Source organism: Salvia miltiorrhiza, chromosome 1, assembly GCF_028751815.1.
Source record: "Salvia miltiorrhiza cultivar Shanhuang (shh) chromosome 1, IMPLAD_Smil_shh, whole genome shotgun sequence".
NCBI lineage: Eukaryota > Viridiplantae > Streptophyta > Magnoliopsida > Lamiales > Lamiaceae > Salvia > Salvia miltiorrhiza.
The window spans coordinates 33,201,623-33,264,163 of record NC_080387.1 but is presented as its reverse complement, the minus strand read 5'-3'; the positions used below and the strand labels follow the sequence as shown (position 1 = coordinate 33,264,163).

At 34.8% G+C, this 62,541-nt stretch overlaps 4 protein-coding genes and 1 long non-coding RNA gene across 5 annotated transcripts; 4 read left to right on the top strand and 1 right to left on the bottom strand.

Moving 5' to 3' along the window:
• Positions 1-25,155: 25,155 nt before the first annotated feature.
• LOC131021080 (alcohol-forming fatty acyl-CoA reductase-like) lies at positions 25,156-29,373 on the top strand. The gene is made up of 10 exons (XM_057950172.1): positions 25,156-25,436; positions 25,521-25,624; positions 25,717-25,919; positions 26,005-26,105; positions 27,101-27,293; positions 27,365-27,526; positions 28,204-28,285; positions 28,368-28,640; positions 28,726-28,853; positions 29,044-29,373. The coding sequence occupies exons 1-10, from the start codon at positions 25,358-25,360 to the stop codon at positions 29,195-29,197; spliced, it is 1,479 nt and encodes a 492-aa protein (XP_057806155.1). The 5' UTR covers positions 25,156-25,357; the 3' UTR covers positions 29,198-29,373.
• A 3,501-nt stretch (positions 29,374-32,874) lies between these two features.
• LOC131021075 (alcohol-forming fatty acyl-CoA reductase-like) lies at positions 32,875-36,299 on the top strand. Its single transcript, XM_057950162.1, has 7 exons — positions 32,875-32,971; positions 33,966-34,158; positions 34,230-34,391; positions 35,075-35,156; positions 35,247-35,519; positions 35,597-35,724; positions 35,970-36,299. The coding sequence occupies exons 1-7, from the start codon at positions 32,953-32,955 to the stop codon at positions 36,121-36,123; spliced, it is 1,011 nt and encodes a 336-aa protein (XP_057806145.1). The 5' UTR covers positions 32,875-32,952; the 3' UTR covers positions 36,124-36,299.
• Positions 36,300-43,596: 7,297 nt separating this feature from the next.
• Positions 43,597-62,285, top strand: LOC131021060 (fatty acyl-CoA reductase 3-like). Its single transcript, XM_057950142.1, has 10 exons — positions 43,597-43,822; positions 43,899-44,002; positions 58,572-58,771; positions 59,034-59,134; positions 60,056-60,248; positions 60,330-60,491; positions 60,564-60,645; positions 61,190-61,456; positions 61,564-61,691; positions 62,021-62,285. Exons 1-10 carry the CDS (start codon positions 43,744-43,746, stop codon positions 62,181-62,183), a joined length of 1,479 nt encoding a protein of 492 aa, XP_057806125.1. The 5' UTR covers positions 43,597-43,743; the 3' UTR covers positions 62,184-62,285.
• On the bottom strand, positions 47,487-49,015 carry LOC131021070 (uncharacterized). The gene is made up of 3 exons (XR_009100832.1): positions 48,625-49,015; positions 48,441-48,494; positions 47,487-47,771 (listed from the first exon to the last, which is right to left on the bottom strand). It is a non-coding gene; the product is annotated as an uncharacterized LOC131021070 (long non-coding RNA).
• On the top strand, positions 50,310-56,912 carry LOC131021049 (uncharacterized). Its single transcript, XM_057950132.1, has 5 exons — positions 50,310-50,606; positions 51,350-51,788; positions 51,875-52,800; positions 52,881-54,104; positions 55,209-56,912. The coding sequence occupies exons 2-5, from the start codon at positions 51,469-51,471 to the stop codon at positions 56,864-56,866; spliced, it is 4,128 nt and encodes a 1,375-aa protein (XP_057806115.1). The 5' UTR covers positions 50,310-50,606; positions 51,350-51,468; the 3' UTR covers positions 56,867-56,912.
• Positions 62,286-62,541: the final 256 nt, after the last annotated feature.

The window sequence follows — 62,541 nt, the reverse complement described above, 5'->3', positions numbered from 1 at the left end:
GCTTATCCGTAGCGTCCCCCAACTGTTCGCTGCATTGCTCCACAGAAACAGGCAGCTTGGCTTCCACGTCCACCACATGTTCGCTTAAATGCTTCAACGGAGAACTCTTTTCATGATTCGGGTCAGCCGCATCCGATGCCACATTCACCTCAATATCCTTAATTATTTCATTCCCCTTAGAAAGAGGAGAATCCCGCCTATTATTCTCAATATCATCATAGGTCGAACTATCATCAAGGATAGCAAATCTGTTGCCATCCGGCGACGCCGAATGTTTGTGCTTTTTCCCCGAGCTCCGATTACACCAGGCCTCCAATAAATTAGGCCCTGATAGCTCCTTATTTTGACCATCAGTCTCATGTTTACCATCAACCCCAACCTCAGACTCCGAATTAGAAGCCACCACTCCCTCCATAGCATCAAGTTGTTTGTCCCGGGTAGCTTTTGTTCCGACAGCCTGCCATGCCGGTTCTTTTGGTTTCGCCACTTCAGGCTCCACTTTTTTTTCCTTCTTTGCCTCGTCGACACTTGTCCGGCGAGTGACCAATTATCTTACATTTAGTGCAAAATAGAGGAATATATTCATAACTGAATTCGATGTTAAAAGAATACTCGCCTCCATCGATCGTCATGGATTCAGGAAGAGTTTAAGAAAGATCAATTTCGACTAATATGAGAGCAAAGTGAGCAACTTCATCGTCAATAGAAGTACCATCAATCTTCAATGGTTGTCCAAGCCATCGACCAATACCCGATAAAACCTCCGGATGCCAGAACTCAACCGACGGTGAGTAGTAAATTCTCACCCAAACTTGTGCTAAGGAGGACGATTCTTTATAAGGATTAAAGTAACGAACCCAATCGCGAAGACGTATCGAACCAGCAGGAAGATCCCATATCACGTGGCGTTTAGCAGTAGCCTTATTGATAACACTCATGTTTCCATGGTTTTTATTGTTCATATGATGTTAATTTTATAGGAAATTGAGTGTTTGATAGTTGTTTTGTGCTTAATTTGCTTTATCTTGTGAAATACGATTCTTACTCGAATATTGAAGGAAATTGTAGGTTTATTGAGTTCGAATTTGGAAAACTGTGCTGAAATACAAGTTGTATATCGTCTCGATAGGAGTTCGTGAGTGTAAACAGATTGCAAATCCGAGTTCAGACGAGAAAGTTATGGCCGAAACAAAAACATCACGCGCAGCAGTTAGAACTCGGCGGTCAAACACCGTTGACAACCGCCCGAAGAAGGATTTCAGGCGACCTGTCCGGCGACCGCCGCCTAGGTCACCGAGCCTTCTGGAATGTTGGAAGAGACGCGGCGATCGCCGCGTGATGAAGATTTTTTGTGCTTGAGCCAATGACCGCCGGATGGGTCGCCGGCTACTCGGATTTTTCAGTTTTGCGCGTTTTTGGTGTTCTTCTGGGTTTCAAACACTGTATTTTACCCTGACACTATAAATAGGTCTTCTTTTGACCTATCTAGGGTTCCACACATTACATTCTAGTATTATAGCTTTAGTTTTACATTTATTTCCCGGTTTTCAAGGCTTGGATCAAGATTGAAGATTCAAGCTACTGCAATCGTTCTTATTCAGTTTTTATATAATTCAGTTTTTCCAATTGTGTTCTTTTTAATTATGTTTATGCTTTCTTTTATTATGTCTGGCTAGTTTCGTTTAGCTGATTCTAGGGTTTGTAAATAGTTAATTGAATTTATGTGATTTATTTGTTAATACATTTGTGCCTTCCAGTTTATGATTCATAATTCTTGGTGCTTATTTCCTTGTGAATTATCTGATCAATAGTTTGCATGTTTAGCTATTCGGTTTGAGACCTAGCGGAGATAACTGTTTAGCGGATTCAGGAATGTATGATATGATTTTAACCTTGAGACCTAGCGGAGATAGGTGGATCATATGGAGTTATTCTTAGGAGCTATTGGGAGTTAGTAGATTTTCTTGAGACCTAACGGAGATAGAGAATTTACTAATCTACGAACGTTGCTGCTTTAGCGAGAATGATTGATTAATTAAATGATCTCTCATCATAACTGGATTAAATTGGTACATAAGATTAATAGATTAATTGCGTAGATTTAGTTAATGAATTTACTACCCTAGGATCAGTTGTCTTTAATAATTGCTTTTTCTACGTGCGTTGAATTATTGCTATTTGCGTTTTAGTTTAAGTCAATCAAACCTTCTTTTTATTCGTTTGTCTGTCTACTGTTATAGTCTGTTTAGGAGATAGCTAGAGTTGTTTCGTTGTGTCAGTCCCTAAGGATACGATACTCGATTACTTGTTGCTTGCTACAATTACCTGTGTTAGTTGCAGCCAATTTTGTTGCTAAGAAAATAGTGATCACTTATCTTCCTTGTTGAGAAACTTTAAAGTATAGTACCCTCTTCCCATCGACATGAGATACCACGAGGATTTAATCGCCCATAGTGATTGTAACTCAGCTTTAAGTTCTCTGGTAGTCCTAGGCTTTTCGCCCTTATTCATCATGAAACGGCCTATAAGCGCATGCTGGAATTTCGTAGCTTGAAAAAGCTGGATATCCCTTGGAACTTTAAGCACACCGTTCCCTTCTTGAGCAAACGGCCGAAGAGCGTGAAATTTATGAGCCGGTAGATCCGGCTTCTTTGCCCTTTGCGGAGCCGCAACTTGGGCATAAGAGACCACCGGATCAGCCCCTTTTGCAGCAGTAAAAGAAGTACTAGGGAGCAACTTCTGATTCATAGGCGCAGACGCACCAACCAAACTAGGGTTAGCACTAGGGTTTTTTGAAATAGTACCAACAACATCGGGGTTTGAGGCTCTGTTGAAATTGTTTGAAACCGGGGGTAAGTTTAGGCCATCCCTATCGAGCAGAGGCTGAGGAGTTTCGCCGGAAGACATGGTCGGAAAGCAATCAACGGTAGCAAACTAGGGTTGGGGCACGCTTGAGAGAAAGAGAGAGACGACTTCTTCCTGTTAAAGAGAATCATTCTTAAGTAATCAGTAACTAGTTAGACTATCGGATTAATTAATTAGAGACAAAGAAAAATCCTGCCTATTAGCCTAGGGTTACATAGTGTATTATCCCTATAAGAATAGCAGATACACAAAATCTTGGGTACACCTGAGTGTACCGTATAATTGGGTTGACCCGTACCCAAAATAATATTATTTATATGTGTTGGATCAGGATATGAGTTCAAATAAGGATGCAGGTCAAAGTTTAAGTGAAGGTGTAACCCGGTTGTACGGTACACCATGGTGTACCCAAGACCACCTCATAGAGATATAGTATTTCTTTTGTCACACACACGTAAAGTTGCAGAAAGACAAGATAGAAAATACTTATAATATGTAAAATTCAATCGAAGATTTATAATCTTTCAAAGATTGAATTGTGCACCAGGAATTGTTTCTAAATTGAATCTGCAATGTATGTAAATACCATAATAGTAGATTCAATTGCAGGAATTGCTAAAAGAATTGCTACAGGATTGTTTGTTACACAACAAATAAGTTATTCTAATATATTGTTATGTGTTTATAATCTCTACACACGAATCAATTATATCTCTAAATTATATATTCTTTGACTATTATTTACCAACACTTTTAAAAACGGACCTGAACTTAACTTAACTTGGCTCAAATCTACAATCGGCTCATTTTCACTCCCCCCCAAAAAAATGTGTAAATACTATTAACTTCTTCTACGGTAAAATTACTGAAAAAGTTTTTAACATGTAATTTCAGTTAGTTTTCAAGAAATAAGATTTAAATCGAGTTAAATTTATAAGGTCCATTTTTGTGAACACCTTAAGTTTGGATCCAAATTAAAATGGTATTTTTTTCATAAATGTGAAGATTTGCTTTCGCCATTAATAATATTTAAGATTGTTGCAACTAACTTTTTTGATCTCATGAAGGAGAATGTGTTTCAAACTTATGATATTAATGGCGAGTCATACTCAAGATATAATAAAGTCTAAAAATGTCGGTGTCAATTTTAAGTGTTGATCGCCCAATTCTAACAAATACCGTTCACCTAATGCTATTAAATTAATTCATTGTAGTTTGAGACACAACAAATGAATTTAAATATTGCAATAATCACATCAGCTAAATACACCTTGTAATCACATCAGTGGTGATTGAATATCACGCAATCTAATTTCCATCACTTTTGCTTCAATGTCACCTTTTGTCATAAATTTTAAGTTTTAGGTATTTACTCCCTCCATCTTTAAATAACTGTCACATGACACAAAATTACATATACCAAGGAAGAATATAATTTTACATGTATATCCTTAATTATATTTCCTAATTTTAAGATGAAGTAGAGAAGAAATGAAGATAATTCATTTAATTCTAATTTTAAAGATATAGATATAATTGAAAGTTTAGCTTAATTTTATTATAAAATTTCACAATATGACATTTAAAAAGCGATAAGAAAATTTTATATGATATTTATTTTCTTATATATATGACATTTATTTAAAGATGAAGGGAGTAAATACCTAAAACTTAAAATTTATGACAAAAGGTGACATTGAAGCAAAAGTGATGGAAATTAGATTGCGTGATATTCAATCACCACTGATTTAGGACTATTAAAAATGCTACTCCCTCCATTTATAGAAAAACGTCATACTTATCTCTTTTTTTTACAATAAATAATTTTATTTCATTTTTTGTACTATCACAATTAAATATAAATTATACTTCCTATGTCCCGTCGAACTTGAGGCATTTCTTTTGGGCACGAAAATTAAGAAGTTATAGATTAGTATTTTAAGTATGTAATATAAAAGTGATAAAGTAGGATAGAGAAAGTAATAAGAGGTGCAATTAATTTTGTAAATTAGTGCTTTAAATTGTCTAATTTTTGCCAAAAAAGGAAATGACTCAAGTTCGGTGGGACAACCCAAAAAGAAATACGACTCAAGTTGGGTGGGACGGAGATAGTACTTTATTCCTTTTTTTAACTAATAATATACCTTTATTTTACTTTTTTGTACTTGTTAGATATATAAGTTAGGGAGCCCTAACTTAACCCAAAATCATGGTCAAGGGTAAAGGGTTGACCCTCTCTTATATATCACTCCACACTTTCATGTGGAACCGATGTACGTGAGATATCGTAACAATCCATCCTCCATTAAGACCGGACGTCCACGAACGGCTCTCACTCTGGGGAGCCTTCGATCGACCCAGGTAGGTCGCCTTCAAGCCCCTGGAGTCGTGCGACACTCTCCCGAGGTAGCCCTTTCCCGTAAACTTCCGAATCCGGCAGGTCGGATCAAATTGTTAGACATATAAGTTAGGGAGCTCTAACTTAATTAACCCAAAACCATGGTCAATGGTAAAGGGTTGACCCCCTGTTATATATCATTCCACACTTTCATGTACCTCTACAAATTGTACCTTTATTATACTTATAACAACTTTAACAGTTTTATTAAAACTCGTGTCCCCTCTCAAACGGGACTTTTTTCGTGGACGGAGGGAGTATAACTTTATTTTATACTATCTTTGTCTCACAAAAAAATGTAACATATGTAAGTGACATGAGTTTTAAGAAATGTTATATATACTTCCTCAGTCCCATTACGAATGTCCTATTACTTTTAGGCACGAAAATTAAAAAATGTGTAATTAGTAAATAAAATGAGTTTGTGAAAATTATTTAAATATTAGGTATAGAGAGAGAATATGTTGCCAAAAAAAAAATGGAACATTTCATTATGGAAAGTGGGACATTTGTAATGAGACGAAGTGCTGTAACGGGCTTATACCACGAGTGCTGTAAGGTTAGAGTGTGGAGTTGGAATAGAATCTTTGGTTTAGTTGATACAGTTTTGGATTTCGCACAATGGTGCTCTAACGGACTTATACCACGAGTTCTGTAAGTTTTTGTTGGGTACCACTGGTACCTTTTCTTTTTTATCTATTCAGTTTTGCTTGATCAAAAAAAAATTTGTAATGAGACGGAGGAAGTATATAAATGTGTATTGCGAGTGAAAATTGGGTCCTATTTTATAAAAGGGTTAATTGCATCAAAATACCTGACCTTTTCCCAAAATTTGGTTTTTTGACAAACTTTTTAATTGTAGCAAAAATTTTAGCTACGTTTCAATTTATTGCAATGTCCGTCCCGCGTATATTTTTGGTCAAATCCATGCTGAGGTGGACCTCCGTAAAGCTTAGGTGGCATGTCGTGCCGGGTAATGAAATATTATCGTCTCAAATCCCGTTGCAATAAATTGAAACGTAGCTAAAATAAATTAGCCGAAAATGAATGGATTTGGCCGGAAATATACGCAGGACGAACATTGCAATTAATTGAAACGTAGCTAAAATTTTTGCTACAATTAAAAAGTTTGTCAAAAAATCAAATTTTGGAAAAAGATAAGGTATTTTGATGCAATTAACCCTTTATAAAAAGTAAAGATAAAAAATAAAAGAATTATGATGGGATAGTGTATAAAAATAAAATATTTATGTTTACAATTTAAAATAGCAAAATAATTATATTTTTGTGAGACGGATTGAGTATATATGGTTATAAAACTAAACGGATTGTGTGCGCGCGGGCGTGTGAACTTCACTTAATAGATGACAAGAAAATTTGCGAGGCCAGATTTCCTAGTGTGGGGTAAATTCACATTTTAGACCATTTTCAATCATTAAATATCAAGGAAAATTGATACAAAAATCACTTATGTTTACACTTGTTCTCGCCTTGTTCATTACATTTGTTTTCGCTTTCAAATCAGTAATCTAAATATTTTATTTTTTATGTAAAGGTAAAAAGATTGATGGAAAATACAATAACATCTAGTGACCAAAATGAAAATAACTGATAACATAAAGCCCATAATAATTAAAAGTAAGATTCTATGGTATAACAATTTTGAATCAATATTTTGAACATGTAACACATTTTTTATGTATCAAAAACCAGGAGCAGAAATGTCAAAAAAAGGCTAAGATAAATAATCATCAATATAAATAAATATCGGCAGCTGCTATATCAATTCAAATCTGTCAATTTATTTATTACTGTCAGACGTCGAAACAATAGATGTACGCAAGTTAACTGTTGTTCAGCAGTATGCATGCCAAATAAATGTATAAGCTAAGCTATTTATAGATGCACGCAAGTTAACTGTTGTTCAGCAGACAGCAGTAAGGCTATTAATCTTTTTTAAGTAATAAAAAATCAATCTGCAATATTCATCTTTATATGATACTCCCTCATTTCACGAAAAAACTTTCTAAGAGGGAGTGATACGGATTTTAAAAAATACTTCATCCGTTCCACTCCAATAGGCTCACTTCTTTTGGACACGAAGATTAAGAAAACTTACTTTTTAGTAGAAAAGTGGTGTGGTTCACACCAATTAAGTACACTTTTTTTTACTTAAAATGAAAAATGAGCCTATTAGAGTGGGACATCTCAAAAAGGAAAACGAGCCTATTGAAATTGGACGGATGAAGTATATTATTAAGTGTATTAGAAATTATGAAAAAGTGTTTTAATTAGTATTGGTAGTAATGTAAAGGTGAAAATAAGAGTAATGAGATATTTATAAGTGCAGGGGTATAATCCAAAATAGGTAGAAAGTTCTTTTATGGACATCCAAAAAAGAAAAAGTACGAGTTCTTTCGTGGACGTAGGGAGTATCTGATTATATATTATAAAAATATTTTTGTAATAAATAAGAAATAAAAAAAATTAACTTATAAAATAGTATTATCGTATTAATTTATAATATATATAAAGAAGTATTATTATAAAAAAAATATTATCGTATTTATAAACCCTCTGATAAAATAAACTTATACTCCCTCCGTCCCCGAAATGGCTTCCTCTTTGGGGACGGCACGGGTTTTAATAAAAAGTTGTAAAGTGTATTGATAGTGGAGAAAAATTGATATAATTATTATTGGAAGTTGTGAAAAGTGTTATAATTAGTATTGGAAGTGGTGAAAAGTGAAAAGTAAGAATAAATAAAGTATTGTTAGTGGTGGGGTAGGTTTCCAAAAATGGAAAGAAAGAAAGAGGAAGTTATTTGGGGGACGTCCCAAAATGGAAAAAGAGGAAGTTATTTTAGGGACGGAGGGAGTATATTCATTCGTGCAGAATTGTGATATACTGCTCTCACTTATTCAAACTTACCACACCAAATTAGTTTTAAATTATTATTATTATTATTATTATTATTATTATTATTATTATTATTATTATTTATTTATTTATATGACCAGATAAGGTTCTTAATTACAAGATCTTCACATTTATATATGTATATATGCATAGTACGATGTTGACTAATTAAGGCTTAATTAACGTCTAAATAAACATAAAGTAGTAAAACTAAATCTATCAAAATTGGAACTAGAAGAGTCCACATTGATTGGAAATAAGTATGATTGTATACCACGCTTTAGTGTACATTTAATTTAATTTTATTAAGGCCTAAACAAAAATTAAGGATTTCATTCAGAATATTTATTAGTATGTATTTTATGACGGCACGTATAAAGCAAATTATAATTATAATTATAATATATAAAAACTCAATCCGATAGTATATACCACGTTTACAGCTAGCAATTCTTTTTTTATTTTTTCAGATTTACAAGCTCGAGCATACAAGATGAATTCAAACCCCGACCTACTGGCTACTAGCTTGGAAAAACAAAAAGTGGTGTTAAACGGTCACGTGGCCACCCACAAATTAGTTACATAAATATTTTTTAATTTATTTAATTTTTTTAAAAATAAAAATAATATTTAATTATTTTACTATATTGTCTAGATTGTATCTAATTTTTTAAATTTATTTTGCATTTATTATTTTTATTTTATTTTTTAATAAAAAAAGTTACAAAAAATTAATTGCATTGAAGACAATATAGTAAAACAACTAAATTTTATTTTTATTTTAAAAAATAAATTAAATAAATTATTTTTTTTATTAAGTTATTTTGTGGGTGGTCACAGTGTATTATTGAAAAAAAATATATCATCTACGCTGCACTTCTTCATTAACATTTCTAAATTTTGAAACACATTATTGGCTAAAATATTAGGTTTTTTAGCATTATTAGGTTCGAATATAAGTTTTTTTTAGCATTAATTATTATGTTGTTTGTTCACCTGTTCACCGTTAACGTCATCAATCAATAGATTCGCTGATATAAGCTAAAGTTGCATATTAAATGACTAAATAAAACATACTAAACAAAGGATCTATGCACTAAAAATGAATAACAGAAATAGAACATCCATTTTAATCTCTTTTTTTAACAAACACCTAAGAAGGTGAGGGGTTTAGTAGACCCCCAACCTATAGATAAATCATCAACCAGTATTCCATACAAAACGTTGCCCAAAAGTGACAACACCCTGCGAAAGCAACAAGGAGAAACAGAAAATAGATCGAACAAAAACATACAAAGACGTAACCCAAAAATGGCTACATCCACAAAACCAAAAAAACGAAATCAAAAAGGGAACAAGCCAAAGCAAACTAGCTATCAACATGAAGACTAAATCTCAAATTAGGATAGCTAAGCTGATCCATCCTAACCAAAGCAAGAAACTGCCGAGGAGTAGTCAAAAGTAGTCAACGTCTGAACCTGATGCCCTCTCCTCGTCATAAAATCAGCAGGTCGGTTTCCCTTGCGGTGCATGTGAGTGAGACGGACTCGTCGAAGCTGAGTAAGCAGTCGGATCCAAGCAACAGTATGACGAATACTAGCGTGACCGTGACGCCTAACAGACATGAGCAACACGATCGCTGCCGCACCCATCTCAACCCATATATGAGTAGAAAATGTGATAGCCAACCTAATACCCTCAAGCAGTGCAGCTAACTTAGCGTCAAAACTGGAAGTAGCCTCACAAGGGGTACAAAAGGCAATAATGAGGGCTCCGGTATGATCACGAACCACTCCTCCACCTACACCTCGCTGTATGTGTGAATCGAAAGAACCATAAGTGTTCAGCTTTACCCAAGGAGACTCTGGAGAAAGCCAGCGAACCAAAGTGAACCAAAGAGTCCGTCTCACTGGGGGAGCTGGGGGCATGAAATCAACTAGTGGGGCACAACTCGCTAATGAGAAACGGTGAGTTTTCCCGCTGCAACGAGCAGCCGAAGATATCGAACAACCTGCCAAATCACATGAGGCATAGAAAAAAGTAGCTTGGTGCTTACCACTATTCCTTTCTGACCAAAGAAACCACATAATCAAATAAGGAACCAAAAAAGAAATGTGCTTCTTGTCCTCCCTAGGAAAAGCACGCCGCCAGTGAGATAGTCTATGTGCAATATCAGTGCTCATGTAATAAGGTGTGTGCACAGAAGGAAACGAAAAGTCAAAATGAGCCCACAATCAAAGCCGCCTCACTCCACATGCAAACATGCAAACACGACTCAGATTGTGGAGACACACAACAAAGACACATGGAAGCAAGAGAAATACCTCGCGACTGGAGACGCGAGTCAACAGGAAGACGACCAAAAAAAAGAAACCACAGGAACACAGAGATAGATGGAGTAAGACAATCACTCCAGATGTCAGCAAACAAAGTCTGCTTGGGCAGCCGTCTCCAGACAAGATCCCAAGTAGAGGAAGTAGAGAACGCACTATGGCTGGTCAGATCCTATCGCATCACATCCTCTGTCCCCATCACAATCGGCGTCCGGCTCAAGGTATCAATCAAGTCAACAGAAATATCATGCAAGACACATAACTTATACAAACGAAGCTTATCCCATGCAAAGTCATGCCAAAAATCACAGACACGGGAAAAGGTGTGACCATTTTCGGGATGACTATATGAGCTCAAGGGGCGATCCCCGAACCATATGTCATCCCAGAAACTAATCCTACCATTCCCAATGGACCACATAATATGACACTGAGCAGACTCAGAAATACGCATCATACGATGCCAAGTAGGACTCACATGAATAGTATAATGCGAGCGTTGAGGAAAACACCCATCATAATACTTGGCCCACATATAACGAGCCCAAAGAGAATCCTTAGCCTGAAAGCACCACCACAACTTAAAGCTGAAAGCACGAACAACCTCAGAGAAACGACGAATACCAAGACCACCCCACCCTCCACTAAAGGCATGCAGATCTGTTCCCAGCTAACCCAGTGAATCTTTCGCTGCTCACCCATAGCTAGAACCCCCAAAAAAATCTAGCAATCAGTTGCTCCCAATCCCGGAGGACACACTGCAAAGACTCCATAACCTGAAGAATATGGAGGGGGATAGTACTAAGAGTACTACGAATCAGCACCAAACTCCCGCCAAAGGAGAGATGACGATGGGACCAACCATGGATCCTATCCGTCAACTTCTTTCTAACACTAATGTAGTAAGAGACACGACGGTAACCACAAAAAAATAGAATTCCAAAGTAAGTGAAGGGTAATGTACCACGCTGGAAACCACCAATAATACTGATACTCTGCTCCCACTGCCCATGACGGTCCCGAATGTAGAAACTATTCTTGCCATTGTTCACTTTTTGCCCAGAAACAACAGAGTAGTGATCAAGACACTCAACCAGGCGCTGCAATGACTCAATCTTCCCTTGCGTAAAGATAATAATATCATCAACATACAAGAGATGAGAAATAGGGAAACCCCTGTAAGTCGTCTTATACATCATGTGTCTCTCCCCAATAATCAGCTGATCAAGAATACGAGATAAGTAATCCGCAGCCAGCACAAACAAAGAAGGAGAGAGCGGGTCGCCCTGTCTAAGCCCACGAGTCGACTGAAAGAAGCATGAAGGTGTTCCATTAACAAGAACAGAAAACCAACATCGACTAATACATCACTCGATAAGACTCAACCACACTGGCGGAAACCGCATCCGCTGAAGGATCTGAATAAAGAACAGCCACTGAACATGATCATACTCTTTAGCCATGTCAAGTTTAAGCGCAATATTCGGAGTAGGAACACTCTTATCCAAAAACTGAATCAACTCTTGAGCAAATAGAACATTATCACTCAATAATCTGCCCTTCACGAAACCACTCTTATTTAGGGCCAACACCAAAGGAAGAAGAGGTGCCAAACGCGAGGTCAAGATCTTGGAAATGATCTTGTTGGTAACGTTGCACAGACTAATAGGACGGTAGTCCGTCCAAGTCTGCAGATTCTTCGTCTTAGGGAGCAAGACAATGGTAGTGGTCGTAAGACTACGGGGCATAAAACGACCAGAAAAGAAATCCTGAACAATAGCTATCATGTCAGTTCCCACAAAGTCCCAACAGTGTTAAAAGAAAATAGAGGAGAAGCCATCCGAGCCGAAAGTACTATCACTACGGATCCCAAAGACAGCCACTCGGATCTCAGCCGTGTCGCACAAGACCATCTCTATCCATAGTATCAGGAAGCACGTGAATCACATCAAGATCCGGGGGCAGAAGCTGATCCACATTAGCGGACGAGAAAAGATTCTGAAAGAAAGAAGAAGCAGATGTGCGGATCTATCTTTCATCAGTCAAACTTTGTGCCCCATCAGAGATAGCATCAATCCGGGTTCTCACCCTCTTCTGCTTCACCCAACCTTGAAAGAACTGCGAGTTCCTTTCCCCTTCAGCAATCCATCTTATTGCTGTTTTTTGCTTCAAAAAGTCCTGCTCCATGCGAGAGCAAAGAACATACTCAACAATAGTCTTCCTCAAACTAGTTCGATGGGCAGGGTACGGATCAGAATCATAAGCCAACTGCGCAGTACCAACAACTTCCTCAGCTTGTCTCAAGCTATATAATATATTGCCAAACACTTCACGGTTCTAGTCTTTGAGGAAGTGCTTAATCCGAGTGAGTTTAAACTGAAGGTTCATCATGCCATTGAACCCAGTTTCCTCAGACCAAATACGAGCAACCTCATGCTTGAAAGTGTGACGTCTGACCCACATATTCTGAAAGCGGAAAGAAAACCAAACATCTATTTTAATCTTGCCTTTGTTTTTTTTAAGTCATAGAACTTCCATTTTAGTTATTTATTTATAGGATATGTTTTATGGACAAATAATTAGAATAAAAGTTTTATGGCCTAAAAAAGCAAAGCCAAGACGCTACTTTAGGGATAAAAAAAGAGATAAATTTTTTAATATGCGTTTCCTTTCATTGTAAATTTATCATAAGAAAATAAAAGATAAGAAAAAAAGAAAATTTTATCACATTTTAATGATTCTCACTTTTTTATTTTATGTTTTGTAGGAATAAAAACATGATAAATGTTATCAGAGCCTTAAATGGCTTTGGTGCAAGCTTTTCCACTTTTGAGGTTCCTCCAATTGAATTGTTTGGGTCTCTCTTCCTCTTTTCCTTCCTTATCTTAGCTTCATTTGATATAGGAAATCTTATGTTTGGATCACTATCCCTTGGTGTCCCTTCATCTATCACAATTGATTGAGATCCTCTAGACTGTGAAACCAACTAATCAACCAAAGAACACATATATATTTAGTATAATAATACATGAAAAATTCAGTGTTATAAAGGCATCAATGTTGAAACTTACATTTAGGATCTGCTTTCCAGTGTCAACATTCACACAAAGACCTATTCCAGCCTGTGAGCCTTTTCTTGGCATGTTCCTTCTTGGCTTTGAAGATATAGAAGCCTGTGAACTCTTACTTAACTACACTCATTAAACACAAATTCATTAGGTATAATAAACATGCATCCTTCTTATGGCTTGTACTTCCACAAAGGCTGCAATGTTGTGTCTTCCCTTTCTTGAGAGTTTGTGTTTCAGTTTTGGCTCATTAGGAGCTCTCACTCTGTTATTCTTTGGCCTTCCCACCTTCTTTTCTGCTGGTGGAGGCTCAATTGCATCATCCTCTTTCACTATCCAGAACTTCACAACGGGTAGAGGTTGAATTGCACATTCATAGCACTTCCTATAAGTATCCCTATGATACCACTTGCTCATGACAGATAGAGGGTCCATAGAGCTTGAGTAAAAGACAATAGTTACATGAGAGCATGGGACACCAGTTAATTCCCGAACCTTACATGTACACTTCCTTGTATCTACAAAAACTATATGTTTATCCTCTCCTTCACTTCATACCCATAAACTCCATTCCAGATCACATTACACTCCATTGAGTCACTCTTGTTTGCTTCAAGCAATTTCATAGCATTTGGAGACCATTCACATTTCCAATGGTCCACAGTATACTTTATATCCCTTATCCTTGAGCTTTGGTAGGCTCTGCACTAGTTTTCAAGAGGGTATTGAAGGAGATCTTGTGCTGCCTTCTTGTTGATTGCACTTATCTTTGATAGGTTGAGCTTGAACTTTTCTTGGAAAGCGCTCCAAGCCGCAATCCAGAATCTCTTCTTTAGCTCTTCACCCCGCCATTTCTTACTCCAGTTGGCATAGATATACCTTGCACACCATCTTTGCTCTGCTTGTGGTGTTATCTCTTTGACAGCCTCCTTCAAGCCCTATGCAAAAAATAAGTTAAACAATTTAGAGTTCATATGTAATTAATAAATAATAACTTAGAATTAGCTCTTCATACCTTTTGCATGTCTGGCATAATTGTTATTTCATCTCTATCACCTAGAACAAGCTCCTGCTTCAACCCCATCATAAACCACCTCCAATTGTTCTTGTTTAATTTGTTCACTATTTCCCCAAGCAATATGAACTATCTAATCATTCTCATCCTTACCCATTGCAGTTAGAAGACACCCAATATGTCACTCCTTTCAAATGAGAACTATCAAGGGAAATGATTTTTCTACAGCCCCCTAACCAATTCAGCTTACAAGGTTCTAGCATTACAAATTAATATCCTCTTGAAAACTCTTCTTCCATTCTGCATTGCATTTGTTCATTGGATAATTAGAGCTCCATCTTACTTTTAGACACATATTCTTTTACCTTCTCAATGTATGCAGACATCCTATTAAACTTTTTCTTATAACTGTCCTCTAGATTACAAATGATCTCCCTCTTTGTCTTTTTACATTTATACGAACTCACATGTAGCTTCAAATGGTCCTCCACATGTCCTTGTATGTCTTTAGATGTTAATTTAGGGCCAGTTTGATAGCTAGTTGAGATAAAGATGAATCAATAAAATCTAGTTAAAATAATATAGATTGGGTAATATTAGTAATGCATTTTAGTGTTTGATAGATCAAGATTAAAATCTTGATAACATGAATTAGTTGTTTGATAGTTTAGATTAAAATTTAGATTAAATAGAGAAATTACTATTTTAACCTTATATTAAATTAATTGAAAATTTTAAGTTAAAAAATGAAACACTATTTTGTTGGGGCCCCGATTCTGCTATAGATTTTTTTTTGGTCTTCATCTCCAACCTCCCGCCCCCCACCTAATGGGCGCCGCCTCCCTCCCTCCAGCGCCTCCCGTCCCACCGCCAAATGAATCGGCACAGCGCTGCCTCCTGTTGAGAAAAGAAAGATATATTTAAACCCTTATATTTTGATGATACCAAAACCACCCAAAGGCACACTCTAGCTGATGATGCTCCTATGATCCTAACTGTCTTAGTTCTTTTTATAGCTAGACGGATCAAGAAAGCTAAAATAACTGAAGACATCATCTCGACTAAATAAGTGTTTGACAAAAAGGCTCCACACGAGTCTAGAACAAGCGGAAGATGCAGACTCAACTGAAAGCTCCTAACTGAAGGAAACTGCATCAAGAATGACTGAAGAAAGAAAGGCCACATGAATAACTTCCAAGACACGCCGCAATTAATAAAGAAATCAGAAGCATTGACTTTAGAAGAATGTCCTTTTCAGTACCTGAGCAAGAATAAAGACGTTATCTCCAACGGTAGGATTTGAAGAAGAAGATCTCCTCCAATAGATCTATTCCTCAGAGACGCCTATAAATAGCTCAGAAGATCTCTCAAGAAATGTGCGAGACAAGAGAGGTGAAGAAAAGAGAAGAGAAGGTTTCGATTCAGTCCTCAATGCTAAAGCTACATCAGAAAATCAAATAGAGCTTAATATTCCTTCAACATTGAATCGATGAAGAGAGTATCTCTCTGTTGTAAAATTCATTCTACTGATTACCTAAACTCTCTTAGTATAACTAGGAAATTCACATAGAAACATCATTAGCCTAGTTACTGATTACTTGAGATTCTGTACTCAGTAATCCTAGTTGGTATATTACAATACCCCCTTTTCAAAAGAGCGAGAAGAACGTTTGTATTCGAGCTTGAGACTTAGACCGAGCTCAGTGGTTGTTTAGTACTAGTAAACTAAACAATTAGGTTGCTTAGCACCCGCAAGCTAAGTATGAAAATCCAACTCAATGAGTTGGTTGCTGTAAGGTGTTTTTCTTATCAGTACAGGTGATCACTATTTTTATAGCAACAATAACTGCAACTAAACAGTGTAATTGTAGTACGCAAATAGCAAGCAGAGTATCGTATCCACAGAGACTGTAAAACGAAATTGCACTATCTATTTCCTAAACAAACTCTAACAGTAAACAGGTAAAACAATAATGAAGGTGATTTACGATCTAAAATTTATCAAATAAAAACTAAAGAGCGTATAAACTAAGATAATTAACTCAAATATAAAGAAAGCTCTGACCCTAGGGATGTACTTTTACTAATCAACTACATGCATTCAATCTATTGATCCAATTACCAATTTTAATCCAACCCTGATGAAAAATCACTATATTATTCACAAGCTTCTCTAACGAACACCTATGAACGTAGATTAATTAACCCCTTTTCGCATTCAAGACTCCAAGGAATCAATTAACTCCAAATAGCACATAAAGAATAGCTTCCTATAGCTTCACCTATCGCATTCAAGACTCAAGGCTAACACTATATCATGCATTCCTGAATCGGCTGAACAATTATCGCATTCAAGACTCAAACTGAACAGCTAAACATGTAAATCATTGATCAGATAATTCACAAGAAAACAGGCACCAGGAATCATGAATCATAAGTTGGAGGGCAAATTGATATCAATAAATCAATAACACATAATTAATTAGCTATGTACAAACCCTAGGTTCAGAATAAATAAACTAGCCAGACATAATGAAATCAAACATAAACATAATTAAATAAGAAAGCAATTGTAAAAACAAATTGTATAAAAACCGAATGAAAACGATTGTAACGGCTTGAATCTTCAATCTTGATCCAAGCCTTGAAAACTGGAAAGCTAAAGTATTCTAAAGCTATAAAACTGAAATATGAATGTTGGGAACCCTAGATAGGTCAAAAGAGGACCTATTTATAGTCTTAGGGTCAAAAACCAAGTTCTAAACCGAAAATAACTTGAAAAATCGTAAAAACGTGGAAGATACGAAAACACACGTCAATTCGGCGACCTGTTCGGCGGTCGCCGAATTGATCGCCGAAAATGGCCCAAAATCTTCATGAAAACGGCGACCGCCGAGTTGGTCGCCGTTTTTCTTCTTTAAAACGCTGAAATTCGGCGGTCAACTCTCTTTGACCGCCGAACTGCTCCTTTTTGTTCTGACTTCAGAATCTTCGTCTTTTCTCGATTTTTGGGCTCGATTCTCTCATAACTCTTCTCTTCAACATGTTCCTTGCACTCCATGCTCCAATATCACTCAATTCTGCATCCAAACAGTCAAAACTACACCCAACCGTGAAATCATGAAATAATAGTAAATGAACTCCAAACGATAATGAAACGGGTGTAAAATCGACTTAAACTATAGAATATAATCCATAAAAATCATGCAAAATGAGTGTTTATCAACAGGTCACTTTGCACCCGTAAGCATTGCAGTTAGGTCTACGTTGCACCCGTAAGCATCGTGGCTAGGTTTGCTATGGATGTAGGAACGTTATTTTTCGAACCACGTAAAAATCCCTTGTATTTTTACTTGCTTTTATTTTCAGTATCTGTGCATATCTCTCTTTCTATAATACTGACTAACTGAAAAGAGTAACTAAGGGATTCTCTGTTAAGAAAATCTTTCAATGCTATTTCACTAAGTTTAATATTCCACTGCTAGAGTTATAGGTTTAACTGATCAATCTTTCGATAGTCAGTTAGATAAATAACTCTACTATGTTTTACTTACGACTGAAGCCTTACTTGGACTAAAGTTAATTGAGCGGTTCAATTAACTGAAGTCACCCACTGAACCTCTGTTTCAGTATCAGTCGCCCACCTCTTATTAACTGAAGCATTAATTTTCAAAGCAGTAAAACTGTCTTTCAGTACAAAGGTGTTGATTTTAAGTAACCTCAGAAAAAAATAGCTTACAGGTGTTTCCCCCCCTCCCACCCCGTACACCTGTCCTTTCAACACTCAGGGGACCCACTCTCTTTTCTAGCGCCGCCCCCAAATTCATGTCTCCTGTCTTCACGAGAAAACCACCATCATAGCCCCAATTGTTGATCTCAATATGACGAGAATCAATTCTATCAATCAACTCCCCACAAACCAAATTCACGAAACCAATTCACAAATTTTCACGAAATCTTTTTAATGAATTGACAAATATTCACAAAACCAATTCTCGATTTCTTTGTTGGCGTTTTTGTGGTGGGGGTGGAGGTTTGTGGCAGCGGCGAAGGCTCTACTTCAATTTTCAGTGAAATTCGTGGCTGGTACCACCACCTTCTCGAATCCCAACGAAGGCGGTCGTGATTCCAGTAAGCAAAGAGCCGCTGCCTCACTGTTGGTAACTTACATTTAACATTTCTGTCGGGTTACTGGTGTAGGAGGCCATGGTTATTTTTGTCTTTCAAAATTTAATCTATAACATCGTTGAAGTATAGAAACTGTAACTAGGGTGGGGGAGAGTTGTATTTTCTAAGGAGAATAGTGTTTTTGGAACGTGCTTGACCTTTAACGCGGGCCTGAAATATTATTGGTGAAGCCTATCAAACACAAAGAAATGGTGAGAAATATAGTGTATCTCACTTAATAACCCCTATCAAACATTGTCTTAGGACTCCTATATATAGTCTGCATCTTTAAAGTATTTGGCCAAATAAGATTGGGGGACGGGGGACGGGGGGGGGGGGGGGGGTGTAAACGCTCTAGGGGTCTCTACTTTAGAGGGTGTATCTGCACCTTAACTCTTTTTAAAATGTCTAAATCGAAATACTAAAAATAAAAAGTATTTCATTTAAAATATTTAAATTAAAATAGTAAAATTAATAAGTATTCATTCATATAATTACTTCCACAATTTATTGAGATACTTTTAGTTGTGAATTTGAGTTTTTATACTTTAATTCACGATTAAATTATATTTGAATGGTTAATTTAAGAACATTAAGAATACATTTGCTTTTAAAAAAAATAATCTGATGCGAAAGAAAAACGCAAAAGCCACCTCCTCTCCCCAAATTTAACATGAAGGCCCAGTTTGAAAGCCTTGTTATGGCCATATTAGGTCCTTTGCTGGGCTAATATTTGTGTTTGAAATCCTACTAAAATAAAGCTGAAACCCCTCAAAAAACGCTGGGCCCGGTCTTAAATCCTTCATTTCTCAAGGAAAGCTAACCGAAGGGGACCCCTGGTTAGCTAATATAGGGTTTCACATATTTTCGATCTGCACGAATTTGCCCCTCTTTTTAAAATTCAACATTGCTTCAATTTTTTTCATCTTTCGCTCATTTGTCATTTTGAGAAAGTTTTTCAAAGGTCCAGGGCTCACCAACGAGTTCACGCCATTCAACATCTTTTTCTTTGATCTGTGGGTATGTTTGCGTCTCTACGAATCGGGATTTCAATCGAGTCAATTTCAATCGCCATTCCTGTCGTATTTCGTCATCTTCAATGTTGGTTAACCGGTGCTTGTGTTGGATTGTAGGGGCTCGAGATTTGCTGGGTCTGCCGTCGTCGCATTCGATTGGCGCGGAGCCATTGACGGGTGTTGAGCAATTGAATATCTAAGCACTAGGGTTTTCTGTTCTGTGAGTTTTTCAATTCCATTTTCTTTGCAATTGATGATTTCGATCTGTGAGTTTTGCAAATCCATCTGGGGTTGTCTGTTCTGTGAGTTTTTCAATTCCATTTTCTTGTGATAATCGACAGTTATGTGTGCCAGTCGACGTGCCTTCTTTATATCTCTGTAAATTTGCCAAATTCGAAAATGGAATATTGTGAAATTGTATGATGTAATGGTTAAATTGCTGTTGTGTTTCTGCCATAAAATGTATGAGGTTTGTGGTGAAATTGCTGTTGTGTTTCTGCCATAAAATGGTGAAATTACGGCTGAGGTTTGTGGTGTGCATTTGTGAATTATTATTTTGCATTTTTGTGTGCTCAGCCTCATGGGTATCATACGACATAAGAATGCTTTTGTGTATATGGCCGTAGAGGAAATTTTGCATGATCAGATGATGCAGATAACGGTTGTCCTTGATGCTGTCGATAGGGCAGGGTCCCGGAAACGTAAACGTAGGGTTCTAACTATGCCGTATGGAATGCTACATAGAATCCCGGATCAAGTGAAGCACCTTAATCGAATCATAGGTTTTAGCGATGTCGATTGTTTAATAAACTTGAGGATGGACCGAAATACATTCGGTAGACTATGTATGCTATTGAGAGACTTAGGTGGGCTGAAGTACGTCACACAAACCAAGCATATCATCCCGCACTTTACGCTTCCTGCCAACACCACCAGCCGTGGGTGTCTCCTTGCAGCTTTGTCCAACACTTTCTTCTACATTTTCAGTCTCCGTAATGTCATCAAGATTGACATGGTAGTCGGATTCGGGAGTGTTCAGCACTATGTTTTCGCGGCGATGCATCTCGTTGACTGCATCCATCAAGTCCTCAGCTTGTTCTCTGGTTGCTCTGTCTTTACCGAAGACCTCTTTCCAATCATCTAACATCGGCCATGGCTTGTACCTCATCAACCTTGCATTGGGGTCACACTGCGTAGGAGAAGTGTTAGCAACCATAATAAAGCATTTCAGTTGAGCTAATGTAACAAATTTGTTAAAGAAATTTGAAGAGCACCTTCACTATTTGCTCCCACATTTCGTTTGAGCAATCGATCAAATAGTTGCCATTGGTGTTAAACCCAAACCCACTGCGTGCTAACATCTGCGACAAGCTATAGTAATTTTTTTTCCACGCACATATCTTTGAGTTTATGTGCGGCGTTCCTTTGAGATCCGTCTCTGGAAATGCAGCCTTCATCGCCTCTTCGAGTTTAGTTAGGTATCCCGCCCTAAACCCGTTGTCCGACTTCCAGCCTTGAACAACCAACTCCTTCAACGAAGCCATTAGTATCTCCTCCTCCTTACCTGTCCAACTCCTCCGTGTCTTATCCGTCTTTTTCACACGGACACGGCCTAGTTCAAAACTCCCTGGGAAACATACAATAAGCTATAATAATAGATCTATGACAACATCATCAATATGCAGTTCGAAGCAAAGTAAAGAAAGAAAACTGCATGCATGTTCACCTATTTAAGGACTTGACATAATATCCCCCATAAAAACAAAAACAAGTATAATGCAAATAATGAAGCAGTGACTATTCCAAGACGACAAAAATACAGGTGCAGAGTGTTCATTCTACATTCCCAATATACATGCCGATTGAAGCAATAAATCCCCATCAATTTAACAGTTCATGCGACGAAATAAACTCAGACGACAAACAGAAATAAAACGAAAAGACCTCGCACCAATCAATACACATTTCGATGTAAAAATATGTAAACAATATACATGAATGGAACAAAAAGAACAAACCCATCATTATACAGTTCCATGGAAAAAATCAGAACCAACCAGAAATAAGCAAAATAAATCGCGCCAAGTTGGGTTTACCTTGCTGCGCCGATGCCATTGCACTTCAAAAGATATCGAAATAAAACTCCTTGTTGAACAGTATTTGCTGATGAAGATTTACAGCAAATTGGGGGTATAAATAATACCGCGAAGGAGGAGACGCTTCGCATTCTAGGCGGGAGTTTGCTGAAGGTCACGCTTGGTAATAACAAAAATTTGCGAGGATAGTATGGTCATAGTATCTAATAAACCTGCAATTACCTAGTAATATCAAACGCCGCGCATGGCGTAAAACTAGGCTTGATGATGCCTATCAAATGAACGCCCCATTTATCGAAACACGCTAATCCATATTACTTTACATTGAGTTACCTTAAGCGGGCTTAAACATACTTACAAATCAAACTGGGCCGAAGTGTAAATATGTACAGCAGCGGAGCCACTTAGAGGTTAGGATGGGAAGAAGCCCACCCCTAATTTTAGTTTTTTTTTTCCTAGAAGAAAGAGGAAATATAACATAACTTATTTAGTCATGTACATTGTGAAGATATTTTTTCAACAATTGATAACGAAAAGATTTTGCGATGTTTTTTATTAATGAGTACACATTGAAATCAATTGTAATTGATTTTTCAAACATACACAATTATTTCGCGAAATAATTTTTTCTTAAGTTATTTATAATGTACTAGATCTATATAATGTATAAAAATATTATTTGTTTCTATTACTAACATATAATTTTTTAATAATTGTATGAATTGATTAAAAAAGTTTGACTCGGATACCGCCGTCTTCGAACCCATATAAATTTTGCTGTCCTAATTAAAATTCTTGACTCCACCGAACATGTGTGATATAAATGATAGTTGACGTGCTTCCGCAATCCAATCCGCATTTTGAAAATAACAAAACCTATATATATATATATTAATTGCAGCTCGGTGGAAATCAATTAGGCGGCCGTCTTCCGTGGAATCTGAAAATGTTGGAGCAGTTGGAAGGGCAATAGTGTAATTTTATGTATAAATTGTTTTTTTTTTATGTTTTTTTATATATAAAGATTTTTTTTTATTATATGAAAATAGATAATTTTATGTGTTGATTCGTAATACATGTTGAATAAAAATTACATACTACAATTGTGAACTCTCAAAAATGAATATTAATCTGCAACCTTTCAATTCGCTAATTGGAATAATTTATAAACAATTTTGTAACACGTAAGATATACTCCTCCCGTTCATAAAAAAATTATCATATTATGATAACACGAATTTTAATAAAATATAAATGTAATTGTTGATGGATCAGAGTAAGAGTTTCACTTTAAATGTGAGTGGGATTGTGGGGATTCTAATATTATAAGAAGTGATATTTTTTTTGTGGATGTATGTAATATATATTATTCGATTTCTAATTGGAGGGGTTGAATAAAGTGAGAGTACGGTGAAATGAGATAACTTTATAGATTATAGGATCATTATATTTATAGGAGCATGTAACAAATAGAGTTAACAAAATCTACAAATAAGCAAAAAAAATGTACGAACGAATCAATTATAACGTACGAACAACCGTATTAAATAATGTTGTAAAAGTTCGCCCCCTCCAAATTCGAAATTAGGATCAAAATATTATTCGTGTATTTTATTAACTTGTTCTATTATATAATCAAATAAGCAACCTGTACGCAGGCGGGACCTCTACACCACACAAAGGTGAGAAAACTACCCACACGCAGACGGGACCATTACCCACACAAAAGTGGGAAAACTACTCGTACGTAGACAGAACCTCTGCACCATACAAAGGTGGAAAAACTAACACCACAAAAAGGTGGAAAAACTAGTTACCCCCGCGTAGACGGGACCACTACCCACACAAAAGTGAAAAAACTATCAACGTGCAGGCGGGATTGAACACAAGATTCTCTCATAAAAGAGAGTTTTTGAATGCATCAACTTTATCACTTAAGCTAGACTTCATTGGTAGCCTCCGTATATAATTATATATATATATATATATATATATATATTATTTTTATTTTGTTAATTACCAATTATGGTTTGAGTAGGTTGCAACCGTCCAACCAAAATATAACTACCATTGGGGTTGGAGGATCGGAGAACCAAGAAATAGACACATGCATATTATACTATGCCTTAAATTTTGCAGATAATGAACTATACATTATGATGTATATAATAAAGAGGCAAAACTCATGTTAAATACATATATTTTAATCGGGAAAATTAGATATACATAACATCAAATCGTATGAGTTATTAATGCTTTTGTTCGATTAAGGAAAAACCCACATTTGTGAAATATTAACCAAATAGCTAGATATATAAAGTTTCAACTGCTGTAGACCTCATGGATCCTATAATTAATTAATACTTCCCTCATGTAACCTGTACAACTTGAAGATAACTCTTCATTCTTCAACATTGTAATTTCCTTGTCCAATTCACACATAACAACCTCATAGTACAGAAGTAGCTAGGCACTGATGTCTCAAAATGCGCATCACCCAAACAACTTGCCTATATATAATTACTCACAAACTTCAAATACAATGTATTGGTTATATATTAAAGGTGCGTTTACTTTGGAGGATTAGCCTTGATAAATAAAAAATAATAAGACTAATCCCTTATTTACTTTAACGAATTGTAACTTTGCGATATCCCAAAGCCCTTGATTTTTATCCCATGGAAAGAGTCCATTATCATTTTTACAATTCTCTCATATTTACATTATTGTCATTAATAGATCTACTATTATACTCTCCCCGTCTACGAAATATTGTCCTAATTTGTCATTTTGATTCGTCCATAAAAAATTATCATAATCTATTTTTAGTAATAATTTGTGGGTCCTTTTCTCCACTCACTAACATGTGGGCCTCATTCTCTACTCACTAACTTAATTAACTTTTTTCAATTTTCTTCATTTGTAGGCCCCTTTCTCCACTCAATAAATAAACAGCACAATTTTTCTTAAAACCCGCGCCCCCTCTCTTAAGACAACATTTCGTGGACGAAGAGAGTATTTTAATCTAAATTGTGGGACCCTTACTCCACTCACTAAGTACGCAACCTGTTTTTCTTAAAATTCAAGCTTATTCCTTTTAGAAAAATATTTTGTAGACAAAAGAAATAGAATTTTCACCGTATACGAAATTTTAAAATGAGCTTGCAGTCTAAGCTTAATGAACCAGCTGCAATCTAACTAAACAAACCTAGCAACTCTGACTTTTGCGTGCACTCAAAACAATTTATGTTTGGGCCCCAAAAACCATAAACTGTTATGTGCAGATTATAGCTCATTTTTTTGTTAACACCAACATTAAATTAGCAAGTTTCCTATATTATAGTTTTGTACCCCTATTTGTCTATCTATATATATATTATAAGCCTTTCCTTTTTGATACTCCATTGGCAATTTGGCATTCTCTCTCTCTCTCTCACACACACACACACAATCTTATTTGTCAATCATCTTGTTTGTTCAATGGAGTTGGGCAGTATTCTCCAGTTCCTGGAAAACAGGTCCATTCTTGTCACTGGAGCCACTGGCTTTCTAGCAAAGAGTACTCTCTCTCTCTCTCTCTCTCACACACACACACACAAATATGAAAATTTGTCATTACAATTGATGGCTTTGAGGGATGCAGTTTTTATTGAGAAGATACTGAGAGTACAACCACATGTCAAGAAACTCTATCTTTTGTTGAGAGCTTCCGACGCAAACTCAGCCATGCTACGTTTCAACAACGAGGTCATTGATTAATTAAATACTTTAGTAAAGTTTTTTTTTTTTTCCTAGATAAATTAGTTCATAAATTAATTAATTTATACATGCATGTGCAGATTATAGGAAAGGAGCTTTTCAAAGTTTTGAAAGAGAAAAATGGGGCGAATATGAGTAGGCTGATTACAGAAAAGGTTAGAGTTGTAGCTGGTGATATTACCCTTGAGAATTTGGGGGTGAAGGATTTATCTTTGTTGGAGGAAATGTTGACTGAAATTGATGTTGTGGTTAATCTAGCTGCAACCACCAATTTTGACGAAAGGTAATTAATTGAAACCTAACTAGATTCTTGAATTATTTTTAACATGTAAATAATATTTAAATTACTTTGATATTTTTCCATGCAGATATGATGTCTCACTTGGAATAAATACTCTTGGAGCCAGGCATGTTTTGAATTTCTCCAAAAAATGCAAAAAATTGAAGATTATGGCACATGTATCAACCGGTTAGTACTATTAAACCTAAACTTTAAGATATATTATATATCTATAATCAATAATATATTGAAAATGGTAATTTTCAATTTGAAATTAATTTCAAATTGAATTCAAGGTAACTTAAAGTCATAATTGATACAATATTCAAAATTAAAATTATATAAATACCATAATCGTGTATTGATTGCACACTATACATACATGTTGTCAAATGGTTTGATAAAAAATTAAAATTAATTATAGAAATACAATAGAAAATAAATAGTATCTAAGCCACCTTTTTTTCTTTTTCCTTTTTTAAACTTATACTCTCTTCGCCCACAAGAGTGCGCACCACTTTCGATAGCATGAGTTTTAATAAATGTCAGGTGAATGTATTATGAGTATAAGAAGAGGCTCACTTTTTTTTTTCCTTTAAATTTGTTACAACCAAAGAAAGGAAAAAACTCACTCACACGCTAGTTTCTAGGGTGACTCGAACCCCCGATCTATTGGTTGGAGGAGAAGCGTCTTACCAACAGACAGCATGCGTTTTAATAAATGTCAGGTGAATGTATTATGAGTATAAGAAGAGGCTCACTATTATTGTAGTATTATGATAAAAGGATAAAAATAATAAGAGCTTTGTGATGGGTTCATATGTAGTAAAGTTGTGAATAAGTTAAAAAAATAAGAATTTATAGTGGGGTAGTTTCTAAAACTGACAAATATACACTCTTCATTAATATATTATATGATTAAAAAAAATGCACACTTTTGTGAGACGAATGTAGTATATACATATATGTATGGGGTTGATTATCATGAGAAGTATATTTCTATGAGAATGTGAGAATATTACACATACCGTATAAAATTACTATATTCGTTGTGAAATCTAGTGCAATAAAAAAATCACTCATTAAATTAAAACTAAAATAATATATTCATCCAAGAAGATATTAAATTTTCATGATTAAAGAAGTAAAAATGATCGTACAATGAATAATTTATAAGTTTGCAGCTTATGTATCTGGTGAACGGGAGGGACTGATATTGGAAACCCCTTATATGATGGGAGAGACGCTGAATGGGACACGTGGACTCGATATTGATGCTGAGAAGAAATTGATAGAGGAAACACTAAAACAGCTCAAGGCTGATAATTACGATGAAGATTCCATCAAGTCCATCATGAAAGACTTGGGAATTCAAAGGTTATTAATTTCATGCATATATATAATTTCTAGTCATTACTATTTTCTAACTATTAATTCTGATAAAATAGAGCAAGGAAGTTTGGATGGCCAAATACATACGTATTCACGAAAGCAATGGGAGAAATGCTGTTGGGAGAGTTGAAAGAAAACATACCTCTTATAATAATTCGACCCACAATTGTGACTAGCACTTACAAAGAGCCTTTCCCAGGTTGGGTTGAAGGTATCAGGTACAATCATCTCATATCTCTCTCTCTCTAAAACATCTTTCCATAAATAAAAAAAGGTTAGCTGCTTATAAATATATCAAGTATTATTCAAACTTTTGATTTTAACCAACATTTTTTTGTCTTAAAAAAATACATGAACTTGTTATTTACAAGTTCGAAATTAGTTATATTGCAATTTAGAAGTTCGCATTAAATATGCATAGGATTAAGTGTGATTAAAATTCTAATTCTTCGTATCAAATTTCAAACAATTAAAAATTTATATATATTTTTATTAAAAAATACTCCCTCATTCCCAACGAAGATGCTACATATTCATTTTTGAGTCATCCCAACGAAAATACTACATTTATAAATATAGAAAAAATAAGAGATTTTAATTGCAAAATTACAACTAATTAATCACTCCCTTATTACCTTCTCTCTCATACTTTATCACGTTATTACCTTCTCTGATCTCCTACTTTATCACTTTTATACTACACACTTATAACACTAATCTAGAACTCCTTAAATCCGATCATCTTGGCTGCGACGGAGGGAGTAATACTTAATTGAAAATAAAAAATTTAATATATTAATGCGCATGTAGGGAATTCAACTCTAAATAAAAACCATATTTTTGGTACGCCATGATCCGTCTAAATCCTTTATTATTGCAATGATCGATGGAGCAGGACTGTTGACAGCTTAGCTGTAGGATACGGTAAAGGCAAACTGACTTGTTTTCTTGGCGACCCCACCACCGTTGTTGACGTGGTTAGTAGCATCAATTCACTTGTTTTTTAATGAATAATAATTCACGTTTAAATAATAGTAATAATAATATCCATGGTATCAGATTCCAGCAGACATGGTGGTGAACGCGATAATCGTGGGTATGGCAGCTCATGGCGAGCAAGCCAATGAGAGCATGAGCATCTACCACGTGGGATCGTCGGTGTCGAACCCCGTCGACTACGCCTCGCTGCAGACCTACGGCCAGCGCTACTTCAGCGCGCACCCGTGGATCGACAAACATGGCAACCCTATCCTTGTCGGAAACATCACTGTTTTCAACACTATGGACTCTTTCCAAAGATACATGACGCTTCGTTATTTACTCCCTTTAAAGGTTCCATTCATATATAAAACTATCACTTCATTTGCATATACTATCTATATATTTTAATTAATTATATACTCTTGTTTTTGATCAGGGGCTGCAAATACTAAACACGGCTTGCTGCCAGTATTTCCAAGGGAAGTACCTAGAGCAATGCAGAAAGATCAAGTTCGTGATGCGCCTCATCGAACTCTACGCGCCTTACTTGTTCTTCAAAGCATTGTAAGTCAAATACTACCACATATATATATATATATATATATATATATATATATATATAACATACTTCATCCGTCCCATAAAAACATGCATATCTCATTTATAATAATAATTTCATCACTAAACATTACAATCTCACACTGCGCACTTTACAAGATTTCTTACAACCCGTGTCGTTTAATTGTTGATGCAGTTATGACGACATGAACACGGAGAAACTCCGAAGAGCGGCGGAAGAGAGTGGTGTGGAGACGTTCTATTTCGACCCCAAAATCATAAACTGGGATCAGTATTTCATGGACACTCACATTCCAGGAGTTGTCAAACGCGTCTTCAGAAACAATTGATCCATAATCTACACATTAAATTATCGTCATCAGATTTATCAATTTATGATTTGTGTTGATGTATCAACTTAGTTTGGTATTGATTTGGTAAATTACTCTTCACAAGCAAATGAAGATGCAAAACATATATAGATATTGATTTGGTAAATTAAAATAGATCCATTTATCATTTCCAATCCATTTTCAGTCACAATTAATAAGAATGACGATTATAATGCTGCAAAACATAAATCCTTGTAGACAGGAATAAGTTTGACATTCGCCATTAAGCATCTTGGCAGTACTACCTCAAACACTAGAAGAAAGAGTAGTATTTGTAACAAGTTTTTGTGACAAAATCAATCTTTGTTATATTTACATATCATATGTGACGAAATTTAATACTCTCATTACATTAAATTCTCAACCTTCAAAACAAAAATAAAATATGGGGTAATTTTTATAATTATCATAAAATGAAGTCCTCACAAACAAAAATTAAAATCGATCCATTCTACTCTATCATCTTGTTTCGATCCAATTACTCAACAGTCTTCTTTAATTTGGATCCTCCTTCGTTGACTTCAAACAAAACAAAAATAATCCTGACTCGTTTTCTATTCACTACAAAAAAGTTTCTACTAGTGACATGAGGTTTGGTAGCTAATATTCGTGTCACAAAAATTAGTGGTGTTTGAAAGTGTAACTATTAGTGATTAACTACATTATCAAATGTCACTAATTTTTATGACACATATAATAGCTACCAAACCTCATGTCACTAGTGGATTTTTTTTTGTAGTGATTACTCAACAATCATCTCTCCATCTCTTTTGGATCATCTCTCAATCTCAAATATTTTTCCGATTGGTTTGCCCTAATTCAAATTTTCATGTCGATAGCTACCTTAATTTGATCGTTTTCTGCGCTAGTTTTTTAATTCTAAAATTGAACAATTGCTTTCCTATTTGAATATGTTAAACATGGTATCATTGTATAGATTAGAGACATGTTGTAGGGGGCTGAAACTTATATTGTATTCAATTGGATGATTCTTGAGTATTACATCAATCCCTTTTATAGGGATGAATTAAAAACATTGTACAAGGAAAGTCATAACAAAAGGAAACAAATAAATTAGGGATCTTTGATTGAGATGTTTGACCCCTAAATTATTCTAATGGATTAATCTTTCCTTTCCAACACTCCCCCTCAAGTTGAGTGACGGGATTTCCGATGCTCAACTTGTCGAGAACTTCTGTAAAACTCTTGGAATTGACAGCTTTGGTAAGGATGTCCGCGAGTTGGTCTTCAGATCGTACAAATGGTAAAGTCACAACTCCACTTTCGATCTTTTCTTTGATAAAGTGTCTATCAACCTCCACATGTTTCGTCCTGTCATGTTGCACAGGATTTTCGGATATACTGATAGCAGCTTTGTTGTCATAGAACATCCGGCATGTTTTTGTTGGATTTAGGCCCAACTCTGTCAGTAGTCTTCTCAACCAAAGGACTTCAGTTAGACCACTTTTGATTCCTCTGAATTCTGCTTCAGCACTTGAGAGTGCCACCACCTTTTGCTTTTTGCTTCTCCATGAGACAAGATTACCTCCAATGAAAGCAAAGTATCCAGCTGTCGATTTTCTGTTGACAAGATTTTTAGCCCAATCAGCATCAGTGTATGCTTGTATCTCTAGATGTCCAGTCTTTTTGAACAAAATCCTATAGTCAAATTAAGGTTCATTTTAAATATCTCACAATCCTGAGCGCAGCTTCCAAGTGGTCAGCTTAAGGTTGATGCATAAACTGGCTTATAACACCAACGGCATAGGAAATATCAGGTGGAGTATGAAAAAGATAGATGAGTTTCCCTACTAGCCGCTGATATTGCCCTCGATCAGCTAACTCAGCCCCATTCACAATTTGCAGCCCATGATTCACAGCAATAGGTGTTTCTGCTAGCTTGCAATCCAGCATTCCTATTTCGGCTAGAAGATCCAGGGTGTATTTCTTCTGGTTGATAAAAATCCCTATTTTTGATCCGTGTACTTCAATCCCAATGAAGTATTTCAGTTTCCCCAAATCCTTTATTTCAAATTCTCTGAACAAATTTTCTTTCAACTTTTGGATTCCTTCATAGTCATCTCCTGTTATGATCATGTCATCAACATAAATGACCAAACAAGAAATAAGGTCACCTCGTTTATTTAGAAATAAGGTGTGATCTGCATTACTCTTGGGGTGCTTCCATGTATACCTCCATTTCTTCTTCAAGCTTTCCATGAATGAAGCATTTGTAACATCAAACTAATGAAGATCCCAATCCTTGTTTGCAGCAATGGAGAGGAGGACTCTGACAGTGTTCATCTTTGCCACAGGTGAGAAAGTTTCTGCATAGTCGATCCCATATGTTTGTGTGTAGCCTTTTGCAACCTATCGAGCTTTGTATCGCACAATAGATCCATCAAGTTTTCGTTTGATTATGAAAACCCACCTGCATCCAACAGTTTTATTCCCTTTCGGCAACCTGCACTTCTCCCATGTGTGATTTCGGTTTAGGGCTCCTATCTCATTTTTCATAGCATTTCTCCAATGCTCAATCTTGAGAGCTTGTTATGCTGTTTGTGGGATCTCCTCATCATATAAGGCTGCTTCATAGGCTGTGGCATTTTTGGACAAGTTTCCCTTGGCGATATTCCCAACTGAGTATCGAGAATTTCGCACAATCTTCTCTGGAGTATACCGTTTAGGAGGTACACCCTGATTACTCCTGGGTGGCAGCACATATCCCCCAGTATCACCATCCACCGTATTATCTTCATGTTCTCCTTCAATGACTTGAGAAGTATGCTCAGCAAAATTAGGAGTAATAGTGGTAGGTTCAGAATTCCTTACCTCAAATATCAGTGGAGGAGGAGACGTGGGTGGTGGAATAGATTGCTCTGAAGTGGACGAGACTGGCTCGGTGGCAAGGCTAACTTTTTCTGTTGGACCCGCTTCTGGTTCTGGCATTGGTAACCAACTTAGCAAGTCGATCTCACTCTCTCTCTCTCTCTCACTCTCCCCCTGACTGTTAAGGTGGTTAGCATAGAAGTACTCGGTTTCGAGGAAATTGCAGTTCATGGTGGTTAAGACTTGGCGAGTTTTGGGATTATAACACTTGTATCCCTTTTGGTTGACACCATAACCAACAAAAACATACTTAATAGCACACCGAGAAAGTTTAGTTCTTTCATGTTTGGGGATATGAACAAACACAGAGCAACCGAAGACCCGTGGCTGAAGGGTAAGGGCTAGAGGTATAGCAGCAAGAGTGGACAACTTTTCTAACAGGGTGTTCAGTTGGAGGGTTTTAGTGGGAAGACGATTCATAAGGTAAACTGAGGTAGCAATAGCTTCAGGCCCGAAATGTGAAGGGACATGGGAATCAATCATCATGGCACGGGTCATTTCAAGAACGATTCGATTTTTTTGTTCCGCTACACCGTTTTATTCGGGAGTATGAGGACAAGTAGTTTGGTGGATTATCCCTTTTTGATGACACAAGTTTTTCATGGAGTGGTTGACAAATTCCCTCCCATTATCGGTTCTGATGGTTTGAATATTTTTCTGAAATTGAGTTTGAATCATGGCATAAAAATGAGTAAATTTTTAAAAACTTCAGATTTCTATTTAAGAAAATATACCCATGCAGATATGATGTCTCACTTGGAATAAATACTCTTGGAGCCAGGCATGTTTTGAATTTCTCCAAAAAATGCAAAAAATTGAAGATTATGGCACATGTATCAACCGGTTAGTACTATTAAACCTAAACTTTAAGATATATTATATATCTATAATCAATAATATATTGAAAATGGTAATTTTCAATTTGAAATTAATTTCAAATTGAATTCATGGTAACTTAAAGTCATAATTGATACAATATTCAAAATTAAAATTATATAAATACCATAATCGTGTATTGATTGCACACTATACATACATGTTGTCAAATGGTTTGATAAAAAATTAAAATTAATTATAGAAATACAATAGAAAATAAATAGTATCTAAGCCACCTTTTTTTCTTTTTCCTTTTTTAAACTTATACTCTCTTCGCCCACAAGAGTGCGCACCACTTTCGATAGCATGAGTTTTAATAAATGTCAGGTGAATGTATTATGAGTATAAGAAGAGGCTCACTTTTTTTTTCCTTTAAATTTGTTACAACCAAAGAAAGGAAAAAACTCACTCACACGCTAGTTTCTAGGGTGACTCGAACCCCCGATCTATTGGTTGGAGGAGAAGCGTCTTACCAACAGACAGCATGCGTTTTAATAAATGTCAGGTGAATGTATTATGAGTATAAGAAGAGGCTCACTATTATTGTAGTATTATGATAAAAGGATAAAAATAATAAGAGCTTTGTGATGGGTTCATATGTAGTAAAGTTGTGAATAAGTTAAAAAAATAAGAATTTATAGTGGGGTAGTTTCTAAAACTGACAAATATACACTCTTCATTAATATATTATATGATTAAAAAAAATGCACACTTTTGTGAGACGAATGTAGTATATACATATATGTATGGGGTTGATTATCATGAGAAGTATATTTCTATGAGAATGTGAGAATATTACACATACCGTATAAAATTACTATATTCGTTGTGAAATCTAGTGCAATAAAAAAATCACTCATTAAATTAAAACTAAAATAATATATTCATCCAAGAAGATATTAAATTTTCATGATTAAAGAAGTAAAAATGATCGTACAATGAATAATTTATAAGTTTGCAGCTTATGTATCTGGTGAACGGGAGGGACTGATATTGGAAACCCCTTATATGATGGGAGAGACGCTGAATGGGACACGTGGACTCGATATTGATGCTGAGAAGAAATTGATAGAGGAAACACTAAAACAGCTCAAGGCTGATAATTACGATGAAGATTCCATCAAGTCCATCATGAAAGACTTGGGAATTCAAAGGTTATTAATTTCATGCATATATATAATTTCTAGTCATTACTATTTTCTAACTATTAATTCTGATAAAATAGAGCAAGGAAGTTTGGATGGCCAAATACATACGTATTCACGAAAGCAATGGGAGAAATGCTGTTGGGAGAGTTGAAAGAAAACATACCTCTTATAATAATTCGACCCACAATTGTGACTAGCACTTACAAAGAGCCTTTCCCAGGTTGGGTTGAAGGTATCAGGTACAATCATCTCATATCTCTCTCTCTCTAAAACATCTTTCCATAAATAAAAAAAGGTTAGCTGCTTATAAATATATCAAGTATTATTCAAACTTTTGATTTTAACCAACATTTTTTTGTCTTAAAAAAATACATGAACTTGTTATTTACAAGTTCGAAATTAGTTATATTGCAATTTAGAAGTTCGCATTAAATATGCATAGGATTAAGTGTGATTAAAATTCTAATTCTTCGTATCAAATTTCAAACAATTAAAAATTTATATATATTTTTATTAAAAAATACTCCCTCATTCCCAACGAAGATGCTACATATTCATTTTTGAGTCATCCCAACGAAAATACTACATTTATAAATATAGAAAAAATAAGGGATTTTAATTGCAGAATTACAACTAATTAATCACTCCCTTATTACCTTCTCTCTCATACTTTATCACGTTATTACCTTCTCTGATCTCCTACTTTATCACTTTTATACTACACACTTAAAACACTAATCTAGAACTCCTTAAATCCCGTGCCGATCATCTTGGCTGCGACGGAGGGAGTAATACTTAATTGAAAATAAAAAATTTAATATATTAATGCGCATATAGGCAATTCAACTCTAAATAAAAACCATATTTTTGGTACGCCATGATCCGTCTAAATCCTTTAGTATTGCAATGATCGGTGGAGCAGGACTGTTGACAGCTTAGCTGTAGGATACGGTAAAGGCAAACTGACTTGTTTTCTTGGCGACCCCACCACCGTTGTTGACGTGGTTAGTAGCATCAATTCACTTGTTTTTTAATGAATATATAATTACTCCAAATAATTCGCTTTTAAATAATAATAATATGGATGGTATCAGATTCCAGCAGACATGGTGGTGAACGCGATAATCGTGGGTATGGCAGCTCATGGCGAGCAAGCCAATGAGAGCATGAGCATCTACCACGTGGGATCGTCGGTGTCGAACCCCGTCGACTACGCCTCGCTGCAGACCTACGGCCAGCGCTACTTCAGCGCGCACCCGTGGATCGACAAACATGGCAACCCTATCCTTGTCGGAAACATCACTGTTTTCTACACTATGGACTCTTTCCAAAGATACATGACGCTTCGTTATTTACTCCCTTTAAAGGTTCCATTCATATATGACTTCATTTGCATATACTATCTATATATTTTAATTAATTATGTACTCTTGTTTTTGATCAGGGGCTGCAAATACTAAACACGGCTTGCTGCCAGTATTTCCAAGGGAAGTACCTGGAGCAATGCAGAAAGATCAAGTTCGTGATGCGCCTCATCGAACTCTATGCACCATACTTGTTCTTCAAAGCATTGTAAGTCAAATACTACCACATATATATATAACATACTTCATCCGTCCCATAAAAACATGCATATCCCATTTATATTAATAATTTCATCACTAAACATCATAATTAATGGGGATCCTTTCTCCACTCACACTGCACTTTACAGGATTTCTTAAAACTCGTGTCGTCCCATACTATGCATATTTTTGTGGGACGAAACAAAAAAATTAATCGGTAAAGTAAATTAAGTCGTTTAATTGTTGATGCAGTTATGACGACATGAACACGGAGAAACTCCGAAGAGGGGCGGAAGAGAGTGGTGTGGAGACGTTCTATTTCGACCCCAAAATCATAAACTGGGATCAGTATTTCATGGACACTCACATTCCAGGAGTTGTCAAACGCGTCTTCAGAAACAATTGATCCATAATCTACAAATTAAATTATCGTCATCAGATTTATCAATTTATGATTTGTGTTGATGTATCAACTTAGTTTGGTATTGATTTGGTAAATTACTCTTCACAAGCAAATGAAGATGCAAAACATATATAGATATTGATTTGGTAAATTAATATAGATCCATTTATCATTTCCAATCCATTTTCAGTCACAATTAATAAGAATGACGATTATAATGCTGCAAAACATAAATCCTTGTAGACAGGAATAAGTTTGATTGACATTCGCCATTCAGCATCTTGGCAGTACTACCTCAAACACTAGAAGAAAGAGTAGTATCTGTAACAAGTTTTTGTGACAAAATCAATCTTTGTTATATTTACATATCATATGTAACGAAATTTAATACTCTCATTACATTAAATTATCAACCTTCAAAACAAAAATCAAATATGGGGTAATTTTTATAATTATCATAAAATGAAGTCCTCACAAACAAAAATTAAAATCGATCCATTCTACTCTATCATCTTGTTTCGATCCAATTACTCAACAATCTTCTTTAATTTGGATCCTCCTTCGTTGACTTCAAACAAAACAAAAATAATCCTGACTCGTTTTCTATTCACTACAAAAAAGTTTCTACTAGTGACATGAGATTTGGTAGCTAATATTCGTGTCACAAAAATTAGTGGTGTTTGAAAGTGTAACTATTAGTGATTAACTACATTATCAAATGTCACTAATTTTTATGACACATATAATAGCTACCAAACCTCATGTCACTAGTGAAATTTTTTTTGTAGTGATTATTCCAATTACTCAACAATCATCTCTCCATCTCTTTTGGATCATCTCTCAATCTCAAATATTTTCCGATTGGTTTGCCCTAATTCAAATTTTCATGTCGATAGCTACCTTAATTTGGTCGTTTTCTGCGCCAGTTTTTTAATTCTAAAATTGAACAATTGCTTTCCTATTTGAATATGTTAAACATGGTATCATTGTATAGATTAGAGACATATTGTAGGGGGCTGAAACTTATATTGTATTCAATGGAATGAGATTCAGTGTATCATACTTTATGTCCCACTTTGTGTTCCACTTTCAATTTTATTTAATTTCTTATATATATTTTCTTCAAATTTAACTTTATATGCTTTAGTTTAATTTTGTGATTATTAACTAGGGTTTATTCCATCAATCTAGGGTATATAATTATTTTTTATCATTTAATTTCACATTTATTAGCTAATAATAAGTTGATAAATTCAAAGTCATAGTATATACTTTTTAAAAAATTAAATTTTTTGAAATAAAAATTAAATATAATTCATAGTATTATAATAAATTTTATTTTTATAAAAAATATTTTAAAATAATAAATATAAACATGGGACACAGTGGCACACATAAAATTGTGGGACACTGGATCTCATCCCGTATTCAATTGGATGATTCTTGAGTATTACAGCAATCCCTTTTATAGGGATGAATTAAAAACATTGTACAAGGAAAGTCATAACAAAAGGAAACAAATAAATTAGGGATCTTTGATTGAGATGTTTGACCCCTAAATTATTCTAATGGATTAATCTTTCCTTTCCAACACTCCCCCTCAAGTTGAGTGACGGGATTTCCGATGCTCAACTTGTCGAGAACTTCTGTAAAACTCTTGGAATTGACAGCTTTGGTAAGGATGTCCGCGAGTTGGTCTTTAGATCGTACAAATGGTAAAGCCACAACACCACTTTCGATCTTTTCTTTGATAAAGTGTCTATCAACCTCCACATGTTTCGACCTGTCATGTTGCACAAGATTTTCGGATATACTGATAGCAGCTTTATTGTCATAGAACATCCGGCATGTTTTTGTTGGATTTAGGCCCAACTCTGTCAGTAGTCTTCTCAACCAAAGGACTTCAGTTAGACCACTTTTGATTCATCTGAATTCTACTTCAGCACTTGAGAGTGCCACCACCTTTTGCTTTTTGCTTCTCCATGAGACAAGATTACCTCCAATGAAAGCAAAGTATCCAGCTGTCGATTTTCTGTTGACAAGATTTTTAGCCCAATCAGCATCAGTGTATGCTTGTATCTCTAGATGTCCAGTCTTTTTGAACAAAATCCTATAGTCAAATTAAGGTTCATTTTAAATATCTCACAATCCTGAGCGCAGCTTCCAAGTGGTCAGCTTAAGGTTGATGCATAAACTGGCTTATAACACCAACGGCATAGGAAATATCAGGTGGAGTATGAAAAAGATAGATGAGTTTCCCTACTAGCCGCTGATATTGCCCTCGATCAGCTAACTCAGCCCCATTCACAATTTGCAGCCCATGATTCACAGCAATAGGTGTTTCTGCTAGCTTGCAATCCAGCATTCCTATTTCGGCTAGAAGATCCAGGGTGTATTTCTTCTGGTTGATAAAAATCCCTATTTTTGATCCGTGTACTTCAATCCCAATGAAGTATTTCAGTTTCCCCAAATCCTTTATTTCAAATTCTCTAAATAAATTTTCTTTCAACTTCTGGATTCCTTCATAGTCATCTCCTGTTATGATCATGTCATCAACATAAATGACGAAACAGGAAATAAGGTCACCTCGTTTCTTTAGAAATAAGGTGTGATCTGCATTACTCTGTTGGTGCCCAAACTTCTTCATAACCATGGTAAATCTCCCAAACCAAGCTCTGGGAGACTGCTTGAGCCCATATAAAGTTTTCTTTAATATGCAAACCTCTCCATCCTCAAACTCATCCGAAAAACCTTGGGGTGCTTCCATGTATACCTCCCTTTCTTCTTCAAGCTTTCTATGAGTGAAAGCATTTGTAACATCAAACTAATGAAGATCCCAATCCTTGTTTGCAGCAATGGAGAAAAGGACTCTGACAGTGTTCATCTTTGCCATAGGTGAGAAAGTTTCTGCATAGTCGATCCCATATGTTTGTGTGTAGCCTTTTGCAACCAATCGAGCTTTGTATCGCTCAATAGATCCATCGGGTTTTCGTTTGATTATGAAAACCCACCTGCATCCAACAGTTTTCTTCCCTTTCGGCAACCTGCACTTCTCCCATGTGTGATTCCGGTTTAGGGCTCCTATCTCATTTTTCATAGCATTTCTCCAATGCTCAATCTTGAGAGCTTGTTATGTTGTTTGTGGGATCTCCTCATCATATAAGGCTGCTTCATAGGCTGTGGCATTTTTGGACAAGTTTCCCTTGGCGATATTCCCAACTGAGTATCGAGAATTTCGCACAATCTTCTCTGGAGTATACCGTTTAGGAGGTACACCCTGATTACTCCTGGGTGGCAGCACATATCCCCCAGTATCACCATCCACCGTATTATCTTCATGTTCTCCTTCAATGACTTGAGAAATATGCTCAGCAAAATTAGAAGTAATAGTGGTAGGTTCAGAATTCCTTACCTCAGATATCAGTGGAGGAGGAGACGTGGGTGGTGGAATAGATTGCTCTGAAGTGGACGAGACTGGCTCGGTGGCAAGGCTAACTTTTTCTGTTGGACCCGTTTCTGGTTCTGGCATTGGTAACCAACTTAGCAAGTCGATCTCACTCTCTCTCTCTCACTCTCCCCCTGACTGTTAAGGTGGTTAGCATAGAAGTACTCGGTTTCGAGGAAATTGCAGTTCATGGCGGTTAAGACTTGGCGAGTTTTGGGATTATAACACTTGTATCCCTTTTGGTTGACACCATAACCAGCAAAAACACACTTAATAGCGCACAGAGAAAGTTTAGTTCTTTCATGTTTGGGGATATGAACAAACACAGAGCAACCGAAGACCCGTGGCTGAAGGGTAAAGGCTAGAGGTATAGCAGCAAGAGTGGACAACTTCTCTAACAGGGTGTTCAGTTGGAGGGTTTTAGTGGAAAGACGATTCATAAGGTAAACTGAGGTAGCAATAGCTTCAGGCCCGAAATGTGAAGGGACATGGGACTCAATCATCATGGCACGGGTCATTTCAAGAACGATTCGATTTTTTCGTTCCGCTACACCGTTTTATTCAGGAGTATGAGGAGAAGTGGTTTGGTGGATTATCCCTTTTTGATGACACAGGTTTTTCATGGAGTGGTTGACAAATTCCCTCCCATTATCAGTTCTGATGGTTTGAATATTTTTCTGAAATTGAGTTTGAATCATGGCATAAAAATAAGTAAATTTTTAAAAACTTCAGATTTCTATTTAAGAAAATATACCCATGTCATTCTAGTGCAATCATCAATAAATAGGAGAAAATATTTGAAACCCTGACCCCCGGTAATTGGTGCAGGCCCCCAAACATCGGAATGAACCAAAGAAAAAATAGAATCAACTAGTGTGTCACGAGGTTTAAAAGATTGTCTATGACTCTTAGCTAAAACACAAGTATCGCAAGATAATGACTTAGTTTGCACTAGTCTAGGAAATAAAATCTTAGGATAACCCGTGGAAGGATGTCCCAACCGTCGATGCCAAAGCCAGGCTTCCCAGTCTGCAGTTCCGTGAGCCAGCATCGCCTTGCCTTGTTGAGCTATCTCATCCACATAGTACAACCCATTCCGCTCAGTGCCACACCCAATAATCCTCTCCGTCCTGATATCCTGAAGAAGACAGAAATGAGGATGCATCAGCATGGTACAATTGAGTTCTTTCGTAACATGACTAATTGACATTAGCTTATGGGATGGGACGGAACATATAAATAATTTGAGAGGCGTAAAGTGGGGGAAATTTATATAGTTTCGGCTCCTTCAACCGGAGTTAAATCACCACTGGTTGTTTGAACATGTGTTCGAAAAGGTTGTGATGATTCAATTATATCAGCTTTATCAAAAGTCATAGTATCTGTGGCCCCACAATAAAAAAATCCACCCCTCATCCCTATCGGTCTTATTACCCAACATCTGGTACGCAGCGGAAAAGTTTGAAGGACTTTTAGGGTTAATATAAAAAATTATGCGATTTTGGGGGGTGGTTTTGCATAAAATGGGGTATACTATATAAATCCCTAAATTTCGAGGGACTAGACTGCAAATGGGGGCTATTATGATATTTAATAAGAGTAGGGGGTCATTTTGCATAAGATGGGGTCTCTTATGATATTTAGCAAGAGTTTGAGGGTTTAGTGGTGAACCACTAAACCCTATACCTGTTTCTCCCATTTCTTTTCCTCTAGGCGCCGCTCTTTCTTTGTTCTCGGCTCTCCCCCTCTCGTCGGCCTTGGCGCCGCTCACCGCCACCGCCGCGGATCCGGCCACATCTTCGACGCCGATTGCCGCCTTTCCTCTAGCATGTGAGGTCTTGTGGTTGTCTTCCCACCAATCGGGATAGCCAACAAGTTGAAAGCACATTTCTTTGGTATGCTTTTTCATACCACAATGTGTGCAGAAAAGCTTCGATTTGTCCTCCTTTTTTCGCGACGACGGGTTGCTGGACCGGTTCGGTGGTCCTCTGACCATGGCTGGCGGTTGTCCTTCGAGCTTCGGTACAGGCCGGCGAAAGGTGGCGAGAGGGGGGTGTGATCAGGGGCGACTACTGCCTTGATAAAAAAAAAAGGTTGAGAAAGGTATGGAACAATGATGATATGTTTCTGAGTTCTTAGGATAAAAAACTGCTCTGATGTTAAACATGGTATCATTGTATAAATTAGAGATATATTGTAGGGGGCTGAAACTTGTATTGTATTCAATTGGATGATTCTTGAGTATTACAACAATCCCTTTTATAGGGATGAAAAACATTGTACAAGGAATGTCATAACAAAAGGAAACAAATAAATTAGGGATCTTTGATTGAGATGTTTGACCCCTAAATTATTCTAATGGATTCTTTCCTTTCCAACAGAATCACTGCAACGAAAATGAGAAGAGACTTGTTTCTGCAATTAATTTGATTCATGGAAGAGGAGTATTTGTTAGGGTGCCTCCAACAATAAACTCAAATTTCAGCATCCAAAGTGCCACATCAGTTTTAGAACTCATTTATTTTTTTCTCCACCATCTTCTCCAATAACAAACCAATTTCTTACCTTTTATATAGGGTCCCACATAATATAATAAAACTCTATATTTAATTTTAAACCTGAAAATAATATACACAAAACAAAAAGTGAAACTACCGATAAAGAAAATGAAAAAAAATTAAAAAGGAAGGGGACCCACATCTGACAAGAAACTGGGAGCCTAATTTGCCCCCCTCCCACCCCATCTGTCCCCCAATTTCTTCTTCATTGAAATCGTATACTCTTGCAACTAATAACTTTCACCGCCTTAATTCTCACTTTCTTGTACTTTTCACCACCGTCGGCAACCGCACCTTCTCCATCCCCTTCCACCACCCCCACATCAATTCTTCTTTTTTCGCCGAAGTTGTAGATTTTAGCAATTGCCCGCCGCAAAACAGGTCGGTGAACCGTAGAGGACGAGTGGAAAAATCAAGATGTAGACGTTTGATGGTGGTCGCGGCGGCGGCGATAACGCCCACCAACTACAGCTGTGCAAAGCCTGAGTAGGAGAAGGAGGATGGGATTTGGGTTGGGGGTGACGATGATTTGGGGGTTGAGAGCTATGTTGCATAGGTACGGAGGTGCGGATGCGGGGGCGATACGATACGAGTACGGGGATACGAGTTTTTAAAAATTATATGGTGTGATTCGGCAATGATATATCTAATTATTAAAATTTTATGATATATAATGCTTATAAAATATATACTACAATTTAAATTTTCTTAAATTAATTATATGTAATTTACATTTTATTTTACCCAAACGTTAAGCATTTTCAATTATATAAGTTAATTGAGCAACAATATAACGATTCAAATATTATTAGTCCAATATATAAGTCATAACTGAAAATAAAATTATCAAAATAACCTTGTGTAGGTCTTTCGTGCACAAGATACGTGAATTTCGTCTATGGAATTTGCGAATCCGGTTTATTTTTATAAATTGTTTTAAAAGATACGCCACGTGGCGAATCGGGTGCGAATCCAACGAGAATCCGAGAGAATCGCACCCTAAAAGAATCCGATTCGCCGTACATACTAATTTTTGAAGAATCCGTGCATCATAGGTTGAGAGTTTTAAATTTTTTCATTTTATTCTTTTTATTTGATTAATTTTTAGAGTTTTAAAGAATTGATGAACTTTAAAATAAAATAATAAAAGGGTATTATGGTAAGAGTGGTTATTATTAGTATATTATTAATTTTATGGTTAGAAATAACTTTTACTGAAGTAAAATGGCTTATTTTAATATTTACCTCTAATAAAATTATAGTAATTTTTATGAAGGGGGTGAGTAATTAATTAAAATGTAATAAACCTAAACTAGCCGGCCCGCTAGAAAAAATCACTCAAACAATACTCAAAAAACACTAAAAATGCACTCCGTATTATACAAAAGGCCAAAGGAATAACGTGGTCCCAGAAACAACTTCCTATTTTTTCTCATTAATTGAAAAGGTTGAAATTATACTCGCTCATGAATAAACAAAATTGATATGTGAGAACTGAGAACCTCACTTTTTTCCGTGAAACCAACGTGTTCTGTTCCCTTTTATCTTTCTTTCTCTCGCTCTATATATTTATCGCCCATTCACAACAAAGATCATCACTTCATTCTTGAACTAATTGGAATGGAATTTCACAGCATTCTTCACTTTCTTGAAAACAAAAGCATCCTTCTCACTGGTGCCTCTGGCTTTCTTGCAAAGGGTACTCTCTCTCTCTCTCTCTCTCTCTCTCTCTCTCTCTCAACATACATAGATTTTTCACTCATCTGCTTGTGCAGTTTTCATAGAGAAGGTAATGAGGGTTCAACCAAATGTAAAAAAGTTGCATCTTCTTTTGAGGGCTGCAGATTCTACATCAGCTTTGCATCGTTTCAACACTGAGGTATGTTTGTATGTGCAACTATTTGATCGAGTATACGTGAGCCCAAAGTTTTAAATTTGTAGGTTCGTAATTTTGGCCGTTTTGCAAATGTAGGACAAATATTTGTGGGTTTACACTTTACAATTGCAGGACAAATTTTCAAAAATTTTGTCGATCGAGTTCAATTTGTCGCCGAATTTTTGAAAATTTGTCCTACATTTACAAAACGATTAAAGTTTCAAGCCTAAAAAAATGAGAGAGTAGAGAGATTTTTTTTTTAAATTTTAATTTTTAAATAAATATAACTTTTACATTTCAAATCAAATATTTACATAAAATTAGTCGAATTTTACAATTTTAGATAGAAATAAAATAAAAAACAGATAAAATATAATTTATAAATAAATCTTTAATTTTATAATAACTACAAAATTAGCACTCAATTTTGAAATTAATTTGAATTAATTTCAAATTAAAATTTTGACTTTTTTACTATAATACAAAGTTTGATCTAAGTGGGTGTTTTGACCCCAATGTATATATAACCTTTCTTCATATATATTAGTAACTTTTTTCTTCCCCTATTTATTTTTTGTGCTTGTGAAGCCAACAACTTGAGCAAAGTATTTTATCTATTTAACTTGGTCAGTATTTGAGATTTATGGGTTATCTAAAAATTTGTTAGTTTTGCACTATGTGTAATTGCATACACATATGTGTTGACTCTTACTAATAAAGGTAAGTACAATATTTTAGATAAATTGCTAGTTCGGATGCTACCACCACATGGCACAAAGCATAGTTTTTTTTAATTACATTTTAGACAAATTACTTCAAATTATTTTTTCTATCATATTTATATAAAATAGTACGAATTATATTTAAGAGAGATAAAGAACTTTAAAATATGAACATAATATATTGGGAGGAAAATAAAATATGATGAATTAAATTAAATTTGAGAGCCCAAAGTTTTTTTAGGCCCGTAATTTTAGCTATTTTGTAAATGTATGACAATTTTTTTCAGGCTTGGAATTGCAGGACAAATTTTCAAAAAATCAACGACCGGGCTCAGTTTGTCCTACGGATGCCGAATTTTTAAAAAATTGTCCTACAATTGGAAGCCCAAACACTACAAAAAAAGCGCTGATTACCGACGGCTAAATGCCGTCGGTAAAAAAAGACGGCCGCCGGTAAATAGTGTTACCGGCGGCGATAACGGCGGCAATCTCCCGCCGCTAAATGGTTCGTCGGCAACGACAATAACGGCGGCGAACATCCGCCGTCGGCAGTTAACGGCGGCGATGCCGCCGGAATTATCGCCGTTAAACGGCGGAGAATAGCCGGAGAAATAGCGGCGGCAGACACCGCCGCTAGTTACCGAGGGCTATTTTGCCGTCGGTAGAGAGCCACCGGAGTCCGGCTGACCCTGCCGGAAAACTACCGACGGCGAGTACCGCCGCTAACTAGCGGCGGCGAATCGCCGTCGGTAAAAAACTGCCGCCGGCCGGTGGGTCACGCCGGAGGATGGCCGGGTATTTACCGAGGGGAAATTGCCGTCGGTAACTACCGACGGCGTTTTGCCCACGGTAATGTTTTTTATTTTATTTTTTTATTTTATTTATTTATTTATTTATTTATTTATTTATTTATTTTATTGTATATTGTATATCCACAATTTATTTCCGTATTTATACGGTATTGCATACTTTAGACGAACTTCCCAGTCGGCGACCCGACTTCCCAGTGGGTCACCTATCTTGCTTGTGCTATGTGTCAAGCACGCTTAACTTTGAAATTCTTTTCGAGTGATCACCAGTACAGAACACTCGTATTATTGATATATCTACATCTATTAATTCATTTAAATGCTATATACTCACTCATATAATTATAATCTTTGAATATGTGGAGATAATACCTTAAATATGTTGTTAATTAGTGAGCGAGTTCGTTTCGGTCCTTATTTTTATCGTCGGTAAAATATTTAATTAATATTTAATAATTAATTAATTAATTAATTAATTAATTAATTTTTTTTTTTTTTTTTTTACATTAATACACCAAAAGTGTTTTAATTTGGTTATTATAATGTGATTTGAATTTATTTGTTTATGTTAAATGCAATCATCATCATCATTGCCATAAATATATAAAACATTTATAGTTTTAATAATTAAAGCACTTGAAATATATAGTTCAATAAAACATAAATTTGAAAAGAAAGTGCAAATGTAATTTTGTTTGAAAACATAAACATAAGTCTAAGCATCATCATCATCATCATCATCGGCATCAGGGTGTGGAGGTGGCGGAGCATTATACATCCTCATAAACGCCTCCAATTGAGCCACGCGGTCCTGCATCTGTTGGCGTTCTGCTTGCTCTGCCGCCATGCGCTCCTCTATCTGTTGGCGTTGTGCTTGCTCTGCCGCCAATCGCTCCTCCAGCGTGGAGATCCGTGTCTCATAAAGCTGCTGAGACACCGCAGAAGTGCCCGTGCTGCGGATAGACCCCCTACTAGCCTGACTCTGCCCGGCACTCCCGACGCCGTAGATCCGTGACCTATCAATTTGCACCACCTCCAAATACACCTCGTCTAGCCGCTCCTGTCGTCCTGTGGCAGCGGCCAGTCGATGAACCTCGGCCTAATACATACATAACAATGCATAATTGTTAGAAAATAAATACATTCACTAAATATTTGAATAAACTTAAACACTTACGTCAATTCTAGCATCTCTCTCCGACGTATAACTTCCGTCGGCGTACGTGTGGAGGCGGAGGAAGGTGGCATAGTTCGGTGCATCCTGGGGAGTACCAGGATCCAAGCTCTGTATATGCATTTATATAAGATAAATAAGTTATATTAGTCAATATATTAATTTAATTTCAGCAGTTATCCCATCGTCTGTGGAGGTCGCATGCCACCGCATATGTTCAGCAGTTGCAGGAGATGCAAACAATCTCTGCAATCGGGGCGTCAAGGGAAAATAGTGCATCTGTTTAGCGGGCACTTGTTTCTTTCTGCGACTCCCAGATGCACGCAAGCTGTCCTTATATCGTGATTGGTCACAGAACATACAACTATGTAGCTCACTAGTTTCCCCCCAATACAACATGCAGTTATTAACACAGCAATCGATCTTCTCTACTGGCAAACCCAAACCACGTAGATTTCTTTTCGTACTATAGAAGTCTTCTGGACAGTTGTTACCCTCTGGTAAAGCAGCTTTCATCATCGAAGACATCTGATTGTAAGTCCTCTCTGACATGTGGCTTTCAGTCTTTATGCTCATGAATTGAGTCATCCAACTTAATTGTGAGTACGTGTCACATCCTGCGTACAATGGAGTATCCGCTGCATCCAACATATTATAAATCTGTTGAGCGTCATTATTGGGCGGCTGCTCCAGATTTGGAGGATCTTGATAATTACTAGGTCCAGCATGGTCATGCACCATCCTTTCGTAGTTATTATATAATCCATCATCCTCATTCATTATAGCATGTTCTCTCGGCATAGACAGCGGTGCTTCCCCGTGACAAACCCAAACTTTGTAATTCAGGACAAATCCACGCCTACTAACATGTTCTCTGACCGTAGGTACATCTAAATACGCTTGATTCTTGCACTTCTTACACGGGCACCTAATGTTACCTTGTCCATCTGTGTACGCCGTTTGATTGAACGCCCACTCAAGGAAAAACTCAAGCCCCGTTTCAAATGCGGTACGATCATTGTATCTCGCGTACATCCACGTACGATTATCACTCATTCTTGCAAATTCTAATTGAAAAAAACAAATAAAACATAATAAATTACTTGAAATCTAACAAAATTTCGACAGCATAACCCCACTATCCTAACTACCAAGTGCTCGACTCTACCAGCAACTATAGTGACCATAGTGGTCCTAATTTACTAAGCCTATACTAGGTCTACACGACCCCCCAATGTCGAAGCAATAATACAATACAAATAAAAGCAATAAAAATCATGGTAATTAAATTAAAAACAATCATTTGTAGGGAGAAGATCCTTAAGAAATAATCAATTTCTATCCCAAAGGGAGAAGATCCTTAGGAAATTGATTAAATCTATCCCACAATATATATATATATATATAATAATATAACATTTCATAAACACATAGCACATAACATTTAATTTAACAAAATTATCCAACATATATAAATTATTCTAACAAATTAACAACTTACAATATAATTTAAAATTAATCATGCTTCATAATTTAAAATTAAACTAACAACATCATATATTAAATGGATTAATATAATTTAAAATTAATCATGCTTCATATAATTTAGTTATAAACAAAATCTATTATAAATTAATTAACTATATATAACAAATAAATCTATTTAATTAATATATAATTAAATACATAAATAAATTCATAATTAAATAATTAAATAAATAAATTAGAGAGCGTACGGTGGTGGTTTCCGGTGGATGTCGTGAAGAAGGCGGTGAAACGAGGTCGTCGAACTACAATAAATAATATAAGTGAAATTATATAATTATATATATATAATTAAAATTAATTAAATATATATATATATATATATATATATATATATATATATATAGATCTAGAGAGAGAGAGAGAGAGAGTTACCTGCTGGGTCGGCGGCGGTCAGCGGTCGGCGGCGGCGGCGGCGACGGCGAAGGAAGAGCAGCAGGGGGGGGGTTTATTTTCTGTTCGCGTGGGGGGTTGCGGCGCAGAAACTGAAAAAAGTTGCAAACCCGCTGCCCTATATTTTAAAGATTACCGACGGCAAATGCCGTCGCTATCTAGCGGCGGTAAATTTGCCGTCGTTAATTGTATTAATTTAATTATTTAATGCGTATTTTAACATTAACGGCGGCATCGCCGTCGTTATCTACCGGCGGCAAGTTTGCCGTCGGTAACTGGCCGGTATATTCGAGAGTACGGGTCGCCTGGAATGCCGCCGTCGTGCCGCCGTTAGCTACCGACGGCAAAATCGCCGCCGGTAGATTTCGCCGGTAAATACGCGTTTTTTTGTAGTGAAAAAAATTTGTCCAACATTTTCAAAACGACCAAAGTTGCGGACCTTAAAAGACTTTGACTTTGAGCTCAGAATATGTATATGTAGGTCTATACTACTTACATGTTTTGACCTTTTATGTGCGATTGGCAATATCATAAAAATATATCCTCTCTATGTGTCATAAGTATGTCATTTTTACCATTTTTAACCTTTTACATCTAGGAAGGAATCATATGACCTCTGCTAATTAATACTTCCTTTGTCTCAATAAATATGCTTCATAATTTTAGCACAATTATTAAGAATAAGAGTGATTAAGGATAAAATTGATAGAAAGTGGAGGATCCCAGAACGTTTTGTGAGTGAAAGTGATTTCCTTTTTTGGAATGAACCATTATTAATATAACAGACAAAAATTGAAAGTAAATTATTATTAATAGGCCGAAGATAGTAAGATTTGTGGAGCATTTATAATCTATTAATACGGTTGAGTTCTAGTGAAATTGTTATTTTTCGTGAAATGCGGGACTAATGAATAAGACAATATATATTGATGAATAAAATATATATAATGTTGAATAAAGATATTCAAAAAATTGGTAAACTTTTCGCTCTCTCTTATTTTTTGGACAATTATATCCTAACAAAAAATTAATTTCTCTAACCTATTTTATTGTTTGTGGTGTATTAAATTGAAAAGGACGAAGTATATAGTATTTAGCTAGGTATTATTTATCTTAGTTTTATTTATCACCATTTATCTCAATTTATATATCAAACACTGTGTTCAAAATTATCATATTAATGTGAGTTGTTGATTCGTATGAAAATACGTGGATTATTGAATATTTTGCATTATTTGTTCAATTCCAATATACGTAACTATCTATTATGAACAACAACTTAATCAAAAATAGCAGAAGTATTATCATTTAAAAAATAATTAGAAACAACATAAGTATTGATACACATATATGAAACTATGTAATTTATATACAACAAAGTTAAACTGATAATTCAAATGTGACATTAAATTGAGTGTGTGTATATATATATATATATATATATATATATATATATATATATATATATATACACGCATATCAAACTATTATACTATAATTTTTTATACAGTATACTTATATGTATATTGTCCAATCACTATGAAAAACAAGTTTTAGTTAATTAGGGTTTATTATATTATTTTGTGTTTGTGTGTGTCTGTGAAAATGAATAACAGACTTTTTAATTTTAATAAATTTATGTCGAAAATTCTTGATATATTCAACTATTCTATATTATATTTTTATGCCAGATTTGCTAAAATATGTATACTTCAGTGTTAAATTTAAAGCGATTAACTTATAAAATTCTTATTTTGTGTTGTCATTATTTGTAGATGTTGAAAGGTCTATCTCTTCAAATGTTGTGGAGAATGTAGATAGTGTTGTTGATTTTGAAGACAATGGTTCGAAATTTATCATTATTGATAAATTTAAAAAGCAAAAGAGATCTTTTTGTGTATCTTCATCTCCAAGTGATAATTCCATTATTGATCGTCGCAAGAAGAAGAAAGTTGAAAGTCAAGGTGATTAGTTATTGTTTAGTAGTATAAATTTATAATGATGTTATCTATATATACATGTCAATTAATATTTAATTTTATAAGTGTTGTGTTGTTTACAAATGAATATATATATATATATATATATATATATATATAAAGAACATATGTTTCCTATAATTTGTGAGTTTATATATATTTATCGATTAATTTTTTATATATGTTATGTTTCTATCATGTTTTATATATAGTTTACATTGTTTAGTAGTAATTCTTTAATGCCTCAAAAGTAATTTATATATATATATATATATATATATATATATATATATATATATATATGTGTGTGTGTGTGTGTGTGTGTGTGTGTTAAAATTTTAATTTATATTTATATTATGTTAGTTATTTTTGTGTAATACTATTGCAAGTCTTTGAAAGGATTCCAATTTTGCTTACTGTGAACATATTAAGCAAGTGTATTATATTTTTAGGTAATTCTTTATATTAAGGAGTACAACTTATGAAATTCAAATATGTTTACAATAAGTAAGTACATAGTTTTTTTAAAATATATGAATGATAGCATACATTGTATGAATAATTTAGTGAATGCTATTTGAGTAGAAGTTTTTTTACCGATTGGGTACTTATATTTTAGTTGCTTTTTGAAAATAAGTATGATAGTGCTTTGCATTTTCTTTTAACTTATTTTTGTACTTTCGAGTTATTTATATTGACAAATATATTTTGATTTTTTTTTTCTTCAGAATATTGGGATATTGGAGATGTTGTTCATGAATGTGAACATTGTTTTGCATTTTTTTGGTATGAAGAAAGATTGGCGAAGACTGTTAATTTTACAAAACCCAAATATTCATTGTGTTGCATGCATGGAAAAATTGAACTTCCAAAAGCTATGTGTCCGCCAAAAGTATTATATGATCTTATTTTTGGAAATAATGCCAAAAGTAAGCATTATCTCCAAAATATTAGATCTTATAATAATATGTTTGGATTCACATCAATGGGTGGTAAAATTGATCACTCGATAAATCAAGGCAATACCCCTCCGATTTTTCGATTGCATGGGCAAAACTATCATCTCATTGGTAGTTTGATGCCTATGGAAGGTTGTCCTCCAAAGTTTGCGCAGTTGTATATCTATGACACAGATAATGAAGTTCACAATAGAATACTTTCAGTGAGGTAATTTATTTCATTTGTGGTTTTTTTTTTACAATATTTTATACATGTAATTACTTTATATTTATAGTATTTTAATATTGTTTCAGGGATGTTGGAAATTTTAATGAATTACATACTGAAATTGTGCGTGATTTGCAAGCAATGCTTGATGAACAAAATGTGTTGGCGAAGTCATTTAGGATGGCTAAGGATCGATTAAGGGATGCAATCCAGCCAGATGTGAAATTGAGATTGATTAGTGAAAGAGGGAAAGATGCTCGAACTTATAATTTGCCGTCTACGTCCGAAGTAGCTGCACTTATTGTTGGAGACATAGATGATTCAATGGGCAATAGAGATATTGTTATTGAGTTCAAGAGTGGAAAATTGAAACGAATTAATGAGCTTCATCCATCGTATCTTGCATTACAATATCCATTGTTGTTTCCATATGGAGAAGATGGGTATAAATGTGACATTCCATTTGCAAAGGGTGTTGAAGAAAGCAAATTTTCGCGGAAGAAAATAAGTGTGAAGGAATTTTTGGCCTATCGATTGCATGAAAGACGTGGAGAATTTTCTATATTGTTCTATTGTCGACGTTTGTTTCAGCAGTTTATTGTTGATAGTTACACTATGGTGGAAGCTGGTAGATTGAACTTTTTTCGTTATAATCAAAATAAATTGCGATGTGATATGTATAAAGGTTTAGCAGATGCTTTGATACGAGGTGAGAGGGATCCAGCTATGCAGGGAAAACGAGTGATTTTGCCGTCTTCTTTCATTGGTGGTGCACGATATATGATTCAAAATTACCAAGATGCTATGACTATTTGTAGTTGGGCTGGATATCCGGATTTGTTTATCACTTTTACTTGCAATCCAAAGTGGCCAGAGTTAGTTAGATATCTTGATGCTAAAGGTCTAAAGTCAGAGGATCGGCCCGATATAGTTTCCAGAGTTTTCAAAATAAAGTTAGACAATCTAATTCATAGTGTTCGCAATGATCGAGTATTCGGTGTGGTCCGAGCAGGTATTTATATAGATTATTTTCTTTATACATATATTTTCATGAATTCAATATATATTCTAAATTAAACTTTCTTTTCTTAGTTGTTTACACAATTGAATTCCAAAAACGAGGATTGCCACATGCGCATATTTTGCTATTTATGGCAAAAGAGGATAAACATCCTGATGCTGAAGATATAGATAAGATCATTTCAGCGGAAATTCCAGATCCAATAGATGATGCTCAATATTATGAAGCTGTTAAAGAATTCATGGTTCATGGTCCATGTGGTGCCCTCAGAATTTCATCGCCGTGTATGATGAATGGTCGTTGTACGAAGTATTTTCCAAAGAAATATGTTGATGCAACAACTGTTGATGATGACGGATATCCTGTATATAGAAGGCGGAATAATGGGCGCGTTATATTGAAGAATGGTATATCTTTGGACAATAGATATGTTGTGCCTCACAATCGTGGTTTGCTTTTGAAGTATGGTGCTCATATTAATGTAGAATGGTGTAATCAATCACGATCGATCAAGTATTTATTCAAGTATATTAATAAAGGCAATGATCGTGTTACTGCATCATTTTATAATTCAAGCGAAGAAGATGATGAAGGGAGGGGCATAGATGAGGTGAATCAGTATTATGATTGTAGATACATCTCACCATGTGAAGCTGCTTGGAGAGTATTTGGATTTGAAATCCAATACAAAAAACCTTCTGTGGAGAGATTGAGTTACCATTTACCTGGTGAGCATGCGGTTATATTTTCAGAGGCAGATCGGCTTGAAAATATTTTGAATAGGGAAACTATTCATGAAAGTATGTTCTTAGGTTGGTTTGAAGCAAACAAAATGTATGCAGAAGCTAAGGAGTTTACATATCCTGAATTTCCTACAAAATTTGTTTGGAAAATTACGGAAAATCATCGGAGATGGGAACCAAGGAAACAAGGAGTTTCTATAGGTAGATTGTATTATGTTCCACCAGGTTCGGGTGAATCATTTTACTTAAGATGTTTGTTGAATATTGTTCGAGGTGCGACTTCTTATGAGGATATTAGATGTGTAAATGGTGTACAATATTCAACATTTCGTGAGGCTTGCTATGCTTTGGGTTTGTTAGAAGATGATAAAGAATATATTGATGGGATTGTTGAAGCAAGTAATTGGGCTTCTGCTTCATCTTTGAGAAGGTTATTTGTGACGTTGCTTACTTCAAGTTCCATGAGTCGGCCTGAAAATGTGTGGAGCAGTACTTGGAATTTATTAGGCGATGATATCTTATATCAACAGAGATTGGTATTACGATATCCAGGTATGTTTTTATGATGCTTTGTTATTAGTTAAAGCACTCCTTTTGTGATAATAATGAGTAAATTTATATGAATATGTGAATGTATATACATTGAAAATATATGGTATGTTTTTATATTATATATTGAAAAATGACTTATAAAAGTGGAATAATTAAACTATTGATATATAATTTGATAGCATAAATAGAATTCCATATTTTAAAAATATTGAAACATAATTCAATCATTTAAAATTGATCTATAAGTGAACGCATTAATTAAAAATAGGGATATATATGGTGATTGTAAAAAATATATATTATAATATTTTATTATTTAGTAAGCTAAATAATATTTGTTGGTATCAAGTTTAGTATCATATGCAATTCATTTTTCATCAAGTATGTCTGCCTGTAATACTTCTATTTAAATATATGTATATATATTTGTTTGTATATATATATATATATATATATATATATATATATATATATATATGGGCGCGCTCCAGTGAGATCCCCTATTTTTCGTGAAACACTGAGGATAATGAATAAGACATATAATATTAATGAACAAGACGTATATCTAACGAACAAAATGTATATACTGATGAAAAATAAAATTTAAATAATTGGTAATGAATAAGACATATATACTGATCAACAAGGCAGTATATACTGATGAACAATGCAGTATAAACTGTTGAATAACAAAATTTAAAATTTTTTGGTTCCTCTAGGATTCGAAACCTGTGAAAAAAATTCTCCCTCCAGATACAATATCAGCCATAGGATTGATAAAATAAACGCACCAGATCGTGCTCTAGATCTCATTAAAATTAGGGGGTCTCATTGGCGCGACCCCCTATATATATATATATATATATATATATATATATATATATATATATATATATATATATATTATTGGCAAGTGTGTAAAAATGTAGCGTAATTAAAGATATTTTTTGTGCAAATGTAGTGTACCGTCTGTTTAGGATAGGTTTCAAAAGTGTACTTTGATGAAAAATATTAAAATAATATGAATTATAAGTATATCTATTAAATGTAATTCTATATTATTTTGCAACTAATTCCTTTTATTTTGGAAATATTTTTGTGTAGATTTGAAGCTTACAGATATTGAAATTCAAAATTTTACATTGGTTGAAATTGAGAAGTTATTGGGTGAGCTTGGTAAGAGTTTGCGTGATTTTGAAACAATGCCATTTCCATCTTCGGAATTCTTGGATATGAGCAATGATAGGTTGATCTATGATGAGTTAGCATATGATCGTGAACAATTGGCTAAAGATCATCTTGAATATCTTGAGAAATTTACTGATGAGCAGCATGGAGTTTACAATACAATTATGACTTCAGTGGAATCTGAGTTTGGTGGTATATTTTTTGTGTATGGGTATGGAGGAACTGGAAAAACTTTTATATGGAAGTCATTGTCTGCTGCTATTCGTTCAAAGGGGGAAATTGTTTTGAATGTTGCATCAAGTGGAATTGCTTCATTGTTATTGCCAGGTGGAAGAACAGCGCATTCACGTTTCAAGATTCCTATTAGTATTAATGAGGATTCTATGTGTAATATAAAACCAGGAAGTCCGTTGGCAGAGCTAATTTTGATGGCAAAGCTTATTATATGGGATGAAGCTCCTATGGTGCACAAGTATTGTTTTGAAGCATTAGACAGAAGTATTCGTGATATAATGCGAGTTCGTGATGAATCAAGGTTAGATGTGCCATTTGGTGGTAAAACTGTTGTACTTGGTGGTGATTTTCGGCAAATATTACCTGTTATCCCTAAAGGTAATAGGCATGATATAGTTAATGCAACGATCAATTCATCTTACCTTTGGAACAGTTGCAAAGTGTTGAGGTTGACAAAGAATATGCGTTTACGACAAGTGTCTGAGAATATGGCCACTGAATTGGAAGAATTTTCGAGTTGGATAGCTGATGTTGGAGATGGATTAATTGGGAGTTGTGGTGATGGTGTTTCTGTGATTAGATTACCTGACGATATTGTGCTTAAGAGTAATGATGATCCGTTAAGAACTATCGTATCTAGCACATATCCGTTGTTCCATAGTGATAACTCTGATTTGTCTTACTTGGATAATAGGGCAATACTTGCTCCTACTTTAGATGTAGTTCATTCCATTAATGAATACATGATTAATTTCAGGGGTGGAGATGGTAAAATGTACTTTAGCTCAAACAGTTCTTGCAGATCTGATTCAGGTAGCAGCTTGATCAACGATATTCACACTCCTGAGTTTTTGAATAGTTTGAAGTGTTCTGGTTTACCAAATCATGAATTGTTCTTGAAAGTTGGGACTCCAGTAATGTTGTTGAGAAATATTGATCATCATAATGGGTTGTGTAATGGCACTCGACTTGTGATTACAAGGTTGGGTTCTCATATGTTGGAGGGAAAATTACTAAGTGGTCACAATGTTGGCCAATTAGTTTTGATCCCTAGGCTCAATATGATACCTTCTGATATAAGATTGCCTTTCAAATTTCAAAGACGACAATTTCCATTGGTTGTTTCATATGCAATGACCATTAATAAAAGTCAAGGACAATCATTGGCACATGTGGGCTTGTATTTGAAGAAACCTGTGTTCAGCCATGGTCAACTTTATGTTGCTATCTCAAGGGTCACCAGTCGACAAGGTTTGAAAATATTGGTATGTGGTGATAGTGATGAAGAATGTAATAGTACTGATAATGTAGTTTATAAAGAAGTTTTTCGAAATTTGTAATTTATATTTGACTACTTTGTTTAATGGAAGAGACCACGACTAGATTATGTTGTTTGTTGTAGTTTTTAAGATAATTTTATCATAATTATGCACCTAAATAAAAAAGTTCAATGGTATTATATATTTTGAAATAATTTTTATTCCAACTTAAGTATAGGTTACATTAATCTGCATCTCCTTATTTCATTGTCAAATTAGTATATTTATTAGCTTCATTATCGAAAGTATAATGGGCTGTTATTAGTTACTACATCATTAAATGTACCAAAAATTCATTAATCTTATTAATTGTTAGTATATGAAATTAGTATATCCCTTTGTATTGCGCATATGGCATCTCTTTATGAGGTGCATATTTATGTATTATTACTGTAAACATAATTTAAAAATATTTAAAAACATTATGGTATTGAATGTTTTTACTTAGCCATATTGTGGAAAGTTATAGTAATGATGTTTTGTAAAAAAGTGACAAAAACCATGGAGAATAGTACGTCTAATTGCAAAATGGTAATACAAATACAAGATTAATTTATATTTTGCCATAATAAAAATAGATGATAAACACGTGTACTTGCAAATTTAATATATGTACAACATAAAGATTTGTTAATTGCAAATTAACAAATTTTTAATTACTTTATTTAGTATAATGTAGAATTATTGATGTTATAAGTCTGTGCGTGTTTTATTTTTTCTATATTTTAAATTTTGTTTTAAGAAAAAATTTATTATTTTATTTTTTTGACTTAGGGGAGTTGGAGAGGGAGAGCAATGAGATTTGAACCCGAGACCTCACAGTTCACAACCAGGAGGTCGCACCGCTTGGAGTCCCCTTGGGGACTTAAGAAAAAATGTTGTTGATCTTAAGGAAACATGTTATTTTATTCTATATTTTAATATTGAAATTGGACTTAATTTTTACTATTTTAATTCGTAAAAATTAATAATTTTAAGAAATATATGAAAATAACAAATTGTCTCTTATTTATTTTTTAAAGAGATATAGTCACTATCACTAATTTAATATTCTATGTATATCATTATATTTGTGTCGTGCTGTCGTCTTTTAATATGAATTGTATGATATGAAAGTCTTTTATTATTTTAATTCCTATTTTTTGTATTATGTAATATAAATTATTAATTTTCTTTAATTTCTTTCTATTATGTTTTGTATATATCACTTAATATATATTTTTACAATTCTATAGTACTACTACTATACTTCGCAAATACGTATGAATATTCGTACCGTGCGAAGCACGGGTATAACACTAGTTAAATTGAAAAGGACGAAGTATATAGTATTTCGTAGAGGTGACAAAAGATTCGAGCCTATCCAAGTTTCCAAAATCGCGTTGGGTGGCTCTACTCGAATATCTAAATAGTTGAATATAATAATATTTATTAGGTTCGAGATATTTTTTATTGTACAAAATTTTCATGTCTGTCTAGGGCTCAGATTTTTTTTTTACCGTTTTAGGCTGGATCAGGCCCGCCCAAAATTCCATCTAGATGAAATTCTTTGAGCTCATTGGACTGGATCAAGCCTATTTTGTCAGCTTTAAGTAAAACTCAAAAATAAGTAATTACACATTTTAGGTAGTTTCAATTTATGATGGTCACCCTCAAGGTAGGACTTTTACACCATCCATTTGAACATAATCTATAAATTAAAGAAAATTTAATTTTAATGTTGAAGGTGATGGGGAATGAGTTGTTTAAGGTAGTAAGGGAGAAATATGGGGCAAAATTGAACTCCTTTATCCAAGAAAAGGTGATGGTGGTATCCGGTGATGTCACGTGTGATTGCTTGGGATTAGAAAGCTCCACTTCGAAAAAGCTGTTTGAAGAAGTGAACGTCGTCATCAACTGTGCTGCAACTACTAATTTTGATGAGAGGTATTGCCTTATTTTGATTTTGATTCCATTTTCTAAAAGAGTAGTGCTATAATGCAATAAAATATTCTATACTAGTAATACCCAATTCAACAATAGGAAAAAAAAAAAACAAGAGTTCTCTTATATTTGTCTAATTAAATAATTTTAAATGGAATATATTAAATGTTTGACTGGCGAAACTTGTAATCCTAATTCTAACGCTACTTTATATCATTGATTACATATATTAACTATGCAATGATTTTATTTGTAATTGTGACAGATATGATATTGCGCTTGAAATCAATACAATTGGAGCTGCCAATGTTTTGAGTTTTGTGACTAAATGCAGTCAATTGAGTGTCTTCCTCCACGTTTCCACCGGTCTGCATACCCTTGACTCAACTATATAATAATAATAATAATAATAATTTATTATTTTTCGTTTTGATATATGATTCGGTATTATTTTACAATAAATCTATGCAGTCACATTGTGGCCACCCACACACTAATATAATAAGGATAATCTTGATTTATTTAATTTATTTTTTAAATAAAAATAAGATTTAGTTATTTTATTATATTCTCTATATTGTACTTATTTTTTTAAATTTTTTTTGCATTTTTTATTTTTAATTTATTTTTTTAATAAAAATAAAAAAGTTACCAAAAAATTGCAAAAAAATTACTATAATGTAGATAATATGATAAAATGACTAAATTTATTTTTATTTTAAAAAAAGTTAAATAAATTAAATTATTTTCTACTTAAGTAAATTGTGGGTAGCCACAATGTGGCTGTTTATTTAGCATTACTCATTATTTTATTGTTTTAATAATAATAATAATTTATAAATTTTCTTTTTGGTATATGATTCGGTCAAATCGTTTAATAGCACTTTATTCGCGTAGCACGTTGTTGTGTGAAACACATGAAAATAGAATATATTGGAATTAATTCGATGCATCTCCCTCTTTTAGAGATGCTAACACTAATGCCCAAGGTTCAGAATTGATGTCCCAATGTCACGTTAAAGCTGAGAAAGTCCGTATTTGGAATAAAGTCATGTTTTATTACAGATTTAAAAAAAAATGAATTGCTTCGTCATGAAAAATGACAATGGTAAAATGTCCCAAGTGTCCTAAAGAGACATCTAAACGATGTGAACGGTAAATTTTAAGCAGCGAAATCTAAGATTTAAATCTTCATTGTTTCTCCCCAAATAAAAAAACAAAAAGAAGCAAAAATGGATATTGTTATCAAACTCTGAAGACGTAGTTACGTTATATATTGAATTTTAGCATATGTATTTGGAGAGAAGGATGGACTGATTTTGGAGACGCCATTGAAGTTGGGTGACACTTTGAATGAGACACTTGGACTCAAGATTGAGACGGAGAAAATAATTATTGATAATAAATTAAAGCAGTTGCACAATGATGGAGCTTCGGAGAAAGAAATTACATCGACGATGAAAGATTTGGGTTGCAAAAGGTACGTCAAATTTCAACTAAAGAGAAAGTTTATATATATAGTGATATTGAATTGAGTTGAGCATGAGTATGGTTGTGGCAGAGCAAGGAAGTATGGATGGCCAAATACATATTCATTCACCAAGGCAATTGGAGAAATGTTGTTGGGACATTTCAAAAATAACATTCCTTTAGTAATAATTCGCCCTGCTGTTATCACTAGTACTTTCAAAGAACCCTTTCCCGGTTGGACTGAAGGGGTCAGGTAATATATATTTTAATTCTTGATTTATTATTATTATTATTATTATTATTATTATTATTATTATTTTGGCAGACACATTGATAGCTTCGTGGTGGGATATGGAAAGGGCAAATTGAGTTGCTTTCCAGGCGATCCTCAAGCTATAATGGACTTGGTCGGTTGTAATGCTATTTTCTCTTTTACTAATTCTTTTTTTCTATCTTTCATTTACTAAATCCGTTGATTATACTATTTAGCTATGAAGCGAATTAATAAAATATCTATTTTATCATTTTAAAGGTGAAAACTTAAGGTTAAAAAAATAGTCATTCTTACAACTTTAAACTTGTAATAATTCACAGTCACGAGGCTTCTTAGTCGTAAATTGGCTATATATCTTATCTTATAACTCACAACCACAAAGCTTCTAATTAATCGTGAATTAAGGCTTATTAATGTGAATTGCGGGTAAAACGGGTTAATTTAAGCCAAAAAAAGATTTTAAAAAAAATTGTGATTATTTTTTAATCTTCACGACATCAAAATGAATATTTTGATATGTTAACTAAAAACATAAACATATCATGTATCATACACGTACACCGGAATTAATCCATGATAATAGTAAAGAGATTGGAATCAGACTTATATAAAAGATGCAAATACATATAATTAAATGATGATTAATTAATGGACATGTACTATATTTTTTAGTGCAGATTCCAGCAGACATGGTGGTGAATGCCATGATAGCATCAATGGCAGCACACGGCGGCGAAGCAGCGCAAACGATCTACCACGTGGGATCTTCGATGTCGAACCCGGTGGTGTATCAGCGCCTCCAAGATTGCGGCCTGCGTTTCTTCACGGAGCAGCCGTGGATTGGCAACGACGGCAAGCCTGTCGTTGTCAGAAGGGGCACACAGTTGCCTACTAAGGTTGCTGTCCGAAGATACATGGAACTTCATTACTTGATTCCCCTCAAGGTAAATTCAATCATCGTCTCGGCTCATCTAAAAATTTTATTCAAATATTTAATTAATATTCAATGATTTATGTGTGTTGATTATGGAATTTTGTTCCTCGTGATCAGATTCTTAGCCTGGTAAATGCAGCAAGCTGCGGCTACTTTCAAGGGACCTATCTAGATCTTTCTAGAAAGGTCGCCTTCTTGATGCGTTTGGTCCAACTCTTCAGCCCTTATGTCTTCTTCAAGGGAGTGTAAGTATACATCTACATTAACTTAACACATGAAATAAAACTAGCTAGCCACTTAATATTGTAAAAATAAAAAATATTCCTGAAGACAAATATATAATTCACAACTAAGCCTATGTTAGTTGTAAATGGCCATAATTTAGAGGGAATTCACCATTAGAGCTAGGTCAATTGTCAATTGTTAGGTAAAATAGTAAGAAATGCTAGTTTCTTAAAAGAAAAATCATGGTAGTGGTTAATTATGTTTACTATCTTAAAATAATTATTTTATTAGTTCATTATATATGTTGTGTGAATCAACCTATTTTGGTAATATGTATGTTTATATGCAGATTTGATGATACGAACACAGAAAAATTGAGAAGGGCGATAAAGGAGAGGTGTGGTAGTGATGAGGATGAGATATTCTACTTTGATCCAAAAACCATAAATTGGGATGATTATTTCCCCAACACACACATTGCTGGTGTGGTCAAATATGCTTTCAGACGCTGATCGCTAGATTTTGTTTTTCGTAAAGACTTTAATATTATTGGCGAATTGTTTGAGCTTTATTTAATTATCTGCCAATAATAATTGGTAGCTATATTATCAGGACACGTTGACTTTGAAGAATTAAACATTTAATAACATTTTTTAATTATAATTGGTAGTTATATTTAATAACCTTTTTAATTCTTATTATTTCCAACGTCTAAAAACTACAAAAAATAATAAAAAATTTAAAAAAAAATGTTTAAAAAATATATAAAGTACAATGTGGAGAAAACAATAAAATTAACTAAATTCTTTTTAAATTTGAACCTAAATTTTAATCAATCAATTGTTTAAAACATTTAGCCTTTTTTTGTCC

Excerpts from the sequence above, each read along its gene's own strand:
- LOC131021080 (XM_057950172.1), top strand. The coding sequence starts at position 25,358 with ATGGAGTTGGGCAGTATTCTCCAGTTCCTGGAAAACAGGTCCATTCTT. Across the intron at positions 28,641-28,725 it reads GTTATTTACTCCCTTTAAAG|GGGCTGCAAATACTAAACAC; the intron begins GTTCCATTCATA and ends GTTTTTGATCAG. Across the intron at positions 28,854-29,043 it reads TACTTGTTCTTCAAAGCATT|TTATGACGACATGAACACGG; the intron begins GTAAGTCAAATA and ends TTGTTGATGCAG.
- LOC131021075 (XM_057950162.1), top strand. Across the intron at positions 34,392-35,074 it reads GGTTGGGTTGAAGGTATCAG|GACTGTTGACAGCTTAGCTG; the intron begins GTACAATCATCT and ends TCGGTGGAGCAG. Across the intron at positions 35,520-35,596 it reads GTTATTTACTCCCTTTAAAG|GGGCTGCAAATACTAAACAC; the intron begins GTTCCATTCATA and ends GTTTTTGATCAG.
- LOC131021060 (XM_057950142.1), top strand. The coding sequence starts at position 43,744 with ATGGAATTTCACAGCATTCTTCACTTTCTTGAAAACAAAAGCATCCTT. Across the intron at positions 58,772-59,033 it reads ACTACTAATTTTGATGAGAG|ATATGATATTGCGCTTGAAA; the intron begins GTATTGCCTTAT and ends TAATTGTGACAG. Across the intron at positions 60,492-60,563 it reads GGTTGGACTGAAGGGGTCAG|ACACATTGATAGCTTCGTGG; the intron begins GTAATATATATT and ends TTATTTTGGCAG.
- LOC131021049 (XM_057950132.1), top strand. The coding sequence starts at position 51,469 with ATGCATGGAAAAATTGAACTTCCAAAAGCTATGTGTCCGCCAAAAGTA. Across the intron at positions 51,789-51,874 it reads AATAGAATACTTTCAGTGAG|GGATGTTGGAAATTTTAATG; the intron begins GTAATTTATTTC and ends ATATTGTTTCAG. Across the intron at positions 54,105-55,208 it reads ATTGGTATTACGATATCCAG|ATTTGAAGCTTACAGATATT; the intron begins GTATGTTTTTAT and ends ATTTTTGTGTAG.